The sequence below is a fragment of the Lolium rigidum genome, chromosome 2 (genome assembly GCF_022539505.1).
Source record: "Lolium rigidum isolate FL_2022 chromosome 2, APGP_CSIRO_Lrig_0.1, whole genome shotgun sequence".
Classification (NCBI taxonomy): Eukaryota; Viridiplantae; Streptophyta; class Magnoliopsida; order Poales; family Poaceae; genus Lolium; species Lolium rigidum.
Window position 1 is genome coordinate 206,319,761 of NC_061509.1, and position 71,535 is coordinate 206,391,295.

Sequence of the window (71,535 nt, forward strand, 5' to 3'; positions counted from 1 at the left end):
CAACAACAAACACCTCTCAAAACTTCACTTTTATGCTCTCTATACGATTTCAAAACTTAAAAAGCTCTAGCACATGATTTAATCCTCGCTTCCTCTGCGAAGGGCCATTCTTTTACTTTATGTTGAGTCGGTTTACCTACTTCCTTCCATCTTAGAAGCAAACACTTGTGTCAAGCTGTGCATTGATTCTTACATACTTGCTTATTTGCATTCATCATATTACTTTATGTTGACAATTATCCATGAGATATGCATGTTGAAAGTTGAAAGCAACTGCTGAAGCTTAAATCTTCCTTTGTGTTGCTTCGATGCCTTGACTTTGAATCTATTGCTTTATGAGTTAACTCTTGTGTAAGGCTTTTGATGCTTGTCTTGAAAGTACTCTTCATGAAAAGTTTTGCTATATGTTATCTATTTGTTAGCAACTATAGATCATTGCCTTGAGTCACTTCATTCATCTCATATGCTTTGTAATAGTATGATCAAGGTTATGTAAGTAGCATGTCACTACAGAAATTACTCTTTTTATCGTTTACCTACTCGAGGACGAGCAGGAACTAAGCTTGGGGATGCCGATACGTCTCCAACGTACCTATAATTTCGATGTTCCATGCTTGTTTTATGACAATACTTACATGTTTTGCTTGCACTTTATGATGATTTTATGCGTTTTCCGGAACTAACCTATTAACAAGATGCCACAGTGCCAGTTCCCGTTTTCTGCTGTTTTTGGTTCCAGAAAGGCTGTTCGGGCAATATTCTCGGAATTCGACGAAACGAAGACCAAACATCCTATTTTTCCCGGGAGGCTCCAGAACACCGAAGGGGAGTCGGAGGAGAGCTAGGGGGCCACCACACATGTGGGCCGCGCGGCCTACACCCTGGCCGCGCCGGCCTACTGTGGGGCCACCCTGTCGCCCCTCCTGCGCCGCCTCTTCGCCTATTTAAGCCCTTTCGACCTAAAAACTCGATACCACTTGACGAAACTCCAGAAAGACTCCAGGGGCGCCGCCACCATCGCGAAACTCCAATTCGGGGGACGAAGTCTCGTTCGGCACCTGCCGGGACGGGGAAGTGCCCCGGAAGCCATCTCCATCAACGCCATCGCCTCCATCATGCTCGTGAGTAGTTCCCACATGGACTACGGGTTCTAGCTGTAGCTAGTTGGTATTCTCTCCCCCATGTACTTCAATACAATGATCTCATGAGCTGCCTTACATGATTGAGATTCATCTGATGTAATCGGTGTTGTGTTTGTCGGGATCCGATGGATTGTTACATTATGATTGTCTATCTACAAAGTTTATGAAGTTATTGTTGCTGCAATCTTGTTATGTTTAATGCTTGGCACTAGGGCCCGAGTGGCATGATCTTAGATTTGAGCTCTAAACTTATTGCTTAGATTGTATCTACAAGTTGTATGCACATGTCTATGTCCGGAACCAAAGGCCCCAAAGTGACAGAAATTGGGACAAGCTGGAGGGAAAGGCTTAGATATGAGGATCACATGTTTTCACGGAGTGTTAATGCTTTGCTTCGGTGCTCTATTAAAAGGAGTACCTTAATTTCCGATAGATTCCCTAGAGGCCAGGCTGCCACCGGTCTGGTAGGACAAAAGATGTTGTACAAGTTTCTCATTGCGAGCACGTATGACTATATATGGAAAACATGCCTACATGATTAATGATCTTGATATTCTGTCTTAATGCTATTTCAATCCTATCAATTGCCCGATTGTAATTTGTTCACCCAACACTTGTTATTGGAGAGTTGCCACTAGTGTAGATAGCTGGGAACCCCGGTCCATCTTTCATCATTATATACTCGTTCTACATGTCATTGGAAGTAGTATCAACTATCTTCTGGTGCCATTGCTCCTGTGTTACTATTACTTTGCTGTCGTATTACTTGTTACTCATTGCTCTCATATCATTGCTACTTTCACATCACCCCTGTTACTAGTGCTTTTCCAGGTGCGAGCTGAATTGACAACTCAGTTGTTAAGGCTTATAAGTATTCTTTACCTCCCCTTGTGTCGAATCAATAAATTTGGGTTTTACTTCCCTCGAAGACTGCCGCGATCCCCTATACTTGTGGGTTATCAGAAGTCACACAACTTAGTATTCTCAGGAGTATTCATTTTAACAGTAGTAAATAAAGTAAATGCAAGTAACTAATTTTTTTGTGTTTTTAATATAGAGAACGCAAACAAGACAGTAAATAAAGTAAATCTAGCAACTAATTTTTTTGTATTTTTGATATAGAGAGCAAATAAAGCAGTAAATAAAGTAAAGTAAAGCAAGACAAAAACAAAGTAAAGATATTGGATGTGGGAGACTCCCCTTGCAGCGTGTCTTGATCTCCCCGGCAACGGCGCCAGAAAAAGAGCTTGATGGCGTGTAAGACACACGTCCTTTGGGAACCCCAAGAGGAAGGTGTGATGCGCACAGCAACAAATTTTCCCTCAGTAAGAAACCAAGGTTATCAAACCAGTAGGAGTCAAGGAACACGTGAAGGTTGTTGGCGGCGGAGTGTAGTGCGGCGCAACACCAGGGATTCCGGCGCCAACATGGAACCTGCACAACACAATCAAAGTACTTTGCCCCAACGTAACAGTGAGGTTGTCAATCTCACCGGCTTGCTGTAAACAAAGGATTAAATGTATAGTGTGGAAGATGATGTTTGTTTGCGAAGAAAGTGAAGAACAGAGTTTGCAGTAGATTGTATTCAGATGTAAAGAATGGACCGGAGTCCACAGTTCACTAGTGGTGTCTCTCCCATAAGATAAATAGCATGTTGGGTGAACAAATTACAGTTGGGCAATTGACAAATAGAGAGGGCATAACAATGCACATACATATCACGATGACTACTATGAGATTTAATCGGGGCATTACGACAAAGTACATAGACCGCTATCCGAGCATGCATCTATGCCTAAAAAGTCCACCTTCGAGGTTATCATCCGAACCCCTTCCGGTATTAAGTTGCAAACAACAGACAATTGCATTAAGTATGCTGCGTAATGTAATCAACACAAATATCCTTAGACAAAGCATTGATGTTTTATCCCTAGTGGCAACAGCACATCCACAACCTTAGAACTTTCTGTCCCTGTCCCAGATTCAATGGAGGCATGAACCCACTATCGAGAATAAATACTCCCTCTTTGAGTTACAAGTATCATCTTGGCCAGAGCCTCTACTAGCAACGGAGAGCATGCAAGAACATAAACAACATATATATGATAGATTGATAATCAACTTGACATAGTAGCCCATATTCATCGGATCCCAACAAACACAACATGTAGCATTACAAATAGACGATCTTGATCATGATAGGCAGCTCACAAGATCTAACATGATAGCACAATGAGGAGAAAACAACTATCTAGCTACTGCTATGGACCCATAGTCCAGGGGTGAACTACTCACACATCAATCCGGAGGCGATCATGGTGATGAAGAGTCCTCCGGGAGATGATTCCCCTCTCCGGCAGGGTGCCGGAGGCGATCTCCTGAATCCCCCGAGATGGGATTGGCGGCGGCAGCGTCTCCGGAAGGTTTTCCGTATCGTGGCTCTCGGTACTGGGGTTTTCGCGACGAAGGCTTTTAGTAGGCGGAAGGGCAGTGTCGGTGGAGGCACGAGGGCCCCACACCATAGGGCAGCGCGGGCCCACCCTTGGCCGCGCGGCCCTGTGGTCTGGGCGCCTCGTCGCCCCACTTCGTATCCCCTCCGATCTTTTGGAAGCTTCGTGGAAAAATAAGACCCTGGGCGTTGATTTCTTCCAATTTCGAGAAAATTTCCTTTGTAGGATTTCTGAAACCAAAAAATAGCAGAAAACAGCAACTGGCTCTTCGGCATCTCGTCAATAGGTTAGTGCCGGAAAATGCATAATAATGACATAAAGTGTGTATAAAACATGTGAGTATCATCATAAAAGTAGCATGGAACATATGAAATTATAGATACGTTTGAGACGTATCACATACTTAATGCAATTGTCTGTTGTTTGCAACTTAATACTGGAAGGGGTGCGGATGCTAACCTGAAAGTGGACTTTTTAGGCATAGATGCATGCTGGATAGCGGTCTATGTACTTTGTCGTAATGCCCTGATTAATTCTCATATTAGTCTTCGTGATATGTATGTGCATTGTTATGCCCTCTTTATTTGTCAATTGTCCAACTGTAATTTGTTCACCCAACATGCTATTTCTTATTGGAGAGACACCACTAGTGAACTGTGGACCCCGGTCCATTCTTTTACATCTGAAAAAAATCTCATCGCAAACTCTGTTCTTTGTTGTTCTTCGCAAACAAACATCATTTTCCACACCATACGTTTAATCCTTTGTTTACTGACAAGCCGGTGAGATTGACAACCTCACTTGTTAAGTTGGGGCAAAGTATTTTGATTGTGTTGTGCAGGTTCCACGTTGGCACCGGAATTCCTGGTGTTGCGCCGCACTACACTCCTTCACCAACAACCTTCACATGGCCTTCATCTCCTACTGGTTCGATAAACCTTGGTTTCATACTGAGGGAAAACTTGCTGTTGTACGCATCACACCTTCCTCTTGGGGTTCCCAACAGACGTGTGTCAACTACACGCCAGCAAGGATTTTTCTGGCGCCGTTGCCGGGGAGATCAAGACACGCTGCAAGGGGAGTCTCCCACATCCAATCTCTTTACTTTGTTTTTGTCTTGCTTTACTTTACTTTATTTAATGATTTTTTTGCTTTCTCTATATCAAAAATACAAAAAATTAGTTACTTGCATTTATTTTATTTACTGTCTTGTTTGCTTTATATCAAAAACACAAAAAAAATTAGTTACTTGCATTTACTTTAGTTACTATCTTGTTTGCTTTATATTAAAAACACACAAAAATTAGTTACTAGTTTTACTTTATTTTATTCTGTTCTGCTTAGTTTATTTACTGCTAAAATGGGTACTCTTGAGAATACTAAGTTGTGTGACTTCACTAGGACAAATAATAATGATTTTATATGAACACCTATTGCTCCACCTGCTACTACAGCAGAATTCTATGAAATTAAACCTGCTTTACTAAATCTTGTTATGAGAGAGCAATTTTCTGGTTTTAGTTCTGATGATGCTGCTTCCCATCTTAATAATTTTGTTGGATTTTGTGAAATGCAAAAGTATAAGGATGTAGATGGTGACATTATAAAATTAAAATTGTTTTCCTTTCTCCTTAAGAGGAAGAGCTAAAGATTGGTTGCTATCTTTGCCTAAAAATAGTATTGATTCATGGACTAAATGTAAAGATGCTTTCATTGGTAGATATTATCCTCCCGCTAAAATTATATCTTTGAGAAGTAGCATAATGAATTTTAAGCAATTGGATAATGAACATGTTGCTCAAGCATGGGAAAGAATGAAATCTTTGGTAAAGAATTGCCCTACCCATGGACTAACTACTTGGATGATCATCCAAACCTTTTATGCAGGATTGATTTTTCTTCGCGGAACCTATTGGATTCAGCTGCTGGAGGTACTTTTATGTCCATCACCTTAGGTTCCGCAACAAAGCTTCTTGATGATATGATGATCAACTACTCTGAATGGCACACTGAAAGAGCTCCACAAGGTAAGAAGGTAAATTCTGTTGAAGAAACCTCTTCCTTGAGTGATAAGATTGATGTGATTATGTCTATGCTTGTGAATGGTAGATCTAATGTTGATCCTAATAATGTTCCTTTAGCCTCATTGGTTGCTCAAGAAGAACATGTTGATGTGAACTTCATTAAAAATAATTTCAACAACAATGCTTATAGGAATAATTCTGGTAACAACTATAGGCCATATCCTTCTAATAATGGTAATGGTTATGGTAATTCTTATGGTAATTCTTATGGTAATTCCTACAATAATAGTAGAAGTGTACCCTCTGGTCTTAAAGTCATGCTTAAAGAATTTATTAGTACACAAACTGCTTTTAACAAATATGTTGAGGAAAAGCTTGGTAAAATTGATATTCTTGCTTCTAAGGTTGATAGTCTTGCTGCCGATGTCGATCTTTTAAAATTAAAATTTATGCTTAATGAAGATAAAGATATTAAGTCATTTGCTACAGCAAACGCCATACAAGTTCGAATTAATGAAAATATTAGATTAATGGCTGAATTGCATGCTAGGTGGGTGATACGTCTCAAACGTATCTATAATTTCTTATGTTCCATGCTACTTTTATGATGATACTCACATGTTTTATACACATTATATGTCATTATTATGCATTTTCCGGCACTAACCTATTGACGAGATGCCGAAGAGCCGATTCTTGTTTTCTGCATCGTTTTTGGTTTCAGAAATCCTAGTAAGGAAATATTCTCGGAATTGGACGAAATCAACGCCCAGGGTCCTATTTTTCCACGAAGCTTCCAGAAGACCGAAGAGGAAACGAAGTGGGGCCACGAGGCGGCGCCACAGTAGGGCGCGCGGCCCTAGCGTGTGGGCCCCTCGTGACGCTCCCGACTCTGCCCTTCCGCCTACTTAAAGCCTTCATCGCGAAACCCCCAGTACCGAGAGCCACGATACAGAAAACCTTCCAGAGACGCCGTCGCCGCCAATCCCATCTCGGGGGATTCAGGAGATCGCCTCCGGCACCCTGCCGGAGAGGGGAACCATCTCCCGGAGGTCTCTTCATCGCCATGATCGCCTCCGGATCGATGTGTGAGTAGTCCACCCCTGGACTATGGGTCCATAGCAGTAGCTAGATGGTTGTCTTCTCCTCATTGTGCTATCATGTTAGATCTTGTGAGCTGCCTATCATGATCAAGATCATCTATTTGTAATGCTACATGTTGTGTTTGTTGGGATCCGATGAATATTGAATACTATGTCAAGTTGATTATCAATCTATCATATATGTTATTTATGTTCTTGCATTCTCTCCGTTGCTAGTAGAGGCTCGGCCAAGTTGATACTTGTGACTCCAAGAGGGAGTATTTATGCTCGATAGTGGGTTCATGCCTCCATTAAATCCGGGACGAGTGACGAAAGTTCTAACGTTGTGGATGTGCTTGTTGCCACTAGGGATAAAACATCGATGCTTTGTCTAAGGATATTTGTGTTGATTACATTATGCACCATACTTAATGCAATTGTCCGTTGTTTGCAACTTAATACCGGAGAGGGTTCGGATGATAACCTCGAAGGTGGACTTTTTAGGCATAGATGCATGCTCGGATAGCGGTCTATGTACTTTGTCGTAATGCCCTGATTAAATCTCATAGTACTCATCATGATATATGTATGTGCATTGTTATGCCTTCTTTATTTGTCAATTGCCCAACTGTAATTTGTTCACCCAACATCTGTTTATCTTATGGGAGAGACACCACTAGTGAACTGTGGACCCCGGTCCTATTCTTTACATCCGAAATACAATCTGCTGCAATTGTTCTTTACTCGTTCTTCGCAAACAATCATCATCCACACTATACATCTAATCCTTTGTTTACGAGCAAGCCGGTGATATTGACAACCTCACTCGTTACGTTGGGGCAAAGTACTTTGATTGTGTTGTGCAGGTTCCACGTTGGCGCCGGAATCCCTGGTGTTGCGCCGCACTACACTCCGTCACCAACAACCTTCACGTGCTTCTTGACTCCTACTGGTTCGATAAACCTTGGTTTCTTACTGAGGGAAACTTGCTGCTGTACGCATCACACCTTCCACTTGGGGTTCCCAACGGGCGTGTGCTTTACGCGTCATCAAGCTAAATTTCTGGCGCCGTTGCCGGGGAGATCAAGACACGCTGCAAGGGGAGTCTCCCACATCCAATCTCTTTACTTTGTTTTTGTCTTGCTTTGTTTTATTTTATTTACTGCTTTGTTTGCTCTCTATATCAAAAACACAAAAAAAATTAGTTGCTAGTTTTACTTTATTTACTGTCTTGTTCTCTATATCGAAAACACACAAAAAATTAGTTACTTGCATTTACTTTATTAAGTTTGCTTTATTTACTACTGCTAAAATAGGTACTGTTGAGAATACTAAGTTGTGAGGCTTCACTAGCACAAATAATAATGATTTCTTATGCACACCTATTGCTCCACCTGCTACTACAGCAGAATTCTTTGAAATTAAACCTCGCTTTATCGAATCTTGTTATGAGAGAGCAATTTTCTCGGTGTTAGTTACGATGATGCTGTTGCCCATCTTAATAATTTTGTTGAACTATGTGAAATGCAAAACTATAAGGATGTAGATGGTGACATTATAAAATTGAAATTGTTTTCTTTCTCCTTAAGAGGAAGAGCTAAAGATTGGTTGCTATCTCTACCTAGAAATAGTATTGATTCATGGACTAAATGTAAGAATGCTTTTATTGGTAGATATTATCCTCCCACTAAAATTATATCTTTGAGAAGTAGCATAATAAATTTTAAGCAATTAGATAATGAACATGTTGCTCAAGCATGGGAGAGAATGAAATCTTTGGTAAAGAATTGCCCAACCCATGGACTGACTACTTGGATGATCATCCAAACCTTTTATGCAGGACTGAATTTTTCTTCGCGGAACCTATTGGATTAAGCTGCTGGAGGTACCTTTATGTCCACCACTTTGGGGGCGGCAACAAAGCTTCTTGATGATATGACGATAAATTACTCTGAATGGCACACGGAAAGAGCTCCACAAGGTAAGAAGGTAAATTCTGTTGAAGAAACCTCCTCCTTGAGTGATTAGATAGATGCTATTATGTCTATGCTTATGAATGGTAGATCTAATGTTGATCCTAATAATGTTCCTTTAGCTTCATTGGTTGCCCAAGAAGAACATGTTGATGTGAATTTCATTAAAAGTAATAATTTCAACAACAATGCTTATAGGAATAATTCGGGTAACAACTATAGGCCATATCCTTCTGCTAATGGTAATGGTTATGGTAATTCTTATGGGAATTCTTACAACAATAATAGGAGTGTACCCCCTGGTCTTGAAGCCATGCTTAAAGAATTTATTAGTACACAAACTCGCTTTTAACAAATCTGTTGAAGAAAAGCTTGATAAAATTGATATTCTTGCTTCTCGAGGTTGATAGACTTGCCTCTGATGTTGATCTTTTAAAATTGAAAGTTATGCCTAATAAGGATATTGATAATAAAATTGTTACTACAGCAAATGCCATCCAAGTTCGAATTAATGAGAATATTAGATTGATGGCTGAATTGCATGCTAGGTGGGAAAGAGAAGAAAATGAAAAACTAGCTAAAGAGAATAATGTAGCTAAAGTTTGGACTATTACCACCACTAGTAATGATAATGCTTCACATGTTGCTACACCCCCTACTATCAATGGTAAAATAATTGGTGTTGGCAATGTTTCTACTCCTAGTGCAAAGCGTGCAAAATTACCCGAAACTGCTAAAGCTACTGAAACTCGCTTGTGATAAAACTGCTGAAATTTTTCAAAATGTTGGGGACAATGATCCCATTGCTGTAGGTCATAATGGTTTAGATTTTGATGATTGTCACATCTCTGAAGTTATAAAGTTCTTACAAAAACTTGCTAAAAGTCCCAATGCTAGTGCTATAAATTTGGCCTTTACAAAACATATTACAAATGCTCTCATAAAAGCTAGAGAAGAGAAACTAAAACTTGAAAATTCTATTCCTAGGAAGTTGGAAGATGGTTGGGAGCCCATCATTAAGATGAGGGTCAATGATTTTGATTGTAATGCTTTATGTGATCTTGGTGCAAGTATTTCTGTTATGCCTGAGAAAATCTATGATATGCTTGACTTGCCACCATTGAAAAATTGTTATTTGGATGTTAATCTCGCTGATAATGCTATAAAGAAACCTTTGGGGAGGATTGATAATGTTCGTATTATAGTTAACAATAACCTTGTCCCCATTGATTTTGTTGTCTTGGATATTGAATGCAATGCATCTTGTCCCATTATATTGGGAAGACCTTTTCTTCGAACTGTTGGTGCTACCATTGATATGAAGGAAGGTAATATTAAATATTAATTTCCTCTCAAGAAAGGTATGGAACACTTCCTTAGAAAGAGAATGAAGTTACCTTATGATTCTATTATTAGAACAAATTATGATGTTGATGCTTCGTCTCTTGACAATACTTGATACACACTTTACGCGCCTAGCCGAAAGGCGTTAAAGAAAAGCGCTTATGGGAGACAACCCATTATTTTACTTCTGCACTTTTGTTTTATATTTGAGTCTTGGAAGTTGTTACTACTGTAGAAACCTATCCTTATCTGTATTTTATTGCATTGTTGTGCCAAGTAAAGTCTTTGATAGTAAATCCAATACTAGATTTGGATTACTGCGCAGGAACAGATTTCTTGCTGTCACGAATTTGAGCAGTAGTCTCTGTAGAAAATTTATAAAAATATGCCAATTTACATGCGCGATCCTCAGATATGTACGCAACTTTCATTCAATTAGGACATTTTCATATGAGCAAGTACAAAAGAAGCCTGGTGACCGGGTGTATACGTGAGCACGCATCCATTGGCTGACACGTGTCACATTTAGCAATCCCCTGTTACCATCATTGTTGGGTTAGCAAACCACATCAGCACTAACAACACACCCAAATCACATTTTTAGCAATCCCCTGTTATCAATCATTGAAACGCGGGACCCGCAGCCCACGCCAAGTACGATTAGCGATGCATAAGACAACGTCAAGGCAACAGACCGAATTGACGAGAACCGAATCTCAAAGCAGATCGTGCGGCATCTAGAGGGTGCTCACGTATACACCTAGTCACCAAATCCACTCTCTGAGCAAGTATGGTGCCTCTAAAAACTTCGTCTTTACGGACTATTCTGTTTTGACAGATTCTGCCTTTTATTTCGCATTTCCTGTTTTGCTATGTTTGATGGATTTCTTTGTTCCATTAACTTTCAGTAGCTTTGTGCAATGTCCAGAAGTGTTAAGAATGATTATGTCACCTCTGAATATATGAATTATGCACCGACCCTCTAATGAGTTTGTTTTGAGTTTGGTGTGGAGGAAGTTTTCAAGGGTCAAGAGAGGAGGATGATACAATATGATCAAGAAGAGTGAAAAGTCAAAGCTTGGGGATGCCCCCGTGGTTCATCCCTGCATATTTGAAGAAGACCCAAGCGTCTAAGCTTGGGGATGCCCAAGGCATCCCTTCTTCATCGACAACTTATCAGGTCACCTCTAGTGAAACTATATTTTTATTCCGTCACATCTTATGTGCTTTACTTGGAGCGTCTGTTTGTTTTTGTTTTTGTTTTTGTTTGAATAAAATTGGATCCTAGCATTCCTTGTTTGGGAGAGAGACACGCTCCACTGTTTCGTATGAACAAATATGTTCTTAGCTTTATCTTTAATGTTCATTGCGAAAGTTGACTATTTCATTCATTGTTATATGGTTGGAAACGGAAAATGCTTCATGTGGTAATTGGTATAATGTCTTGAATAATGTGATACTTGGAAATTTTTGTGCTCATATAGATCATGTTTAAGCTCTTGCATCATGTACTTTGTACCCATTAATGAATAACTACATAGAGCTTGTTAAAATTTGGTTTGCATGATTGATCTCTAGAGTCTAGATATTTTCTGGTTAAGGTGTTTGAACAACAAGGAGACAATATAAAGTCTTATAATAGTTACAATATGTTCATAGGTGAGCTTCGTTGCACCTTTTATACTTGAGTTTGCTTCAAACAACCTTGCTAGCCTAGCCTTGTATTGAGAGGAATTCTTCTCGTGCATCCAAATCCTTGAGCCAAATACTATGCCATTTGTGTCCACCATACCTACCTACCACATGGTATTTCCCTTCCATTCCAAAGTACATTACTTGAGTGCTACCTTTAAAATTCTATTCTTTGTCTTTGCAATATATAGCTCATCGGACAAATAGCCTTAAAAACTATTGTGGTGAAGAATATGTACTTATGTGTCTTATTTCTTAATAAGTTGCTTGTTGAGCGGTAACCATGTTTCTGGGGACGCCGTCAACTCTTTTACCTTTGTTGAATATCATGTGAGTTGCTATGCATGTTCGTCTTGTCCGAAGTAAGGGCGATTTTCATGATCAAATGGTTTGAGTATGCATACTGTTAGAGAAGAACATTGGGCCGCTAACTAAAGCCATGATTCATGGTGGAAGTTTCAGTGTGGACAACTAATCCTCAATCTCTTATGAGAATATTAACTGTTGATGAATGCTTATGCATTAAATAGGAGTCCATTTTCTGTTGTCTATGTTGTCCCGGTATGGATGTCTAAGTTGAGAATAATCAAAAGCGAGAAATCCAATGCGAGCTTTCTCCTTAGACCTTTGTACAGGCGGCATAGAGGTACCCCTTTGTGACACTTGGTTGAAACATATGCTATGATAATCCATGTTAATCCAAGCTAATTAGGACAAGGTGCAAGCACTATTGGTATACTATGCATGAGGCTTGCAACTTATAAGATATCTTATACATAACACATATGCTTTATTACTATCGTTGACAAAATTGTTTCTTGTTTTCAAAATGAAAAGCTCTAGCACAAATATAGTAATCAATGCTTCCCTCTGCGAAGGGCCTATCTTCTACTTCATTGTTGAGTCAGTTTGCCTATTCTTTCTATCTCAGAAGCAAACACTTGTATCAACTGTGTGCATTGATTCTTACATGTTTACCTATTGCACTTGTTATATTACTGTGTGTTGACAATTATCCATGAGATATACATGTTGAAGTTGAAAGCAACCGCTGAAACTTATATCTTCCTTTGTGTTGCTTCAATGCCTTTACTTTGAATCTATTGCTTTATGAGTAACTCTTATGCAAGTCTTATTGATGCTTGTCTTGAAAGTATTATTCATGAAAAGTCTTTGCTATATGATTCATTTGTTTACTCATTATCTTCATCATTGCTTCGAATCGCTGCATTCATCTCATATGCTTTACAATAGTATGATCAAGATTATGATAGCATGTCACTTCAGAAATTATCTTTGTTATCGTTTACCTAATCGAGGGCGAGTAGGAACTAAGCTTAGGGATGCTTGATACGTCCCAAACGTATCTATAATTTCTTATGTTCCATGCTACTTTTATGATGATACTCACATGTTTTATACACATTATATGTCATTATTATGCATTTTCCGGCACTAACCTATTGACGAGATGCCGAAGAGCCGATTCTTTGTTTTCTGCTGTTTTTGGTTTCAGAAATCCTAGTAAGGAAATATTCTCGGAATTGGACGAAATCAACGCACCGGGTCCTATTTTTCCACGAAGCTTCCAGAAGACCGAAGAGGAAACGAAGTGGGGCCACGAGGCGGCGCCACAGTAGGGCGGCGCGGCCCAGGTGCTGGCCGCGCGGCCCTAGCGTGTGGGCCCCTAGTGACGCTCCCGACTCTGCCCTTCCGCCTACTTAAAGCCTTCGTCGCGAAACCCCCGGTACCGAGAGCCACGATACGGAAAACCTTCCAGAGACGCCGCCGCCGCCAATCCCATCTCGGGGGATTCAGGAGATCGCCTCCGGCACCCTGCCGGAGAGGGGAATCATCTCCCGGAGGTCTCTTCATCGCCATGATCGCCTCCGGATCGATGTGTGAGTAGTCCACCCCTGGACTATGGGTACATAGCAGTAGCTAGATGGTTGTCTTCTCCTCATTGTGCTATCATGTTAGATCTTGTGAGCTGCCTATCATGATCAAGATCATCTATTTGTAATGCTACATGTTGTGTTTGTTGGGATCCGATGAATATTGAATACTATGTCAAGTTGATTATCAATCTATCATATATGTTATTTATGTTCTTGCATGCTCTCCGTTGCTAGTAGAGGCTCCGGCCAAGTTGATACTTGTGACTCCAAGAGGGAGTATTTATGCTCGATAGTGGGTTCATGCCTCCATTAAATGCGGGACGAGTGACGGAAAGTTCTAAGGTTGTGGATGTGCCGTTGCCACTAGGGATAAAACATCGTTGCTTTGTCTAAGGATATTTGTGTTGATTACATTACGCACCATACTTAATGCAATTGTCTGTTGTTTGCAACTTAATACTGGAGGCGGTTCGGATGATAACCTGAAGGTGGACTTTTTAGGCATAGATGCATGCTGGGATAGCGGTCTATGTACTTTGTCGTAATGCCTCGATTAAATCTCATAGTACTCATCATGATATATGTATGTGCATTGTTATGCCTTCTTTATTTGTCAATTGCCCGACTGTAATTTGTTCACCCAACATCTGTTTATCTTATGGGAGAGACACCACTAGTGAACTGTGGACCCCGGTCCTATTCTTTACATCTGAAATACAATCTGCTGCAATTTTTCTTTACTGTTCTTCACAAACAATCATCATCATCCACACTATACATCTAATCCTTCGTTTACAGCAAGCCGGTGAGATTGACAACCTCACTACGTTGGGGCAAAGTACTTTGATTATGTTGTGCAGGTTCCACGTTGGCGCCGGAATCCCTGGTGTTGCGCCGCACTACACTCCGTCACCAACAACCTTCACGTGCTTCTTGACTCCTACTGGTTCGATAAACCTTGGTTTCTTACTGAGGGAAAACTGCTGCTGTACGCATCACACCTTTCACTTGGGGTTCCCAACGGGCGTGTGCTTTACGCGTCATCAGTGGGAAAGAGAAGAAAAACTAGCTAAAGAGAATAATGTAGCTAAAGTTTGGACTATTACCACCACTAGTAATGATGATGCTTCACATGTTGCTAAACCTCCTACAATTAATGGTAAAATAATTGGTGTTGGCAATGTTTCTACTCCTAGTGCAAAGTGTGCAAAATTGCCTGAAACTGCTTGTGATAAAACTGCTGAAATTTTTCAAAATATTGGGGATAATGATCCCATTGCTTTAGATCATAATGGTTTAGATTTTGATGATTGTCATATCTCTGAAGTTATTAAGTTCTTACAAAAACTTGCTAGAAGTCCTAATGAAAGTGCTATAAATTTGGCCTTTACAAAACATATTACAAATGCTCTCATAAAAGCTAGAGAAGAGAAATTAAAACTTGAAACTTCTATTCCTAGGAAGATGGAAGATGGTTGGGAGCCCATCATTAAAATGAAGGTCAATGATTTTGATTGTAATGCTTTATGTGATCTTGGTGCAAGTATTTTTGTTATGCCTAAGAAACTCTATGATATGCTTGACTTGCCACCATTGAAAAATTGTTATTTGGAAGTTAATCTCGCTGATAATTCTATAAAGAAACCTTTGGGGAGGATTTATAATGTTCACATTACGGTTAACAATAACCTTGTCCCCGTTGATTTTAATGTCTTGGATATTGAATGGAATGCATCTTGTCCCATTATTTTGGGAAGACCTTTTCTTCGAACTGTTGGTGCTATTATTGATATGAAGGAAGGGAATATGAAGTAACAATTTCCTCTCAAGAAAGGTATGGAACACTTCCCTAGAAAGAGAATGAGGTTACCTTTTGATTCTATTATTAGAACAAATTATGATGTTGATGCTTCATCTCTTGATAATACTTGATTCACACTTTACGCGCCTAGTGAAAGCCGATTAAAGAAAAGCGCTTATGGGAGACAACCCATTATTTTACTTCTGCACTTTTATTTTATATTTGAGTCTTGGAAGTTGTTACTACTGTAGAAACCTCTCCTTATCTTTATTTTATTGCATTGTTGTGCCAAGTAAAGTCTTTGATAGTAAGGTTAATACTAGATTTGGATTACTGCGCAGAAACAGATTTCTTGCTGTCACGAATTTGAGTAGAATGCTCTGTAGGTAACTCAGAAAAATCTGCCAATTTACGTGTGTGATCCTCAGATATGTACGCAACTTTCAGTTAATTTGACCTTTTTCATCTGAGCAAGTTAAGTGCCCCTGAAAAATCCGTCTTTACGGACTGTTCTGTTTTGACAGATTCTGCCTTTTATTTCGCATTGCCTCTTTTGCTATGTTGAATGGATTTCTTTGTTCCATTAACTTGCAGTAGCTTTGTGCAATGTCCATAAGTGTTAAAAATGATTGTGTCACCTCTGAATATGTGAATTTTTGATTATGCACTAACCCTCTAATGAGTTTGTTTTGAGTTTGGTGTGGAGGAAGTTTTCAAGGGTCAAGAGAGGAGGACGATACAATATGATCAAGAAGAGTGAAAAGTCTAAGCTTGGGGATGCCCCCGTGGTTCATCCCTGCATATTTCAAGAAGACTCAAGCATCGAAGCTTGGGGATGCCCAAGGCATCCCCTTCTTCATCAACAACTTATCAGGTCACCTCTAGTGAAACTATATTTGTATTCCGTCACATCTTATGTGCTTTACTTGGAGCGTCTGTATGTTTTTATTTTTGTTTATGTTTGAATAAAATTGGATCCTAGCATTCTTTGTTTTGGAGAGAGACACGCTCCGCTGTTTCATATGAACACTGGTGTTCTTAGCTATACTTTTAATGTTCATGGCGAAGGTTGAAACTGCTTCGTTCATTGTTATTTGGTTGGAAACGAGAAAATGCTTCATGTGGTAATTGGTATATTGTCTTGAATAATTTGATACTTGGCAATTGTTGTGCTCAAATAGATCATGTTTAAGCTCTTGCATCATGTACTTTGCACCCATTAATGAAGAACTACCATAGAGCTTGTTGAAATTTGGTTTGCATGATTGGTCTCTCTAAAGTCTAGATATTTTCTCGGTGAAGTGTTTGAACAACAAGGAGACAGTGTAGAGTCTTATAATTCTTGCAATATGTTCTTATGTGAGTTTTGCTGTACCGGTTCATACTTGTGTTTGCTTCAAACAACCTTGCTAGCCAAAGCCTTGTACTGAGAGGGAATTCTTCTCGTGCATCCAAATCCTTGAGCCAAAAACTATGCCATTTGTGTCCACTATACCTACCTACTATGTGGTATTTCTCTGCCATTCGAAAGTAAATTACTTGAGTGCTACCTTTAAAAATTTCATTCATTGTCTTTGCAATATATAGCTCATGGGAAAATAGCCTTAAAAACTATTGTGGTATTGAATATGTAGCTTATGTGTATTATTTCTTATAAGTTGCTTGTTGAGCGGTAACCATGCTTCTGGGGACGCCATCAACTATTACACCTTTGTTGAATATCATGTGAGTTGCTATGCATGTTCGTCTTGTCCGAGTAAGGGTGATTTATCATGATCAAATGGTTTGAGTATGCATATTGTTACAGAAGAACATTGGGCCGCTAACTAAAGCCATGAATCATGGTGGAAGTTTCAGTTTGGACATTAATCCTCAATCTCTTATGAGTATATTATCTGTTGTTGAATGCTTAAGCATTAAAAAGGAGTCCATTATCTGTTGTCTATGTTGTCCCGGTATGGATGTCCTAAGTTGAGATTTATCAAAAACGAGAAATCAAATGCGATCTATCTCCTTGGACCTTTGTACAGCGACATAGAGGTACCCCTTTGTGACACTTGGTTGAAACATATGTTATGCAATGATAATCCATGTAAATCCAAGCTAATTAGGACAAGGTGCGAGCACTATTGGTATTCTATGCATGAGGCTTGCAACTTATAGGATATCGTATGCATAACACATATGAATTATTACTACCGTTGACAAAATTGTTTCTATGTTTTCAAAATGAAAAGCTCTAACACAAAAATAGTAATTCATGCTTCCCTCTGCGAAGGGCCTTTCTTTTACTTTATGTTGAGTCAGTTTACCTACTTCTTCTATCTTACAAGCAAACACTTGTGTCAACTATGTGCATTCATTCCTACATACTTGCTTATTTGCATTCATCATATTACTTTGTGTTGACAATTATCCATGAGATATACATCCATGAGATAAACATGTTGAAGTTGAAAGCAACCGCTGAAACTTATATCTTCCTTTGTGTTGCTTCAAAACTTTCTACTAAGAATTAATTGCTTTATGAGTTAACTCTTATGCAAGACTTATTGATGCTTCTCTTGAAAGTACTATTCATGAAAAGTCTTTGCTATATGATTTAGTTGTTTAAGTCATTGTCTTTACCATTGCTTCGAATCACTTCATTCATCTCATATGCTTTACAATAGTATTGATCAAGATTATGATAGCATGTCACTTCAGAAATTATCCTTGTTATCGTTTACCTACTCGAGGGCGAGTAGGAACTAAGCTTGGGGATGCTTGATACGTCTCAAACGTATCTATAATTTCTTATGTTCCATGCTACTTTTATGACAATACTCACATATTTTATACACACTTTACATCATTTATAAGCATTTTCCGGCACTAACCTATTAACGAGATGCCGAAGCGCCAGTTCCTATTTTGTGCTGTTTTGGTTTCAGAAATCCTACACAGGAAATATTCTCGGAATTGGACGAAGCAAACGCCTAGTGTCTTATTTTTCCACGGAGCTTCCAGAAGACCGAAGAGGATACGAAGTGGGGCCACGAGGTGGTGACACACTAAGGCGGCGCGGCCAAGGAGGGGCCCGCGCCACCCTAGTGTGTGGGCCCCTCGTGAGCCCCCCGACTCTGCCCTTCCGCCTACTTAAACTCTCCGTCACGAAAACCCTATTACCGAGAGCCACGATACGAGAAAATTTCCAGAGACGCCGCCGCCGCCAATCCCATCTCGGGGGATTCTGGAGATCGCCCCCGGCACCCTGCCGGAGAGGGGAATCATCTCCTGGAGGACTCTACATCACCATGATCGCCTCCGGACTGATGTGTGAGTAGTTCATCTTTGGACTATGGGTCCATAGCAGTAGCTAGATGGTAGTCTTCTCCTCTTGTGCTATCATGTTAGATCTTGTGAGCTGCCTATCATGATCAAGATCGTCTATATGTAATGCTACATGTTGTGTTTGTTGGGATCCGATGAATATGGAATACAATGTAAAGTTTATTGTTGATCTATCATATATGTGTTGTTTATGTTCTTGCATGCTCTCCGTTGCTAGTAGAGGCTCTGGCCAAGTTGATACTTGTGACTCCAAGAGGGGGTATTTATGCTCGATAGTGGGTTCATGTCTCCATTGAATGCGGGGAGTGACAGCAATCCCTAAGGTTGTGGATGTCTTGTTGCCACTAGGGATAAAACATCAATGCTTTGTCTAAGGATATTTGTGTTGATTACATTACGCACCATACTTAATGCAATTGTCTGTTGTTTTCAACTTAATACTGGAAGGGGTGCGGATGCTAACCTGAAAGTGGACTTTTTAAGCATATATGCATGCTGGATAGCGGTCTATGTACTTTGTCGTAATGCCCTGATTAAATCTCATATTAGTCTTCGTGATATGTATGTGCATTGTTATGCCCTCTTTATTTGTCAATTGCCCAACTGTAATTTGTTCACCCAACATGCTATTTCTTATTGGAGAGACACCACTAGTGAACTGTGGACCCCGGTCCATTCTTTTACATCTGAAATACAATCTATCGCAAACTCTATTCTTTGTTGTTCTTCGCAAACAAACATCATTTTCCACACCATACGTTTAATCCTTTGTTTACGAGCAAGCCGATGAGATTGACAACCTCACTCTGTTAAGTTGGGGCAAAGTATTTTGATTGTGTTGTGCAGGTTCCACGTTGGCGCCGGAATCCCTGGTGTTGCGCCGCACTACACTCCTTCACCAACAACCTTCACGTGGCCTTCATCTCCTACTGGTTTGATAAACGTTGGTTTCATACTGAGGGAAAACTTGCTGCTGTACGCATCACACCTTCCTCTTGGGGTTCCCAACAGACGTGTGTCAACTACACGCCAGCACCCTACATGATCAAGATCATCTTTATGTAATCCTATATGTTTTGTTTGCTGGGATTCGATGAATATTATATACTATGTTGAGATTGATTATATATTCATGTCATATGTTATTTGTGATCTTGCATGCTCTCCGTTTCTAGTAGAAACTCTGGCCAAGTGGACACTTGTGACTCCAAGAGGGGTTATTTATGCTCGACAGTAGGTTCATTCCTCTAGTTTTCTGGGAGAGGGACATTAACTTCTAAGATTGTAGATGTGTTGTTGCTACTAGGGAGAAAACAACAATGTTTTATCCGAGGATAATTCTATTGTTTACTTTACACACATTGCTTAATGTGATAGTCTATTGCTTGCAATTTAATACTGAAAGGGGTTCAGACGATAACCTGAAGGTAGATTATTAGTGATAGACGCAGTTGGATTACGGTCTATGTATTATGTTGTAATGCCCATATCAAATCTCATAGTAATCATCTTGTCATGTATGGTCAATATTCTATCAATTGCCCAGCTGTAATTTGTTCATCCAACATGCTATTTCTTCATGGAGAGACACCTCTAGTGAACTATGGACCCCAGTCCTATTTCCTTTACTCATAAATTCTACTGCAAACCTGTTCTGTTTACTTTCTGCAAACATCTCTTTCCACTCGATACGTCTAATCCTTTGTGTTCAGCAGACCGGTGAGATTGAAAACCTCACTACAAGTTGGGACAACGTACTTTGGTTGTGTTGTGTGCAGGTTCCACGTTGTTGCTGATGCCGGTAGTGCGCCCTGCCACTAGTCAGCCAACAACACCTTTAGAAGTCACTCTTTTCTCCTACTGGTCGATTAAACCTTGGTTTTGTACTGAGGGAAAACTTGCTGTTGTGCTCATCACACCTTCCTCTTGGTGTTTCCCAACCGCTTCCACAACAACTGCCAACAAGATTGTCTAGCACCATCACCGGAGCACCATCAGGGGGAGGTATACCGACATCTCACTTACCGATACATCATATTCTGTCGGAACTTTGTATATCCATGTTTCACTTTCTTTTGTTGTTGTTCTTGTTCAGTTTATTTCTGTAATTTTTATTTTATTGAATCTTGGAGGTTTTACCTCTATAATAACCTCTCCTTATCCTTTTTATTTCATTTTTGTGCAAAGGATAGCTTCTAATAGGAAGGAGGTAAGATTCGGGGAAGTTGCTGTCCTGAAATAGATTCTATGCTGTCACCAAAAAAATTTAGTATTCCCAGCCAGAACGTCATATTGAGCTGATAATTTTTGAGCATATGCCTAGATTATTATCTAACTTACATTAGTTTTGCACTTTTCGATTTGAGCAACATAAGATTTTTGAAAAAAATCGATCTTTGCCTGTTGTTCTGTGTTGACAGATTTCTGCCAACATTTGCATTTGTATATCCATGTTCATTTTCTTTTGTTGTTCTTAGTTTGTTTCTACTTTCCAAACCACAAAAAGACTAAAAATATTTCGGTTGTTTCTCTTCATTTGCTTTTTTAGTTTCTAAGTTTTAGTTTTTTTATTTTCTATTTACGGTTTGCTATTCAAAAATCCAAAAAGATTTTTCTTTATTTGCTGATTCAAAATCGTAAACCCAATTTTTTTTTCTATGGTTTTGTAAAGCTTGTTGCATAGTTCAACAGTCTTGCGTGACTTCATTGGAGCTTTGGTTATCATTTCATATTATTCAAACCACACAAGTGAAAGGCAATAATGATGATCAACGACAATTCGAGGTGTGGTGAGAGGCTGGTATGAACTCTATTTGTTTTCATTTTTGTACATTTACTCATTTATGTGGACATGCTTAGTTTGTTCATGTAAGATGTATGTTAGTTAATGATGCTTAGTAATTTTTCCTCTCTTATGATTAGTTCCAATTTACTAATAGTAGGTAATATGTCATATAGATGTTTGCTTGCATTGCTCTATTCATAAAACGGTATGACATTGTGGTATCCTCCTCTGGATGTTTCATTTGAATTGACTTGGCACATGCTCATGCATGCATAAGACTAAACAAAAGTCATTTAAGCCTTGATGATTTATTTTGCCTCGGAGATCTTGTATTACTTTTATGCTTCTGTTAATTTTGTTCTGTCGCAAGCATGATTATGACAATTATTGCTTTCTTGATTTTTGCTTCCCAGTCTATTGCTAGCCTTCACTTGCACTGAGTATGAGCTCTACTCGTGCATCCAACTCCCTGAGAACCAAGTTATTCCAAAGAGTTCACCATAAATTCCTATACATGGTATTTCACACCATTGCAAGTAAATTTTCATGTGCTACCTTTTAAAACCTTCAAATTACTTCTCATTTTGTGACACTGTTTTTAGTTCATGAGGAAGTAGTAGTTGGGTTTGTTATCTTCCATACTGAATTAAGTATCCCTTGACTTGCATGCTTCATCTCCTTGTCACTAATATTGCAAGAGAGACAGTTAGACCATTAAACATCAAAAAGTCAAACAAATAAAAATAGACACTCCTCCATGGTATGAGATTGTTGGCATGCACCCGAGGATTCGGTTAGCCATGGTTTGTGATATGCAAGGTTGGGAGGAGTGTCAAACTATATAAAAGTGCATGATATGCATGCTTAATATCAACATCTCGGAACCCTCTCAACTTGTTTAGTGTGGAAGATAACAAAAACTCTATTGCCATTCGTTCACAAAAGTAACAACCTCCCAAAAACAATTTTTGCCTCTGTTTTATACATGAAAAGATCTAGCACACGTTAATCCCTGCTTCTCTCTGCGCAGGGCCAATCTTTTACTTTTTATGTTGAGTCACCATCCTTTCTTTGAGCACCTTCTCGAAAGCATAGCTGTCATTCTTAGCGTAATATGCTTGTCCTGGAATAAGATTAATTATGGTATGACTGTGATGCGTGTATCTTTCGATATTTTTACTTCTAGTCTTCTCTTGAACTTCAGGGGTGCCTTGGAATTTATGTTTTGCTCCACAAATAAGGGCAAGCGAGATGCCACTTTATCATATCATGTTATGAGCATTGCAATCCTGCAGATACTTATGTTTCATGTTGCTTATTATTGTGTTGGTATCTTTTCATAGCTTGCATGACTATTGAGTAGCCTTAGTTGCATACTTCTTATTATGAATTGCCTAAGTACTTGATCATATAGTAAGAATATATACATCATATGAAGCAAATAGGTTCGTGAAAGTTTCTTTTATCGCACTCAGTTGTCACTGAACTGCTTGAGGACAAGCAATAAGCTAAGCTTGGGAGGAGTTGATGCATCCAAAACGTATCTACTTTCCCGAACACTTTTGTTGTTGTTTTCCCTCTAATTTGTGTATTTTGAATACAACTAACACGGACTAACGCTATTTTCAGCAGAATTGCTCAGGTGTCTCGTTTTTGTGCAGAAATCTAACTTTCAGGAAAATTCCAAGAAAATATCGCAAAGTCCCTATTTTACCCAAAGACTCACGGAGCCAGAAGACGAGACAGAGAAGAGCCACGGGAGGCCCACACCCATGCCTAGGCACGGGCCACCCCTGGCCGCGCCTAGGGGTGGTGTGGCTGCCTCAGATACCCCATCGACCTCTCCTCCTGGCTATATAAAAGCATCTGACCTGAAAATAGAGGGGAGTTCGACGTTTTTCCAGAAAGAGTTCCGCTGCTCCGCCGCCACCAGAAACCCCAATCCGGGAACCAGAAACTCCGTTCTGGCACCCTGCCGGGACGGGGAATTGGAGGAGATCATCGCCATCATCATCACCGATGCCTCTCTATCAACCATCCATGATCTCCACATCTATGTGTGAGTAATTCCCCCGCTGTAGGATGTAGGGGATGGTAGGGATTGGATCATATCATTCATGTAATAGCTATAAGTTTGGTAGGGGCATAGTGCCTAGTATCCGTTATTAGTATTTTTTGACATTGTTGCAACTTGTTGTGCTTAATGCTTGTCACTTTGGGCCCGAGTGTCATGACCTCAAATATGAACATGCTATTGATTCATGAGGACAATTATTGTTTTTTATCTTACCTGCAAGTTGTGTACACATATCGTTGTCCGGAACCTGGGGCCCCAAAGTGACAGCAATTGGGAAAACCGGAGGGGATGGCTGTGATGTGAGGATCACGTGTGTTCAGGGAGTGTTAATACTTTGCTCTGGTACTCTATTAAAAGGAGTATCTTAATTACCAGTAGATTCCCATAAGACCCCGCTGCAAACGGACTGGTAAGACAAAAGATGTCGTGCAAGTTTCTTGTTGCGAGCACGCACGACTAAATAGGAACACATGCCTATGGTTACTTAGTACTTGGATGATTTTATCATTGTTACCTGCAAATGTTCATGTCTTGCTTATTATATAAATTATCTTATCCATGCAGCGTCCATTCATCCATCCCAATGCCTACAATATTTTAATCTTGTTTTCTACTACAATCACTGTTGATGTTGTTTTTATTTCATTACTGTTGTTACTTCACTACTGCTACTGCTATACTGTTACTACTGATAAATTGTTGAGAGCGAGTCTGTTTCCAGGTGCAGCTGAATTGACAACTCATCTGTGGAAGCTTATAAATATTCTTTGGTTCCCCTTGTGTTGAATCAATAAATTTGTGTTTTACTTTCCTCGAAGACTGTTGCGATCCCCTATACTTGTGGGTCATCAGCCGCTGCTGCGTGGGGGATAGGGTTAGGTGGGAGAGGGTCACGTGGCAATTAATGGCAGGCACCTTTAGATGGCCATGCCAGCTATTATGTTATCCGCCTATCCATCCTTAAGTACAAACTTCCTACCAGTTCTATGTAAGACTCATCAACAATTCTAAGAAGGTGACTTGGAGCCTAAGGAAGGTCACTTGTGCGTTTGTATAGCCATGTGAACGGAGAGTGGGCAGAGCAAAAGGGAAGGGAGGTCCGCACACTTGAGCATTCACCCATAGGGCTCATTCAATCATGGAATGGTTTGAATTTACAAAAAGTTTTCTTGGTTTTACGAAAGGTTTCCTTCGATTTGTTAGAAGTTTGCTTGGATTTAAGAAAATGTTGTTTAGATGTATACATCTCTGTCACTCTGTGTGATTCCATCACCTCCTCTTTTGATTCTTCCAACCTATCTATGACACCCAACGCTACCTCGAGGTCGATCAAACTTTAAGTGTTGCAGCGCAACACTTCCTTGCGCCATCGATTTGTATAAATGCTAGTGTAGTGTTTTTCTCAGTTTATTCTCAAGTGTATTACAAAACGATCATCATTGCGAAACACCGTGGCTGCCGTGGACGAAGAATTCCTTTATCATATGTGTTCACAAATGTATACAAAATAAACATTGGCACAAACTCCACGGGATCGTGCGCCAAGGTGCATATCATAATCTTAGTGAACACAGATACCAATCATCATATTTAGTACTAGTGTTCCCTCCTTCATAATTCAAAACCGGCCGGCCACTTACCCCCACTTCTTATCCACCTTCCTACTCCCTCCTCCACACATTCGATTCTCCTCCTCCTCTCCCCCCCCCCTTCATCTCCATCCTTTCCTCCTTCCTCCTCTCCGGTGACCCTCTCTCTAGCCTTCCTCCTACATCCTTTTCTCCCTCGTCTCCTACATCCTTTTCTCCCTTCTCTCCATGAACCCTCCTCTCCTCCCTCCTCTGCATGAACCATCCTCTCCTCCCTCATCCATCGTCACCTCACAGACGGCTAGGTTATGAGCATGAACATGAACGTGATAAATAATTCAGACAACAAAAATAGAAAAAATAATGAGAAAAAAAAATAGAAAAATGTGTCAGATTAGCAGTGGCGCACCTACTTTTTTACTAGTGGCGCGCCTTGCGTTTTTAGAAGTGGCGTGCGCAAGACTTTTTCTAGTAGTGAATTATTCCGCTCTTGTAAAAGCGTGATGCTATGGTGGGTCCGGCGTGGGAGACCAGCACGGAGCATGATCATAAAGTTGTTTTTTCCAATGGTTGAGACTGGTTTTGTTGGTAGCCATATACTACTTGGCTTCGATTCATAAAGTTACTTTTTCGCGTAGGCTTTTGCTGCTAATGTAATTTTCAAAACTTCCTTATTCTTGCAGTTGTGGATCGTTAAGGCAAGTCATGGAGATAGAGAGGGTAGGTGGTTGATAAATGAGTTGAGGGAGCTCTACTCATCCATCAGACCAGCAACTTCAAGGACCTCCACACACCCTGACCTCCTTAGTTGTGTTCCTTTCGGCTATTGTGGGAAAGCTTCTTTAGCTAAGTTGTATGTCGCATCATGTAATAACTCGTTGTGAACCTGAAGGCTTTATTAATTTAAAGTCGGACATTCCCATCCCTTTTATCTAAAAAGTACTTTCAATGCCTTTTTTTTATTCATTCAACGGCTAATTACCACCTGGGTTCTTAGCTTGACCGAACAAACTTTTTTTCGGACCCAGCAACAACACGCAGCCGTCACGTCGTTAGCATGCAAATTGAGTCTCATGATTGCTTGATCCGTGCATGTCTTTGCTCGTTCATCTCGGACTAGCCGGCCGCATGCAGCATGCGTCCACGTTTCCTCTGCATGCGAGACAAGAGATCGAGGTTGCATGCACGCGATGTCGTACGACCCTCCTACTCGAAGACGTCGTCCGCGGCGCGTCGCCGCCGTTCGCCGTCCCCATTACTTCTCTCCGTACGAGGTCCTGGATTCCGATAATCCGATTGCCCGTCTGTTAACGTACGTACATATACCTGGTTACGACGTACCGGCACACGCACGCTAGGTAGCTTCGTGCATGACAGCGGTTAGTTAACCTCGACGACGTACGGGCGCGCGCGGTGCGTAGTAACGTGAAGACACATAATGCACCAGGCGCACGCATGCACGCGCTCGCGTGGTTCATCTTTTTCACGCGCCGGATTGAAAGTTTCCGTTTTCGGATCGGCAGGCAAGCCGGAGCCGGCGCATGCCTGCCTGCAGGCGGAGTAGCGTGTCCGGATTCTGAAAGCAATGGCGTACGCGCGCGGCCCGGGTCGCCGGGGTCCGGCGACGGTCTAGGTTTCGGGGCGCCATGCGTGCGTGTCAAGGAATTCCCGTACATGGATAGCAATAGGACGATGCCGTCGCCGTCGTTTGCATGACGGGGAGAGCGGTGACGTGGATGCACCGTATCCCGCAGCGGCGAAGCAACGTCCGACAAAGCGATTGGGTGGAAAACACTTGGTCCACGTTGGAATTTGCATGGCCCCATACTTTACATGCCGCATGCACGGCCTGCGTTTGCAAGTGCGTCAAGTTTCGTCGGAACCAACCTTTGAATATGTATCCACGGTTACACCATTTTGTATTTGTGTGGCTGCATGCATAAATGAAGAAGAAAAACAGTTTTTGCAAGAAAATAGTACCACAAATCGGTGGCATCATTTTGGGGGTGGAGGGTGTAATATGAAGATATGACCACATGATCGACTTTTTCGTAACGTAGCGACATCGCATCTATGATAAACTAGGGTTGCAAGCGGACATTACACAAAGGCCGGCGAAAGCATGATCTAGTTTAGAGCTTAGACTGCACTAATTCGTTATAAAAGTTATACAACTAACCTAGCCAATTCTAACTATAAAGGGGGCCGGGTCGGGCGCCGCTCTCAAGCCCTAGGTAAGAGGGGACGTCCTTGTAATTTTAATATATAAGTATATGGTTACCGTTTGAGATGTGCAAAGATTAAAAGATGGTAACTTCTTTACAATAAGAAATAATTAGAAAGCCATATAAATAAATGTATTTGACCATATACAGCTTCAAACTGACTATACAAGGTTGATTTCCTAGCTCCGCCACTGCACACTAAGTTGAACAATTTACACCGTGGCATACTAACTAATTTGTTATATTTTTTCGCAGCCAAGAAATGTCAACATTTTGTATACCAAAATTTACAATTACATGTGGAGCATCTACACAAGTATAAACAACATGATGATCAGTAGATATAAAATACAGAAAAAAAAAACAGTAGAACAGAAAATTAAAGCAACCAATGAGCACGCTGAGTACCGCACGAAACCAAAGGATCGAGGTGGTGCAAGTTGGGTGACCCCAAGCAATACTCCACCTATGAAACCACAACGGGCTCCGCAACCAACTTCCTCGTCAAACAAACCACTCGTCCTTATTATTCCCCACACACGGCCGCGAACCAGTCAGAACAAAAAAATCATTAGCAGCAGCAGCAGGGGATCGGATAGCGCAGGCCAGGAGCCCTGACCCTCACCGCCGATAAGCTCCCGCGATGCGGAACCCGCCCGGCCGGCACCTCCTGCGCGTCGCCACCCGGGCCGTGCGCTCCTCCTCGGTCCTCGGCGGCGGGGGCGCCTCCACCTCCGCCTCGTCCCCCGTCTCCGCCTCCTCCGGCGGCCGCCCGCGCACCCGCGGCGCCGGCGGCAACATGCTCCTGCGCGCCACCTCGCCGCCCCCGCCCTCCTCCGTCGCTGCCGCCGCGTGCTGGGAGTCCCGCACGCTGCGCCGCGACGGGGAGGACGACTGGGAGGAGGTCGTCGCCGGGGTCGAGGGTCCGGCCGCCTCCGGCGAGCCGGATGTGGACGACGACTACAGGGTCGTCTTCTGGTCCCCGCCCACCGGGGACGAGGTCCGCGCCGCCTTCTCCAGCATCCAGGAGTAAGATTCGTCTGCTCGCCTCGCATCCCTTAGATTGGGATTTCTCTTCGTGCTCCGTTAGCATTTGTTATTCTGTTAGTGTTTGCTCTGGACAGTTAACCTTGCTCATCTGCTCGTATGGATTGGATTATTAGATTCGAAACATACTGGAATTCAGTATGCTGCTGCTATAGTCAGCTCCTCTTGTCGTTATTTGTCGTGTGCTGTTCATCGTACTACTAGATTGGTTTCTTTGCCATGATTGGTGGAGCCCCGGGGGAGTGTCGTGCACCTCATCGATTTCCACGGGTATACGCTTTGGGTCAATCACGAATCCATGATTTGGTTATAATAATGGTAATTAGGCTTCTCAGTGGCAGGTGCTGATGTGCAGATGTGTCTGGAGATAATCTCATTCTGGGTAGGGTTTGGGTCCGCACGTATTGTGGACATCATATCAGGGCTAGCTGAAGCTACTAAATTAAAACTGGAGCAGCAGTAACAACTCCATGTTTGCTGAACTCTTTATATGCTTTGTTTTCTTTCTGCCTGCCCAAATGGTTCCAAAAACCAGCTTTTTTGGTGATTGTTTTCATTCTGTGCCAGCATATAGTGCTTATAGCTTTTATAGGAAAATACCAAACTTTCTTCTTTTGGTGATTGTTTTCATTATGTTGTTGTTGTTGTTTCTGGCAGCATTTGTGACACTGAGGTATTCTACGCGTAATCATTCCTATAGCGTAAAAGAGCGATTTTGGATTAAGGTGGCATCATTTCGATGTGGTTTCTAGTCTTGCTCCGACTAATCGATTTACTGTTTGCATTCAGGGTATTTGAGAATTCTTTTGGGGTGGATCCAGATGAAACTGAGAAACAGATAGCATTGCTGTCCACCTCAGGCTATTCTTCGTCGAGCAATTCATCGGGATCAGATGACTGGGTCGAGCCTGCTGCATATGTTCTCAACTCAACGGCTCTTCTGACCAGGGAACATAGGACTGTTTTGGATGCCTTCCGTCTATTGCAAAGAGACCCTAATGTTCAGGTAATGAGGCCTAACATATTTTTGTGTGTTCTGTGCTACTAGTAATTAGATTGTGACATTATCAATTGAAACATGTTATTTTCAGTTGTGCTCTCAAGCTTTAATGTGCTATTAAGTTTCTGAACATTTTTCTCTATCTTGCTGTCTTGCAGAAAATGGTTATGTCCTTGTCAAGTGATAGGACTGTGTGGGATGCTGTAATGAATAACGAGGCAGTGCAAGAATTCAGGAGATCTTTCCAAGATGGTAGGTTACACTAACTTGTGCATGCTCTGCTTTGTTTGTCACAAGTGACAGCTTTGCATTATTCTGTTTGTCAACCAAGTAGCTTCATCATTATTTAAAAGATAATCAGGTAGATGCGATGTGGTGACCTTTTTTTTTATCATTCTTGTCTTGCAAAAAGCATTACTTTTCCCTTCCTGACATATCTGCATTGTCTTACTGCAATTTATCATCTTTCAGGCAAAGAAAATAATAGGAAAGGATGCTGTTCCCCTGTTGGCCCTGCTGGAGTGCTTAAGTGGATCCTGGGAAACACCCAGGCAAAAATAGTAGAATTCTTCGACAACATAGTGAAGATTGTCAGCATGCTGTTCCACCCTCAAAGCGAAGAAGATAAACCCGATCTGTACAGCGATGCAGTGAAGGTGTCCTTCATGCTCTCGGTGTTTGTCTTCATCGTGGTGGCCATTGCTCGGATCAAGTGAGCACAACAACCCGTCGAATTTACATTTCCACGTTTTCGTTGCCCCTCAGTTATGCTGCAGGGGCACATCTAGTGAGCGTAGTTTTAGTCCAGATTGATCGCAGACTTGGTTTGAGAAGCCCAGACAGAATTTTACATTGCCGGTGTGGTAACTAGACTGAATATTTAAGCTTGCATACGGTGTGCTTATCTCATTCGTTTTCCTGGTGCTTTTGGATACAGTGATGAGCCGTGGGATTTCAAAGTTTGGTGATGCAAGATTTCTGCAGGACCTGTGTGAATATATTTTGTAGGACATCCCAGGCCTTACGATTTACACTCACACGCAATATACACTGACGGTTGTTACATATGGGCTGTAATCATGTAGATTTGACTGTTGTAAGGGATTGTTTGTGTTGAGTCTGTTTTCCCCTGGTGTAGCTCGAAGTCGAGGGGGGTTCTTCATCGTGTAAGGCTTTCCCAGAAGTATTCGGTTCGTCGGGTGCGCCGCCGCGTGTAGAGCTTCAGCAGCGCCAGCAAGCATGCGGGACGTCAAACCTGGCCTTCGCAAAGCAGCATTAGGCAAATCACACAACATTGATGTAGTTTCAAACGATAGTATATGCTCAAAATAAAGTTCCAAGGACGGATCACTCATGTAAATATTTTGCCACGCAATTGTACGTTCCGTGTAAAGTTACAATCTTTAACATAGGCATGTTCTCTTCTACTCTATCAAGGATTTGAAAACGGAAATTCAATTCGGCTCCCGAGTGCGTATGCTCCCTATATCAAAAAATTATATTTCGAGTTGTCGAAAAATTCTGAAAAAAAAATCTACATGTACATCTCCATAATATATGTGCATTCGTCAAGTTTCACGAAAAAATAATATTTTTTGTGGTCTATGTAAAAAAGAGAAAATTTATCTCGTAAAAAGCATTATTTTTAGCACTGAGTTTTGTCATTTTTACACACGTCACATGACAAGTCCATTTTTTATGAAACAACTTTGTGAGCGCGTAGCACGTGAAGATGTACGTGTGAATTTTTCGTTTCAATTTTTTTGATATTCAAAATATGTGTAAGATAAATTTCAAAATAGAGGGAGCATATGCTCCCATGTTCCAAAACACCACTCCCATTTGAAAACACAGTTACGGCTGCAAAACCATCCAGTTCAATGAATGATAAATCCAAACAGACTAAAAAAAATCGAAGGAAACAACGTAGGGGCAGACAATCCAAGCTATGTTCAGCCCGTGATCATGGTACCTGTGCCCTCGTCGGTGAGGATTTCCAGCAGTAGCGAGTGCGTGACGTGGCCGTCGATGATGTTCGCGGTGCGCACGCCCTGCGCCAGCGCGCGCACGCAGCACTCCACCTTGGGAATCATCCCGCCGCCCACCTTGCCCTCGTCCACCATCCGCCGAACCCCGGCGACGTAGATCTCCTTCACAAGGCTCCCTGGGTCATCCCGGTCCGCGAGTATTCCAGACACGTCGGTCATCAGCAGCAGCTTCTCGGCGCCAATGGCGGCGGCGATCTCCCCCGCTGCGGTGTCCGCGTTGATGTTGTAGGCCTGCCCGACCTTGTCGGCGGCGATGGTGGCGATGACCGGGATGTGGCCGGAGGCGATGATGGGTTGGAGCACGGAGGGGTCGACGCGCGCCACCTCGCCGACGAAGCCGAGCTCCGCGGCGTCCGGGGAGGGCCGCGCGGTGAGGAGGCGCGCGTCCTTGCCGCAGAGGCCGACGGCCGTGGCGCCGGCCAGGCAGACGAGGGAGACGAGGTGCTTGTTGACCTTGCCTGCCAGCACCATCTCCACCACCTCCATGGTGGCCGCGTCGGTGACGCGGAGGCCGTTGCGGAACTGCGGCTCGACGCCGAAGCGATGCAGCACGGAGTTGATCTCTGGTGGCAAGACTTGATCACCTTGCTAACAAATAATTTTTATATGCATAGAGGAGCTAAACAACATTTCTTTCTTCCTTCACTTGTTTTACTCGCTGTAGCAATACCTTTGTATCTTTACTTTATTGCATTATTGTGCCAAGTAAAGTCTCTAATAGAAAGTTGATGCTAGATTTGGATTTCTGCGCAGAAACAGATTTTTAGCTGTCACGAATTTGTGTTTTTCTCTCTATAGGAGAATCTAAAAATTCTGTAAAAATTCACGTGTGATCCTCAAATATGTACACAACTTTCATTAGTTTTGAGTTTTTCTGATTTGAGCAACGGAAGTACCTCGAAAAAATTCGTCTTTACTGGCTGTCCTGTTTTGGCAGATTCTGTCTCTGTTTTTTGCATTGTCTCTTGTGGACTTTAAGTAAGGCTTTCTAGACGTGGAGAGCTGTAGCTAATGTTTTATTCAGTTCTTGCAATGTGTCACTACAGGACTAAAGTGGATTAAAGTTTTTGAGTACTAACCCCTCTAATGAAGTTTATGAGAAGTTTGGTGTGACAGAAGTTTTCAAGGGTCAAGAGAGAAGGGTGATATAATGTGATCAAGAAGAGCCAAAAGCTTAAGCTTGGGGGGAGGTATACCGGCATCACTCATTCTTTGCATATTATAGTTGCTGGATACTTGTATATACTTGGTTTAGCTTCTTTAAGTGGTTTTCTAATAAGAGGGAGATGATATTTGGAGAAGTGCTGCCTGAAAACAGATTCTGGACTGATACCAATTTTTTTAATCAAAAACAGCCAGAACGTTATTTTGCGAAGCCAATTTTTGTGCATGTTCCCCAGGTTGTTATCTAACTTTCATTAGTTGAACACTTTTCGAGCTGGGCAGCGGAAGAATTTCTTAAAAATCGATTACTGTACTGCTGTCAAGTTTGACGAATTCCTGCTGCTTTGTGTTTATGCGACTCTTCTAGTTTTCATTTTCTTGTTTTTGCTTTGTTTCTTTCCTAAAACACAAAAAGACCAAAAATATTTCTGTTGTTTCTCTTCACCATTTGCTTATTTTGGTTTCTTGCTTTTATTTTCTTTATTTGCTATCGTTGGTTTGCTATAAGAAAATCCAAAAGGATTTTGCTTTGTTTGCTTGTTTCCTTTGTTCTTGTTTCCAATTCGAAAACACCAAAAATATTTGCTGTTCTTCTTTGGTTTTGTAAAGTTCATTATGGAGTTCAATGGTCTTCGGTGGCTGGAGCGTGGTTTTCATTCCATATTATTCAAGCTACACAAGTGAAAGGCAATAATGACGATCTACGATAATTCGACTGTGGTGAGAGGCTGGTATGAACTCTATTTGTTTTCATTTTTGTACATATACTCATCCATGTGAGCATGCTTAGTTGGTTCATGTGAGGTATATGTCATTTAAGAAAGTCTAATAGTTCATGATCTCTCATGATTAGCTCCAGTTTATTAATATGAGTAGCATGTCATGGATGTTTGCTTGCATTGTTTCATTCATAAATAGGTATGACATTGTGGTATCCTCCTCTGAATAATTCATTCGAATTGACTTGGCACATGCTCACGCATGCATATGACTGAACAAAAGTCAATTAAGCCTCGATGATTTACTTTGCCTCAGAGTTCTTGTATCACTTTTATGCCTCTGTTAATTTATTTTGCCACAAGCATGATTATGACAGTTACTGCTCTCTTGATTGTCGCTCCCTAGTCTACTGCTAGCCTTCACTTGTACTGAGCGGGAATGCTGCTCGTGCTTCCAAACCCCTGAAAACCAAGTTATTCCAAAGTGTCCACCATAAATACCTATGCATGGCATTTCAAACCATTCCAAGTAAATTCTCATGCGCTACCTTTAAACCTTCAAAATGCTTCTCAATTTGTGTTAATGTTTTATAGCTCATGAGGAAGTATGTGGTGTTTATCTTTCAACCTTGTCATTTACTTTTGACAGACTTGCATAATACGAGCTGGCAACGGGGTGCCCAGCCCCAATTAATAACTTCATTAATAATTCTCTTCACACGTTTTGCTCTGATTCATCAGTAAGCAACTTAATTTTGCCAATAGACACTCCTCCATGGTATGAGATTGATGGAAGGCACCCGAGGATTCGGTTAGCCATGGCTTGTGTAAGCAAAGGTTGGGGGGAGTGTCACCCATAATAAAACTAAAGTATGTGTGTAAACAAAAGAGAAGAGGGATGATCTACCTTGCTGGTAGAAATAACGTCCTTCATGGGAGCCGCTCTTGAAAGTCTGGTTGGCGAGGTAGTTGGAGTACCCATTACCATTCGTTGACAACAACAAACACCTCTCAAAATAATTTTACTCCTGTTTAAAAAATGAAAAGCTCTAGCGCATGTTAATCCCTCGCTTCCTCTCGCGAAGGGTCAATCTTTTACTTTCATGTTGTGTCACCATCCTTTCTTTGAGCACTTTCTTGAGAGCACAACTGTCATTCTTAGTATAATATGCTTGTCCCAAAATGTGATTGACTGTGGTATAACTTTGATGCTTTTATCTTTGACAATCTCTATTTCTAGTATTTCCATGAACTTCAGAGGTGCCCGAGCATTTATATTTTGTTGTACAAATACGGGCAAGCGAGATACCACTTTATCATATCTTTTTATGAATATTGCAATCCTGCTGATAGACATGATTCATGATTCTTATTATTAATTTGTTGGTACCTTTTCCATGATTGACATAGCTATTAGATGATCTTATTTGCATGTATCTTATTATGAATTGCCTAAGTACTTGTCCATATCATGAGAATATTTACATCATATGAACAAATGTGTTCGTGAAAGTTCTTTTATCGCACTCAGTTGGTTAACTCGAATTGCTTGAGGACAAGCAATAAGCTAAGCTTGGGGGAGTTGATACGTCCAAAACGTATCTACTTTCCCGAACACTTTTGCTATTGTTTTGCCTCTAATTTGTGTATTTTGGATACAACTAACACGGACTAACGCTGTTTTCAGCAGAATTGCTATGGTCTCTCGTTTTTGTGCAGAAATTCAACTTTCAGGAAAATCCCCGCAATTAATGTCGAAGGGCCTATTTTTCCAGAAGAATCATGGAGCCAGAAGGGCAGACCTGGGGGAGGCCCAGGCCCCCCAGACAACAGGTCGGCGCGGCCTGGAGGGGGGCGCGCCGCCCTAGCGTCTGGCCGCCTCGGCCAGCCTCTGACGCCCCCCTCTGGACTATTTAAGGGTTTCGATCTAAAAACGCGAGACGAGAAGTCGAAGTCGCCAGAAACCATCCAGAACGCCGCCACATCGCGAAACTCCGTCTCGGGACCAGAAACTCCGTTCTGGCACTCCGCCGGGACGGGGAATTGGAGGAGATCATCGCCATCATCACCACCGACGCATCTCCGTCGACCAACAATGTTTCCCCCATCCATGTGTGAGTAATTCCCCCGCTGTAGGCTAAAGGGGATGGTAGGGATTGGATGAGATTGGTCATGTAATAGCATAAGATTGTTAGGGCATAGTGCCTAGTGTCCGTAATTGGTACTTTGATGATATTGTTGCAACTTGTTATGCTTAATGCTTGTCACTAGGGCCCGAGTGCCATGATCTCAGATCTGAACATGTTATTGTTTCATGGTGATATGCATTGTTTTATGATCTTACCTGCAAGTTATATACACATGTCGCTGTCTGGAACCCGAGGCCCCAAAGTGACAGAAATTGAGACAACCGGAGGGGAAGGCAGTGATGTGAGCATCACATGTGTTCACGGAGTGTTAATTCTTTGCTCCGGTGCTCTATTAAAATGAGTACCTTAATTTCCAGTAGATTCCCTAGAGGCCCGGCTGCCACCGGCTGGTAGGACAAAAGATGTTGTGCAAGTTTCTCATTGCGAGCACGTACAACTAAATATGGAACACATGCCTATGGATTGCTTAGTACTTGGACACCGTTTTATTACTATCTGCAAATGCCCTGCTTTGATTGTTACATGAGTTTCTCTCATCCATGCAACGCCCGTCGTCCATCCTTGTGCCTACAGTATTTTAATCCTGCTGTTTACTATAATCATTACTGTTGTCTTTATTTCACTCGCCGTCGTTATTTCACTATCGCTACTTCTATAAAACTCGTTACTATCGATAAACTCTTGCGAGCAAGTTTGTTTCCAGGTGCAGCTGAATTGACAACTCCGTTGTTAAGGCTTTCAAGTATTCTTTGTCTCCCCTTGTGTCGAATCAATAAATTGGGTTTTACTTCCCGCGAAGACTGTTGCGATCCCCTATACTTGTGGGTCGTCACTCTACTTGAAGGATTCAACACGAGCATGGTTAAGACTTAAGAGGTCTGCCGAAGGGATCCATCAAATCATGGGACGAGCTGGTGGATGCTTTCGTAAAACAATTCCAGGCTACGTATAAAGAGCTAATAGCAGCGACGTTGATGTTGTATGCCTGCCCGGCCTCGTCGGTGGCGACGGTGGCGATGACCGGGATGTGGCCAGAGGCAATGATGGGGCGGAGCACGGAGGGGTCGACGCGCGCCACCTCGCCGACGAAGCCGAGCTGCGCGGCGTCCGGGGAGGGCCGCGCGGTGAGGAGGTGCGTCCTTGCCGCAGAGGCCGACGGCCGTGGCGTCGGCCAGGCAGACGAGGGAGACGAGGTGCTTGTTCACCTTGCCTGCCAGCACCATCTCCACCACCTCCATGGTGGCCGCGTCGGTGACGCGGAGGCCGTTGCGGAACTGTGGCTCGACGCCGAAGCGATGCAGCACGGAGTTGATCTCCGGTCCGCCGCCGTGCACGAGCACGAGGCGCAGGCCGACGCAGGAGAGGAGCACCAGGTCGCGGATCACCGACGCCTGCAGCTTCGGGGACTTCATCGCCGCGCCGCCGTACTTGACCACCACCGTCTTGCCCTTGAACCGCTGGATGAAGGGGAGCGCCTCCGACAGGATGCCCACGCGGTTCAGCGCCGCGGCCGCGGGCTGGGGCGCCAGGGAGGAGGAGGCCGACACGCGGAGGCTGCGGGGCCGAGACGAGGCGAAGGGCGTAGCCCAGCCAGCATTGAGGTTAGGGTTTGGGAGGGATACGGAAGGGAGGGCGAGGGAAAGGCTGGGCTTGGTGACGAGCATTGTTGCGGACTGCGGTGGACGGCTGGGCCATTAGGTGTTCGACGATTAGCATGTGACGTAGCGCCGCGGAGCAGAATGACGGCGGGAGAGGTTGGTGCTAGGCGCAGGGCGTGCGGGTTACAGTTGCAGCTCAGCGGAATACACGATGGGCCTTAGATGAGCCCATTTGGTAGGCTGGGCAGAAATTCTGCATGACTAGCGTAGCGAGATGGGCGCCCCTGCGCGTCGCGAACGGGCCACGGGCGATTTTTAGCCCATCGTTTGGTAGCTTGTGCTGCACCGGCCCAAACAGAAGTGTACATTGTTTGGATGCCTGGATACATCGCTCCATCTCTCTTCAGCCATAGCACATGTGTTTGGTTGCCATTTTGGGCACCCTGGCAAAAACTTCTCCTCAGCACATTCAAATATGGTGATCTTACCATCACATAACGACACACAATCAACTCAAACACGATCATAAGCACATCACATATTTATACACAACAAACAGAGTTTCTAATCTAGTGTCAGATTGGTAAGACGTGTGCCTAAACCTGGGGCAGACTACCCAGGTCCAAAAGCAACAGCCTATATAGGCAAACATCAAAGTGAGATATGCACAAAAGAAGTGTTTAACAGCCTCCTAGAGGCCAGCACAACTACAAGATTAGACATAAACAGAAGCAGCAATGGAGCAGTAGCACCTTAACGGCGAGGATCAGCAAAAGGGCTCTCGTAGTACCTCTTGCAGCCGAAGACGCTGGAGCAGGATGTCTCCTTCCTGAAGACGTCGACCTTGAAGCCGTCGTCCTGAGGGGTGAAGACGATCATGTCGTCGACGTGCAGCAAAAGCCGGGCGACGAACTCGCTCCAGGACTTGATGAACCCGATGCGCTGGCTTGTCCACTGCAGCTGCACCTTCCACTCGCAACGCTGGCCCAAGTACAAGCAGACCTTCACCGGGGGGCAATGTTCTTGAGCTTGTACTTGGTGATCAAGGGCTGCTCCATGTACGGCGGCACGGCGAGGGCACAGAGGTCCTGGCTCTCCACCTGCACGAAGAACGCCGGCAGACGCTGCCTAGAGCGTGCCCCAGGTCTGCAGGATGGCCGGCATGAAGCCTCGGCGCTGTGATCTGGTGGTGGGCTTCCATGAACGCTACATTGGGATCACGCAACTGGACATGGACGACCATGTCGATAGCATCCAATATGGGCCCTCCCGAGAACAATTCCAGGAAGGGCTAGTTCTGCACAAGCACAAGCACAAGCAAGCAATGTCAAGCTCAAGCGCAAGGAATGTCATGGATAAGCACAAGTACAAGCACAAGCACAAGCACAAACAAGCAATGCCATTGCCAAGCACAAGCATTGTCATGCAGAAGCACAAGCAAGCAATGTCATGGATAAGCACAAGCAAGCAATGCCATTGCCAAGCACAAGCATTGTCATGCAGAAGCACAGGCAAGCATTGTCATGGACAAGCACAAGCAATGCCAATGCCAAGCACAAGCACTGTCATGCAGAAGCACAGTCAAGCAATGTCATGGAGAAGCACAAGCAAGCAATGCCAATGCCAAGCACAAGCACTGTCAAGCCAATCATGGTGCTTCAAATTAGCATTGACAGGTGCTTGAGCTTGGCATTGTCGGGTGCTTGAGCTTGGCATTGCCACGCACAAGCAATGTCATGGACAATGGTAATGCCAATCTCAAGCACTGTCATGGATTTAACATTGTCAAGTCCATGATGGTGCCTGAGCTTGGCATGGCAAGCATAAGCACTGTCAAGAACACGCATGCACATTGCCATGAATCCTATCTACATTCACATGTACAATGTCATCTAGTCGATGTAAACAAGCGAGAAGGAGTCGATTGAAGGTACTTACGATTGGGTGGAGCAACAGCGGCCCATTTTGAGGAGGAACAGGACGCGCGCAGGCGCCAGTTGGTCCTCGAGGAGGTCGCACTCCAAATCCGGGTGGAGGAGGAGGCGGACCCAGAGCGTAGGTCCTCAGCAACGGCAGCGGTGCAGCGGTCGGGAAGCGGGGCGCCGATGGTATTGTCATCTGCCGATGAGCACGAGGTCGGCTGAACCCCGGCGGCGGCGCAATGAGAGGCGCGCCATTGAGTGCAGGCGGACGCGGCATGCCCCATGGCATCGCCACGTGCATCGGGGTCGATGCAAACCCCGGCGGGGGCTGCATCTCCCTGCTGGAGCCCGGTGCACCGGCCGCCATTGCGGCCGCCCTCGTCGTTGGAAACCCTAGTGGGGATGGGGCAAAAACTGCCGTCCCTGACCGATCCGCCGGTCGAATCCTGATGGCTTGAAGAGCTAGGACGGCAACGCTCCTGGTTGCCACGGCGTCCGGCCTCGTGCTCGCGAACGACGACGGCCGATTCAACACTGGCACGCGGCCGGCATCGATCTGCGCCGCCGAGTCGCGGCCTCCGGCTTCGTACTCGCGGACGAGGCGCAGGAGCGCCTCATTGGACCTGGTGGCCATCGGCCGGACGGCTGGATCCGTCAGCGCTGGAGAGGATGGCGGAGGAGGCCATGGTGGCGGTTGATGGGACGTTGCGGTGATATCTGTGCCAGGAGTGAATGGGGAGAGAGAAGGAGTGAAATAGTGAGGGGAAGTGGGGAGCGAGGACCAAAGCAACGTGGTGTCTCCCGCGCTTCTCCACGCGTGCAACCAGTGCACACGGGCGTGCAAAATGGCTCGACAACGGGACATGCCCGCTAGAAACTGCTCATTCAGGCGTTTCTCCAGGCCTGTCTCAGGGGTGCTTTGAGAACCAGTTAGGCCACAATGCGGACCACTTGTAGGCAACCAAGCAGACCGGTTTTTGTTGGGCCAATGCGAGCCAAAGGGCTTACAGCCTACCAAACGCGCCCGATACTTATACTCCGTTGAGCTGAGTACGGAGTAGATGAAAAGGCAGCGGAGGTTGGCGGAGGCGGGAACTGGTATAGTAGGGCTGCTATTGACGACCACGTTTTTCTTCTTGGGATTTCTATTTTCGTGCCCTTGGTCCTTATTTGTACTCAGTTTTCTCCCAGCTCCTTAGTTTTTTCTCAGTTTTCCCCAAGCCCTTGTCTGAATCCCGCAGAAGGAGCTCGGACGGGAGGATTCCCGTTTAGTTGACCGTTTCGTGCTGACGTGTCGGGCCGCGTCGTGTGGGGCCGCGTCGCGTAGGGCTGTGTAACACCCAAAAATTTCAAAACAATGAAGAAGCCCAATTCCCTTTTTCCAAAATTTGGAGCCAACAAAAACTTGAATTACCTTACCTTATGTGCATAGTGTTCAAGCATGTATGATTGAATTTTTACCATGATTGTTTGTTTGAAGTGTTGGACATGATTCAAAACCCTAAACCCTACCCCTTTTTAAATCAAAGAGGGACAAGCAAAAGAAAATAAAATAAAAGGTGAAGCATATATGGGCATATAGCCATATTTGCAAATATAGGCCTATGGCCTATTTACTTTACCAAAATGGTTGTGAACCATTAACAAACTCAACCTAACCCTCAAGCAACCCAAAAGAATACATTGTGGTCAAAGAAAATTAAAACAAAAGAAAAGAAAATGAAAAATGCCAGCACATGTGATAATGGTCATATGTGACATTTTTAACATGATGCCCACTTTGAACCCCTGTGGTTATTGTTTTCTAAACCAAACTGACATAGGCATCCCCAATGGGCCTGCCGAAGATGGTACCCGGGGTTTACTGAAGGCCCACGACTCGAAGAATAAGAAGAATCGGAAGCCCAAGTTATTATTAAGGAAAGCTAGAGTTGTATTAGGAAATACTACTTGTAATCTTGCGAGATGGGTTGGAAACCCTCCCGGACTCTGTAACTTGTGTATTACGAATCCCTCGGCTCCGCCTCCTATATAAGGGGGAGTCGAGGGACAAAGAAAGCATCGATTCATTGTTTCACGCAACCCTAGTTTTCACATCGTCGAGCACTTTTCGGCTGAAACCTTCGAGATCTACTTGCCCTCTACTTCCGACTAAAACCCTAGTCTACAATCTGTAGGCATTGATAAGTTAATCCCTTGTCAATTGGCACCATCCGTGGGGATTAGATGCGTCAAGGATCTGATCTCGATGGCACGTTCAAGATTGTCGACTTCGTCAACTGCAAGCAACGCGATGGACAGAGGTAAACAGATCGAAACTGGTCTAGCTAGTCGATTTTGTTCCTCACCCGCTGACGTGGGCATTACCCTTCGGGTAACCGATATTGCCCTATCCAGTATTGTCTAGTTGGGGGCCCATGAGGACACTTGGAGGCAAGATGGGCCACCTGGGCGGCGCACCAGAAGAATCCTTGACGGGCAAGACAAGGAAGCAGCCGAACAAGGAAAGATTAGATTCAAAACTACTGTAAACCTAGTCGTACTCGGTTAGACCTCTTGAGACCTGGCCTCCTATATAAAGGCCAGGAGAGGGGCTGTCGAGGGACACAATCAATCTTAGCAGCCTTAGCCACAAAAAGTCTAGAGCTAGGCCGCCGCAGCGCTTAGCCTCTAGACGAGATCTCAGCCGAACTATTCGGCACCCCATTGTAACCCATTATCTTCATAATCAAGAACAGACAGGCAGGACGTAAGGGTTTTACCTCATCGAGGGCCCCAAACCTGGGTAAATCGCTCTCCCCGCTTGTCTATGAACCGATGTCTCGTGTCAGCTTGCAGGATTCCATCAACCCTAAGCCCCAATCGGAGGGCATTGCCGAGGAGTACACTCGACAATTGGCGCTGTCTGTGGGAAGCCTGTCGGCACCAGGCAAGTCATCGGCAGTACCAGTCACGTCCGCGGCGTTCTTACTCGAGTCGCCAACGCCAGCAGAACCAAGAGATTCAATCCGCTGCGGGTCCTTTGAGTTCGTGCCGCACCACGAAGCGCCTCACTTGATCCCTGCAGGATCGACCGGCGACATGGATGCTACTTTCGGTGGTGTCCACTTCATCATCGACTCCGGAGGTTTTCTTCGCCTCCCCAGGACCAGCGCATCCGGCCTGAAGGTCGCGGTTTCGGAAGACGTTCCTCGAAAAACAACCTTAAAAGTTCCACCCAGGAGCATGCAAGAGAGCAACCAAGGAAGTTTTGACGTCATGACAGGGCGGAGGAAAAGACGAAGGGACTCGTACCGCGAGGAGGAAGGACGAACAGCAACTCACCTTCGTCAGTTCGAACAAGGATGCCACGACGCGCTATCAATCAAGGGTCGCACCCGCTCACCATATCTATCGGCTACAGAGCAGCTTGAGGCACCGTGCTACCTCCACTCTTATATCGATCCGAAGGATGGTCGAGAGAAATCCAGCCACTTGTTAAGGAACTGTCGACATTTTCTGGAAATTCGGCAGTTCTGCGATGACCTCAGAGCCGAGGCCATATTGAGAGTTCACGCAATGGAGAGAAGGGCAGGGTCCTACAGTTATCCGCCAGAACCATATGTACCGGAACCATACGTACCAGCAGGAGGAGGCGAGCGCGTACCAACCGAGGTATTTCCGGAACCATGCGGGCAAGTCAACATGATCCATAAAACCAGCTTTTCAAAGAGAGAGATCAAGAAATTCTCCCGGGAAGTAAAATATGCGGAAGTCGCCATGGTGGATACACCCGACTTCATCGACTGGTCAGATCAGAGTATCTCCTTCAGCAGGGCGGATCACCCGAAAGCTGTCCCGAGTCCTGGCCACGCGGCTCTCGTTCTTGAAGCGCAGATTGGAGGCTACAATATGAGCAAAGTATTCATGGATGGAGGAAGTGGCCTGAACCTATTGTTTGCCAGCACCATGAGAGCAATGAGTTTAACAGTCGATATGCTAAGAGAATCCGACACGGGGTTCCACGGCATTATACCGACTCGACCCAACAATTTCAGGAAAGAGAAGATTGAGTTCGAAGTAGTTGATTGGGAGTCTCAGTACCACGCCATCCTCGGCAGGCCCACGTTTGCCAAATTCATGGCCGTACCTCACTATGCGTACCTAAAACTGAAGATGCGAGGCAACAATGGGACCCCAATAACTGCTCATGGAAGCTTCGCTCGATCGGACAACTGCGACCGGGAGTTCTAGAAGATCGCCTCGAAGTTCGGAGCCAAGGAAGAACTCAACGGAATCGACACCGTCACAGATCACACGCAACCACCAGCCGACAATCGAAACATAAGATCCGACGAGTTTGACGCTGCAAAGGAAGCCAAGAAGCTGCAGGTGCACCCCACTGACCCGAAGAAAACGGTCAATACGTCGGCTGACCTTACTGGCGCATAGGAAGGCGCGCTCATCGAGTTCCTCCGTGAGCACTAGGAGATATTTGCATGGGAACCATCCGACATGCCAGGTATTCCCAGGGAACTCGCTGAGCACACCCTTAATGTTGACCCGACAGCCAAACCGGTGCAGCAGTCAATGCGCCGATTTTCCGAACCAAAGAGGAGAGCGATTGGCGAAGAAGTCAGTCGACTCCGTAAAGCAGGATTCATTCGGGAGCTCAAGGAAGCTGAGTGGGTGGCCAACCCTGTCATGGTGCCCAAAAAAGACACCACCGCTCTACGCATGTGTATCGATTACACCAGCCTTAATAAACACTGTCCGAAAGACCACTTCCCGCTGCCTCGTATTGATCAGATAGTCGACTCCATAGCCGGATGCGATCGCCTCTCCTCCTTGATGCATACTCCGGGTATAATCACATCAAGCTGAAGAAAGAAGACCAGGAGCTAACCGCGTTCATCACCCCACACGGCGTTTTTTGTTACAACGTCATGACCTTCGGGTTGAAAAATGCAGGAGCAACTTATCAACGTTGCATGCAGGCTTTCCTCGGAGAGCAGATTGGGAGGAACATCGAAGTTTACATCGACGACATCGTGGTGAAGAGAAAGCACGCCGCCACTCTCATCGATGACTTACGGGAAACTTTCGACAACCTGGACAAGTATAAAATCAAGCTGAATCCCAAAAAATGCTTCTTCGGAGTGCCAGGGGGACAAGTACTCGGGTACTTCATTTCAGCCAGGGGGATTGAAGCCAACCCTTTGAAGATCAAAGCTATTCTCGACATGGAGCCACCAAAGAATCTGCACCAAGTGCAGCAGTTGGCAGGACGTCTAGCAACGCTTAGTAGATTCATCGCCAAGCTAGGAGAAAAAGCTTTGCCGTTCTATAACCCGATGAAAAAGTCAGAAAAGTTTGAGTGGACAAAAGAGGCGCAGGAGTCCTTCGACAACCTGAAGAAAATCTTGTCAACGTCCCCAGTCCTCGTAACCCCGCGCGAGAAAGAAACGCTGCTTATGTACATAGCCGCAACAGCACAAGTCTTCAGCAGCGTTTTGGTTGTCGAGCGAGAAGAGGCAGGAAAAGTCCACGGTGTTTAGAGGCCTGTTTACTACCTCAGTGAAGCACTCACACCCGCGAAGCAGAGATACCCTCATCATCAGAAGCTGGCGTATGCAGTATGGAAGTTGGCTCGCAAGCTGCGTCATTATTTCACGGAGCACCCGATTGTCGTCGTAAGTGAAGCACCATTGAAGAACATAATGACTAACCCAGAAGCCACGGGTCGAGTGTCCCAATGGACCATCGAGATAGCGCCACACGACATAACTTACGTTAATCGAATGGCGATAAAGTCCCAGGTCCTTCCAGATTTCGTGGCAGATTGGATCCAGTCGCAGACACCAGCAGCACCCGACATGTCGGGATCGTGGACAATGTATTTCGACGGGTCAAAACGGAGCACGGGCGCAGGAGCAGGAGTGATATTGATATCACCACAGGGAGATAAGATGAATTACATACTACGTATGAATTTCTCCCTGCCGATGAACAATGAAGCAGAGTATGAAGCGCTGCTGCACGGAATGAGGATGGCGAAGGCATGCGGGGCAACTCGCCTAGAAACCTACGGAGACTCAAACTTGGTGGTGCAGCAGTCGATGAACTTATGTGATGCGGTCAGTGACAACATGATCGCCTATCGACAGTTGTATCAAAATATGGAAGCCAAGTTTGAAGGATGTGAGCTTAAACATATCGGCAGAGCCAGCAACAAGGAAGCCGACACTCTGGCGAATATCGGGTCCATGTGCTCCCCCATCCCAGACGGAGTGTTCTACGAAGTCATTGCTCAGCGATCGATAAAAGAGAAAACTTCGGCACCCTCAAAACCATCGACTGATGAATCAGCAGCGAGCCAGCAACAAACTGTCGAAGAACCTTCACCTTCATCGGTGGAGCAAGTCCTCCTCCTCGAGCCACTATGGACCAAACCATTCCTAGCATACCTGACGAAGCAGGAGATGCCGGAGGATTCTGTGGAAGCAAGGCGGATCGTCAGACGGCAAAGGCCTTCACTGTGGTTAATGGCGAGCTTTACAAGCGTAGCATCTCGGGTATGTTCCAAAGGTGTATCGCCATTGACGACGGAAAAGCACTGCTGCGTGAGATACATGAGGGAACTTGCGGACACCACGCAGGAAGCAGGGCCCTTGTAGCAAAAGCCTTCAGGGCTGGATTTTACTGGCCAACGGCGGCGTCGGATGCTCGAGATCTAGTCATGAAATGTGACCCCTGTCAGCGCTTTTCTCCAAAGCCGCATGCCCCTGCAACGGATCTAATGACAATACCTCTAGCCTGGCCTTTTGCCCAGTGGGGACTCGACCAAGTTGGGCCACTGCCGAGGTCGTCGCCTGGAGGGCACACGTACTTACTGGTCGCAGTCGACAAGTTCACCAAGTGGATCGAGGCAGTACCCGTTCGAAACCAGAAGGCCGAAACAACAGTTCAGTTTTTCAGAGGAATAACTTGTCGGTTTGGCATGCCCCACAGCATCGTCACAGACAATGGATCTAACTTCGACTCCAAAGAGTTCCGAAAGTTTTGTGACGACGGAGGAATCAAATTGAAGTTTGCATCAGTGGCCCACCCTCAGACCAACGGGCAGGTGGAAAGGATCAATGGTCTAATAGGGGATGGCCTCAAGAAACGCCTTACAGGCGCAGCTGGAGCCTGGGTTGAAGAGCTACCATCTGTGCTATGGAGTTTGCGCACTACGCCTAACATGTCGACTCAGTACACTCCGTTCTTCTTGGTGCATGGAGTCGAAGCAGTTCTACCAGCCGATGTTCGGTTTGAAGCTCCTCGGGTGACAGCGTACACAGAATCTTCTTCCAACATTGCGCTGCAGGATGCTGTGGACCTCCTCGACGAGGCACGAGATATTGCCTTGGCAAGAACGACGGTATACCAACAGGCGTTGAGAAATTACCATAGCCGACGAATACGCAGTCGAAGCTTTAATGTTGGAGATATGGTACTTCGGATGAAGCAAGAAAGACCCTTGAAACTTGAATCACCATGGGAAGGACCATACATTGTCACTGAAGTGATACCAGGAGGAGCATATCGGCTCAAAAACCCAGCTTCAGGAAAAGACATCGAGAATCCATGGAACATCGCACAGTTGCGACGGTTCTATACATAGGGTACAATTGTTTTTATTACTCGACATCCCTTAAGGTTACTTTTGCATTATGAATAAAGTTCTAATCAGGTTTTCTACCTTTTTTCTTCATCTAGGCCCTATCACCCGAACAGACCGTTCGGAGCCCCTACCATTGGCTCTTACTCCCATTGGGAGCGCTGGCCTAAAGAATACGCTTACACAGTGTCATTGATTAAATACTCTCAACGAGAGCTAAGATTAATGACGCACCAAAACAACCAATCCAAGCCTCGAGAAAATACGCGAGTGCTGCAGTCGATGGTTACATTATCACAAAATAAGGCTCAAACCGGTGCACCGCGTGACGAAGCCAAGCATCTAATTCCCTCGACTAATTCGATGGGTCTCGCTCTTACAAAACATAAATATCGACTTCACAATAACATTGCAAAATTCAACGAAGTCGTCGAGAGAGCAGGTTGAACTGATTACTCAGCCGTCCTCGACAATAAATTACCAATCAAACTAACATAGCGTGTAACACATGCAGTAAATTTGTACAAAACAATCTTATACAGGTACAAGGTTACTACATTCATGACTGGGCTCCCTGGTTCCCTTGACCCCTCAGTTCCCTCTCAAGGCATGACTCCATCCGAGAGATAATGGTATATGCAGGGCCTCTAGCAATGTCATAATATTGGCCTAAACTCCTCTCGGTGTTTGCTACGGCTCTCAAGTCTAATGATGGATGACATGCCAATACCGAAGCAAAGGCAAGTTCAGCACCAGCCAGAAGCTCTTTCCGCACCAACTGCCGAATCCTTTCGGGCGACTTGAATCGAGTAAACAGGGCAGACAAGGTTTCGGGTGCCTGGTCCAGAGGAAACAAAGTCTTCCAAACCATCGTGAGATGGGTGTGGAACTTATCGAAGTAGTAATGCGCCTTCTCCACCCGATGCTCAAACTTCGCCATGATAACAGCCTTCGGACGATGCAGCCATAGATCGTGCTTCGGGTGAGCAACATCAGTCATCGCCTTGACCTTTTCATGGATCTTCCTGTTCTCCTCGGATTTATCTGAAGATACAACTGAAAAGGAACGAATATCAGTTAAAAAGAACATCCGAGCTACGCTAGGAATCAGAAGATGGGGAAACACTTACAGCCCAAACTTTCGGTGGCGACATGGAGACCATCGAGAGCATATTGCTCAATAGCAGTTGCCTGCCCTTTTTCTTCACCAACGCTGCCATGGCCCGAAGAGAAGTAATGTCTTTATTTAAACGAGACACTTGGTCACGTAAACGGCGAACAAGGTCAGATTCATCGTTAGTCGAAGGATTTGAGAAAAGCTCGGCACGAGAAGAAGATGAAGCGATCTGCAGTACAATCTTTGGTTCATAATGAAATTAACATAAAACTCCCATCGGGAGCGCCTGGCATATATATTACATTCAAAAGATTGTTCGAATTGGCAACAGAGCCGAAACAAAACAGGACTAAGTCAAATTGCAAGTGGTCTTATTTACAAGTCTTCAAGCAAGAGTTCAAGGAGGCGCTGATGATGAGCTAGGAGCAGCTTCAGGAGCGGACTTGGCCTGTGCTTCATGTACCAACTTCAGGAGTTGATTGGCACAAGTTACTGTCGATCTTTTAAAGGGTCAAGGTCGACTAAGTGGTTGTCGTCATCCACAGGCAAAGCCTTAGATAACTTCTCCAAATCAGACCCCATCCCGTGGCCCATTAGCAGCTGGAAAGTGAGAACCGCCCCAAACAAGCGGGAATGGCGTTTCAATACCTCCACAGGCTCGGAAGAATCGACGAGAAAAGCGCCCGCCATCTCGCCAAGAGTCTTGTCCTGCTTCATCTTTGGGAAGATCATCGAGTACAGCCTCGACAATGCTCCTCTAGTCTTTTGCAGAAGCCGGAGGACTTGGACATTAGACTCAGCAGCAAGCGACATGGCGTCGGATGTGGAGTCCTCCCGAAGCTGATGGCGTCGGATGTGGAGTCCTCCCGAAGCAGATGGCGTCGAGTGACCGTTATATTGGCGGCCTCTGAAAGAAAGACAGATCAGTAGTCGGTAAGGAAATACCAAGAAAGAGACTATGTGTCGTGAGTTTTACCCAATAAATCCTTGATGGATTCGCGGAGGACGCCTTCCTTCTTATCGACTGCAACCGCTGCCGCACGCCTGGCTTCCTGTTCATCCTTCATCTGCTGCTTCAGCTTCGACAGCTCCTCCTTCAGCAAGGCATTTTCCTTCTTGGCGTCGGAGGAAAGCCTGTTGGCCTCCAGCACTTGATCAGCCGAAGATTTGACAGTCTTCCGAAGCTGGGCGTTTTCAGCCTCTAGTCGGGTAAACTGCTCAGCGAAATCTACCACAGCATCGACTGTGGAATAAATCGGATGCAGCAAGGGAAATCAAGAAGACTCAGTTGATATGGAGAAAATTCAGAAAAGCAGGGCTTGGATTAAATACTTACGTGGTCGCGAGCAGCCGACGAAGTAGGAGCATCGCCGGGAGGAATAACCTTCGACACTGGAATTTTTTCCACGGCCGTCCTCGTGGGAGGCGTCGACTCGGCAGGAGAAGGATTCGGCTCCTTAGCTAATGCCGTTCTCTCAGCAGACAATTTAGCCCTCTTTGCGAGAGGAACATGATCATCATCAGAGCTACTTGAGAAAAAAGAATGATTAGCATACAAAATGACAAAGGTCAAATTACGAAGGAGTAAAGATACTCACAGTTCCAGGTCATCTTCGGTAGCAAAGAAGCCTGACGGCCCCTTGTCGGCAGGAGAAGGCGGAGAAGCTCCAACGGCATCATTATCTTGGTCGCTGGGACTAGATTCAGCCGTCGTAATAAAATCCTCGTCTATCTGCAAGCGATGCTTGCTCCTGGTGAAAGCGGCCTCCTCGACAGTGTTGTCCTCCTGGACACCGCTGTCCTCGAAGACCTGCTGGACGTCCTCGGTCCCTTCGGAATCGTCATCATCATCCTCTGGTTCCACGCCGCTTTCCAGTGTGGGAGGATAGCATTGAACGACGGAGGAGGCCTATCAAGAAGAGAAAAGGAAGTTTGGAAAGCACAACGAAGAAAGAAGAGATGAAAGCAAGCAAGTAGCAGCAAAGAATACCTCAGTCGGGAGATGGTCAATGTCATAAGGGGAGCGAGCCGATTTCAAAACAATGTTATCCTTCATACTGAGGCACGTCAAGCGGCGAACCTCGTCCCGAAGCTCATCTGCCGACAGGTCGGCAGAGCTGATCCTTGACTTGTCGCCCTTGCCAGTATAAAGCCATAACTGGTGGGGTCGAGACATTAGCGGCTGCACTCGACGTTGCAAGAACACTGAAACTACTTCAGTGCCACACATCGTCAAACCTCCCGTATTCTTTAGGACGACGATCTGCTCAAACAGCTTGTCGGTTGTCGCCCTCTCTTCGGGAGAAAGGGCGTTTTTCTAGGACTTCTTCTGGTGAGCTATCAGGACGTCTTCGAAGGGAGGGAGATTCGAGCGCCGCCCAGCCACCACGGGATCTCGCAGATAAAACCACTTGTTGCGCCAGCCCTGGACGGATTCCTTCATTGGATAGTCGAAGTAGTCAACCTCCTTCCCGATGACAAAGCCAACGCCACCGACGACGGGGGGGCCATTGCTGTCGTTGTGACGCTTCACGTAGAAGATCTTCCTCCACAGACCCCAGTGAGGATCAATGCCAAGGAAGGCCTCGCAAACGGTGATGAAGATGGAGAGATGGAGAATGGAGTTTGGGGTCAGCTGCCAAAGCTGGATCCCGTAGAAGAAAAGAAGGGAGTGAAGGAACTCGTGGGCCGGAAGAGAGAGACCGCGGAACAAGAAGGCAACAAACATGACGGTGAAGCCCTTTGGGGGCCTTGGGCGAGAAACCGCACCTGGAAGACGAATGTCGTCTTCAGATGCGGAGATGAAGCCGAGGACGTGCAGCTTGTTGACATCGCGATTGGAAATGGCGGAGGCACTCCAATCACGGCTGACTTTGGCCGCGTCCGAGGTGCTGGCGCTCTTCTTCTTGCCCATGGCGTGCGGAACTTCTGACGAAGAAACAGAGGAAGCAGGAGGGCTTGAGCGAGAAGATGAGCAATAAGAGGTGTGAAAGGTAAAAACGAGGAGGCCCTCTATTTATGCCGTAAGAATCTGTGCGAGATCGTGGCCATAACTCCACAGGCGTCGTGGGAGGTGGAGCGGATCTGGCTGTACACGTGGCGCTTGAAGAAAGAACGGAACCGGCGTGTAATGTCCCAGGTTAAGAGACGATCGAGGGGTAGATTTTAGAAAGGGATGTGCATTGCATCGTAAATTCTGGGGAAATTTCGCGCTTTTAAAATAAAACTGCATCGAAGGGGGACAAATTTCTCTCTCGACACCTTACAGGGTTAGGGTTTCGAGAGTGCGACAAACTTGTTCTTATTCAACTAAGTTAGGGTTTTGAGAAGAGAGGAGAGAAATTGCATCACAACTTAAGTTGCATGATTGAATTCAAACTTAAGTTGCATGATTGAATTCAAACCTAAGTTACATTTGAAATCCAAATTCAAATATCAAATGAATATCTCCTAATTCAAATATGAGGTAATTCATTAATCAAGTTATAAATAATAAACAATATGAACAATTAATATAAAGTAAAGCTCATTAGAGAAAACTTTGAGCTTTATTGATAAATAGACAAGATACATTGTCTTTACAATATTCACAATTGAAATATAAGATTATTACAATACATTACAAGAATTGACAAAAAGGGAAAAATAAAAAGAAAGAAAAGTACAATGTGATGATCTATCCTAAAATTTACAAGCTAAACTTCATTGATGCTTGATCTTGATCTTCACTTGATCATCCCCAAGCTCCCTGCACGCAAACACAACAAAGCAATTGTTATGCCAAGTGGCAAAGCCACTTGGCATGTTAGAAGGAAAATGGCAAATGAGGACATATGATCACAGCTCTGCCGAGCTGATCCACTCAAAGCCAAGTACAAGCCAGATACCAAGTATCTGGTACACACACAACCAAACTGCTCACAAGGCAGTGTGCATGCAGCACAACATACACACACACATGTCAGTGAGTCACCAAGGGTGCCAGACCAAGCTGTCGACCAGGAGAGCAAGGGAAGGTTCATATAAAACCTTTTCCACCACCAGAACCAGCAATCCATCTACAGGCTTCACTGGTAAGTCACCAGAAATCAAGAACACAAAGAACAGCAAGAACAACACTGTTGTTCAACCTGTCCAAAACCATCACAGCACCAAATCAAGCACCACAAGCTTGCAAGGAGAGCAGGGCAAGCATAATCCACACTGAAGCAATCCTCTACACAAACAAACCATCTAGGATCTGGAGTGAGGTATAAACCAAATCATCCTGAGCAAAACCAAGTCTTGCTCATAAATAAGCATACACTTGCATCACAGAAGCAAAGTGGGTATGAAACCCTGGATGTATCATCATTTGGTTGCAAGACCAATTGGTGCCAGTAAATCAAACAAAGGCTAGGAGGAAAAATAAACCAAGGGAACACTGGTTGTGTCAACACAGTGACACAACCAGAGAAATCTAGCATGGATTCAATCCCTGTAGCCATTCCAAGTCACCAAGCACCCAATAGTCTAGCTACACCATCAGAATGGTAGAAATACAATTTTCTACCAGGATTGTCTACATCAAAAAGCTTCTGGCAATCAAACATGATCAGCCAGAGAGCATTTGTCCATGCACAGCAAGCCATAGAAAAGGGGAGCTACCCTTGACAGCATCACAGTGCTGCCAGGGTCACCTCAACCCAAAGCCAACCCATGAAACCACCACATCATCATCCATTTGGATTCAGTAGAGGGCTAGGGTACCAACCAGAGGTTGTCATCCAGCTAGCCCTAGCTAATTAATTGAAATGATCATCACTGCATCACAGTTCACATCATTCATCCATTTATTAAAGCCAGATAAACAGATAAATGCAATAGACAAGCTATTGATACACAGAGCCTTGCAGATGATCCAATGGATCATTGCAAGCATCCACTGAAGCTTGAGCAAGCACCATCACACACAGGCCAAGCATGTGTGATGCACACACAGCAAAGAGTGAGCACAGAGAGTCACAGAGAGGAGCATACCATATTCTCACAAGCAATTATTGATCACTTGATCATCAGAGCACCACTAGCTCTTGCTACAGATTGCCACAACCAAGTACAGCAACAGAAATTAACCAGATACTGAAGAAATCCAACCATGTCTTTACTGAATAAACAGATAACTGAATAAATTACTTTATGATTGTATCCAGAAGCACATCAAAGGCTTGATGAGCCACTGGATCATGATACACAAGCAAAGCACAAATCATTTATCACTGAATAATACTGATAAGCCAACAGCAATGCTCAATTGAGAATAATCATGAATTTGAGCACAAGAAATAGCACACAATGGCTCTGGTACTTGCAAAATTGCAAGAATGATGCACTATCATCAGGCCAGGGCAATATAAATGAACACACTTGAGTGTCTGGCAAGCATAATAACATGAACAGAGGCACAGAGCTAGAATCAAGCAAGAATGGCAAGCATAGGCAGGCACTGAGCATAAGAAATCCTGCACAGAAGCATGGCAGGGCTGCACACAACAGTAGTACAAGCCTGGCATGGTCATGGCAGCATTGGCCAAGGCCAGCAGATACACAATAGCAACATAACAGCATAGGAGCATAGCACAGCAGCTCATGAGCATGCAAGCATGGCGCAGCAGTAGAGCACATCAACTCATGAGCAGGCAAGCAAGGCACAGCAGTAGAGCATCGGCATGGCGAGCATCTCTACATAGAGATACAAGCCATGGCCAGAGATAGGGGAGGAGGAAGAAGAACAGGCACATGAGAGAGAGAGAAGGGTGGCGCACGTACCCGGGGTCGAGCAGACAGACGCAGCCATGGCGGCCACGGCGGCACACGCCGGAGCGCGGCGGCGCCAGGCCAAGCCAAGCCACGGCGGCACCACAGCACCACCCGCACCACGGCGGCGAAGCCACGGCGGCGCCATCACGCCAGGAGCTCTGGGAGCAGCGGGATCGCGCGGATCCCGTAACCCTAGCCATGGCGAAGGGGGTCGAGGACGAGCGGGAGCAGCGCCTGCTCCAGATCGACGCGGAGGAGATTGACCGCCGTCATGAGGCGATTCGATTGCGCCCCATGGCGAGGGCCAAGTCCGGCGGAGCTCGCCGGAATCGAGCGGCGACGGTGAAGGCGACGCAGGTCGCCAGAGAGAGGGGATTAGGGTTAGGGTTTCGGACGCGCGCGCGAGAGAGAGGAGTGAGGCTGGTCGAGCCGGACCAGGTGGGTCGGTTCGACCTAACCCCACTGGGTTACACCGACAGGTGGGCCCAGGGGTAATTTGGTCTTTTCCAAATTCACTTAAAAACACAAACTTTGACCAAATTTTATAAAATCATTATAGCTCTAAAAAAAATTAAAAATATGAAAACCACTCAGTATAAAAAACTCTATCATAATAAAATATGAAATAGAATTTTTGAAGTTAAACAAGAATAAGTTCAAATTTGATGATTTAAATAATCATTTAAATCACATATTTTATTTTCAAAAATGAAAATAAGTCCATAATTTTTTGGACTCTAAAAACACCTTGACAACATTTCAAGGTTGTATTTTGCCCTAAATAGAGTATCCCTAAGTTATTCTTAGTATTAACCTCTCACATGAAATAATAACGACATCGGAAGGGGGAACAAACCCTAAAACTGCAATCATGCATCAATACTTCTTTAACCATTGCCCTTATCGGACAATGATGCTATTTTTCAGCAACAGAGGACAAGGGTCAGTCCACACCATCCAACTGCAACACTTTGCAGTATTCAGGCAAGTTCATCACTTGCTCATGTCATTCGAGTATTTTTATCAAATTACTTGCAAAGTACTATGTTTATCACTATTGCATAAAAAAGCAAAACCACTATTTTCATAACTATGAATATGACTATATGGTGGGCAATGGAACCATGGATTGTGTTGATATGGTGGAGGTTCCATTGCAAGGGTTATATCCATCTAGGATTAAACAACAAATGTCGTCCAGTGATTCTTGTGCCGTAACAATCGTGTTAACCATAAGATCCGGAGTGGGACGGAGTAGTCAAAAGTGTTTCCACCTCTCGTTCATCAACAGATGCGCTTTACCGTAGTACACTTGTAATCCAAGGGAGCAAGCGGTAAGGCTGGGGAGTCCTAAGTCCCCACGGCATTGTCCGTAGTACACTTGTCGCCCGAAGGAGCAAGCGGTGAGGCTGGGGAGTCCTAAGTCCCCACGGTATTGCAGTCTAGGATGGGTTGCAGCTACCGGCGAAGGAGTTTGGTTCGATCCCAGCCTATCGTCGTGGTCGGGGTCCATCCTTAATTGGTGTAAAAGGACCGGCGAGGACCCAGGGTCGGGGCATGCAACAAAGGGTGGGTGTTCGAGGTAGCGGAGGAACATGATTGACTAGACCTTATACCGGGCCTCACACCATAGGAAGTGTGGACGGGAAAGCTACCCGGTTGGCATCAAGGTTAAGATCTCTTATGGGTAAAGCAACACACCTCTGCAGAGTGTAATGAATCGTGACCTGTCACTCCCTGTTCCGGGATTTGGAACTGCGAACGCTGCCGGAAAGGAACTCCATGAAGTTCTAGTAAACCGGTGAAGGCTGACGGACATAGTTCTTTGAAATAATGTTATCACCAGAATTTGACCAAGTCAGAGGTGGGCTGCGATCAAGATGGGCTTAAAGATTATATATTGAAGAAATACGTGAACCGGCCTTATATGCAAAGTTGGGCTAGATTGCCCATATATCTGTAATATAGTAGATCGCATCTTAGATAGAGTTTTACCCGTGCACGGTTAGGTGCACGCCTAAATTAGAAAGTCCCCTGGACTATAAATATGTATCTAGGGTTTATGGAATAAACAAAAACCAACGTTCAACCAATCAATCAATCTCGGCGCATCGCCAACTCCTTCATCTCGAGGGTTTCTACCAGTAAGCATCATGCTGCCTAGATCGCATCTTGCGATCTAGGCAGCAGAAGCTTTATGTTGTTCATGCGTTGCTCGTACTGAAGCCTTTTTGATGGCGAGCAACGTAGTTATCATAGATATGTTAGGGTTAGCATTGTTCTTCGTGTCATATGCTGTCGTAGTGCAACCCTTGCATATCTAGCCGCCCTTACACCTATCTTAGGTGTAGGGGCGGCACCCCGCTTGATCATTATTTAGTAGATCCGATCCGTTACGGTTGCTCCTTGTTCTACAAGGATTAGTTTAATATCTGCAATAGTTAGGCCTTACAAAGGGTTGGAGGATCCAGCGGCACGCAGGGTGTCGTTTGCTAGTCCTAGACAGGATGTTCCGAGGATCAACCTTGTGTTGGTTTTTAGGCCCTATCTAGGATCGGCTTACGATCACCGTGCGTGGCCGCGAGGCCCAATCGTGAGTAGGATGATCCGATTATGCGGTGAAAACCCTAAATCGTCGTAGATCTCATTAGCTTTATCTTGATCAAGCGGGACCACCATATATTCGTGCACCTCGTACGAATCATGGGTGGATTGGCTCCTTGAGCCGATTCACGAGACAACCTCGAGAGCCGATCGAGGCTCGTATTTAATGTTTACGTGTATGCCATGCAGGAAACTAAGCGAGGCATCTCCATCACCTTCCCGACCAGGTATAGGTCGGGTGGCACGCCCTTGTACCAGCATCGGACGTGTGACCAGAAGGCTTTGCGGGCCGTCGCTCGGAGGGACCAGGGCCAGCCGCAGCCCTAAGTTGTTCCCGGCTCTACTGTGTTGCCCGTCGCTGCCCGCCGGTGGGTTTTGACCGCGACACATTCTGGCACGCCCGGTGGGACAATCGTCTACATCAACCACATCGCCATCTACATCTGAGATGGCGGACGGCACGCCAGTCACGTACGAGGATCTGACCGATGAGCTCAAGAAGAAGTATGACGAGGTCAAAGCAATCCTCGAAGCCGTCCTCATCGGCTCTTTTCACAGAACCCGTTCCCATGGCATCAGATGGAAGGGGTTCTCACCTGAAGGCGCGCTCGATGGAGTGGACCTCTCTGTCCCGTCAGAGGAACGCACCAGGTCCCTGCGTCAGGAGATTGGCTACATGGTGACTCACTCACTGCATCTCCATTCTAAGAGCCTGGTGAATACTTTAGAGCGTGTCGCTTTTCGGATGATACAGGAAGTCATGAGGCACCAGTGCTCTCCGTCAGGACCAGTTCTCGGGACCTACCGAGGAAAAGCGCCACTTCAGTCCCGTCCCCCGTTGTCATTCGCGTTGGCGGCACCAGAAGTGCCTAATTCACCGGCATGCGCCGTTGACAGTGTTGAGGACGCTTACCCTGGGAGGTGCCAGCCAAGATACTCGTTCAACATCAACATGGTAGAACTGGGGCACTGCCCTGATGAGGGTAGAGACGAGGGCAACTGCTCTCATAGCGAAGATAAGGAGGAAGCCGCTCCACGCGATCGGCCCCGACACTGCCAAAAGATCCTGGGGATGATCAAGATGGAAGCCGATTCTAGCGATCGGCCCGTATTATCCGTACCACCTGCTCTCCCAGTATGTGGCGTCGACCTCACAGGTGACGAAAAGCTAGGGTATGGGTTTACATCGGCTGATGAGCTAGAGGAAGTCGACATCGGTCCTGGGGATAAGCCGCGACCGACTTTTATCAGCAAGAAGTTGGATCCACAGCTCAGGGGGCAGATGATAGCTCTGTTAAAAGAATACCCAGATTGCTTTGCATGGGATTACACGGAGATGCCTGGGTTGGAAAGGAGCATCATTGAACATCGGCTCCCCCTTAAAAAAGGATTTCGGCCGTTCCAACAACGAGCACGTCAGATGAGGGCCGAAATTCTGGAAGAAGTCAAGAAGGAGATCAAGAAGATGTTGGCCGCTGGGTTCATCAGGCCGTGCAGGTACGCTGAATGGATCTCCAGTATCGTTCCCGTAGAGAAGAAGGACGGCCGATGGCGTGTGGCCATCGATTTCCGAGATCTCAACAGAGCCACTCCAAAGGATGAGTATCCGATGCCTGTGGCAGAAACACTGATCAATGCAGCTGCTGGCCACAAGGTGTTGAGCTTCATGGATGGCAACGCCGGCTATAACCAAATCTTCATGGCTCCGGAAGATATACACAAGACTGCATTTAGAGTACCGGGGGCAGTAGGTTTGTTTGAATACGTAGTCATGACCTTTGGGTTGAAGAATGCTGGTGCAACGTACCAACGAGCCATGAATTATATATTTCATGATCTGATCGGGAAGTTGGTGGAAATCTACATCGACGACGTGGTAGTCAAATCTGTCTCCATGGAGGGACACTTGGATGATTTACGGCGCGTCCTGGACCGAACTTGGAAGTTCGGACTGAGAATGAACCCGAAGAAGTGTGCTTTCGGTGTCACGGCTGGTCAGTTCCTAGGTTTTCTGGTTCATGAACGGGGAATTGAGATCGGCCTGAAGAGTCAAGAGGCGGTGCGCACCATGCAACCGCCCACGACGAAGAAGGAGCTCCAACGTCTCATCGGCAAGATCAATTTTGTTCGACGATTCATCTCTAATCTGTCAGGACGAATCGAGCCATTCATGGCACTGGTGAAGACTAAATCTGATGACGAATTTCACCGGGGGCGTAACAGCAGCAGGCGTTCGATGAGATTAAACGTTATCCGACGACGCCGCCTGTGCTAGTTCCGCCCAGCAAGACAGGCCGTTCTACATCTACTTGTCAGTAGCTGACACGTCCATCGCTTCGGTAGTGGTGCAACTCTACGAGGGCGTTGAAAAGGTCGTTTTCTACCTCAGCAGAAGGATGTTGGACGCGGAAACAAGGTATCCTGAGGTTGAGAAGCTGTGCCTCTGCCTGTTCTTTACCTGCACCAAGCTGCATCACATCCTTTTGACGGCAGAGATCTTCGTCATATGCAAGTCAGATGTTGTCAAGCACATGCTATCGGCCCCTGTTTTGAAAGGCCGACTGGGTAAGTGGATGTTTGCGTTGTCAGAGTTCGATCTCCGGTATCAGCCTGCGAAAGCGGTCAAAGGGCAAGCGTTGGCCGATCTCATAGCTGAGCGAATCAGTACCAATATAGCAGCACTATCTATACGAGCATGGGCTATGTTCTTCGATGGATCGGCTTGCGACGATGGTTGTGGCATCGGCATTCTGCTCGTGTCGCCTCGGGGGGCAGAATACTCCTTCTCCATCAGATTATCTACCCCTTGCACCAACAACATAGCAGAATATGAGGCGGTACGTAAGGGGATGGAGTTGCTACTGGAAGCCGGGGCAGAGGCAGTAGAGCTTTTTGGAGACTCCAAGTTGGTGATTAACCAGCTCACGGATGAATATAAGTGCGAGAGTGAATCGCTTTTCCCATATTGGATGGAATGCCGTGAGTTGATGACACAGTTTCGGTACATCAACTTTAATTGGGTCCCAAGATCCCAAAACACCGAGGCCAACAATCTCGCACAAATGGCGTCGAGCTACATAGATATACCCGACGGGTCGGAAGTTCGTGTACAATTCCTGGAACAGGATGATTGGAGAGCCGAAATCTTCAATTACTTAAAAGATTCGGCTCGGGGGGCACCTAAACGGATAAGATATAAAGCCATGAAGTATGTCCTCATAGGGGACGACATGTTCTACAGGACGTTGGAAGGGTTGCTACTCAAGTTCCTGGGACCAACTGAGTCTAATCGGCTCTTACATGAGGTACATGAAGGCGCCTGTGGAACTCATCAGTCGGCTCATAAGATGAAGTGGCTAATCAGGCGATCAGGGTTTTATTGGCCCACCATGCTTGAAGATTGCTTCAATTACTACAAGGGGTGCCAAGCGTGCCAGATGTTCGGGAAGATTCAGATGGTACCAGCATCAGCGATGAACCCTATCATCAAGCCTTGGCCGTTCCGGGGTGGGGCATGGATATGATCGGCAAAATCCATCCGGCGTCGAGTAAAAAACATGAATGGATTTTGGTTATCACAGATTACTTCACCAAGTGGGTGGAAGCCGTCCCTATGAAGAAGGTGAAATCAGAAGATGTGATCAAGTTTGTGAAAGAACACGTCATTCATAGGTTCGGGATCCCCCAAACTATCACGACCGATGGAGGTTCGGTCTTTGTTTCTAAAGAATTCAGGAAGTTCTGCGATGACATGTGGATTAAACTGATCCGATCATCTCCGTACTATGCTCAAGCTAATGGGCAAGCTGAAGCGTCCAATCAGAGCTTAATCAAGCTGATCAAGAGGAAAATTGACGAGAACCCTAGGGATTGGCATGAGAAGTTATCAGAAGCGTTATGGGCCTACCGCATGTCGTGCCATGGAGCTATAAAGACTTCGCCATACCAGCTTGTCTATGGACAGGAAGCCGTATTACCTTGGGAAATTACGGCTGGATCAAGACGCGTCACGTTTCAGAATGATCTGACAACTGAAGAATATGCAGCTTTGATGAGTGACACTATTGAGGACGCAACAGAACTTAGGCTTTGGTCGTTGGAGAAAATTAAGGAGAACAAAGCCAGGGTGGCTCGTGCCTACAATAAGAAGGTTAGACCAAAGGAGTTTCAAGTTGGTGATCTAGTATGGGAAGCTGTGTTGCCTTTAGGAACCAGGGATAAGGCATATGGCAAATGGTCTCCTAATTGGCACGGTCCGTATAAAGTTGTCCAGGCCTTGAAGGGTAATGCATACATGTTGGAAGAGTTGGACGGCGAGAAGTTCCCAGTAGCTGTTAATGGTCAACACCTCAAGAAGTATTTCCCAAGCATGTGGGATGATGGGCAGTAAGATATGGGGGCCGATTTTTAATCGGCCAGTAAAAAAAAAATCACAGCCGATGCGCAGACATCGACTTGAGAAAACATACGGAGACAACAGTATGCAAATACAGCCGATGCACAGGTATCGACTTCAGAATAACAAAGCCAATACGTTGATATCGGCTCTAGAGGGAATTAGCAAGATAATGGAATCGGCTCAGACCAGAAATCATGATGTGTGAGACGAATCTCCTAGTGGGTGGCTGAGGAGTTCAATATGATGGTTTGGACGAGAATTAGGCCTATTGAGGCCTGTTGGACTGCGTGTTTAGGCAACAGCTTGGCCTCAGATCGCAATGCGAGCCGATGTTCTGCTATCGGCTCTCTGTACGACAACTCCATTCGACGATCGGCAAAGTTGACAAGAAAGCGAAATTAATTGAGGAATATTTTCTTCATTAATAGAGGGATTTCTTACAAAGAAAGAGCCGATTGCTCAGGGAAGAAGAGGGCAAAAGCCAACTACTACTACTGATCTCTAATCTAGGGGCCGTTGCTGCCCTCGTCGTCGCTGCCTCCGGCGCAGCTGCTAAGAGGCTCCTCATCAGAGTTTCCGTAGCCTTCTACGGGAGCCTCATCTTCCTCATCGTCGTCATCGCTGTCGTCGTCCCACCAAGTGCGGAGGCGCTTCGCTGGTGGGTAACCTTCGAGGGAGTCGTCGTCGTCCTCCTCCGCCTCTTCCTCGGAGGAGGTGAAATCGTCCCAGGAGAAGCGGTCGTCCTCGCTATCCGCCTCCTCTTCCCCTTCGACGAGGAATTGAAGGTCGCCCTCTCCGTCGGTCAGGGATTTGTCGTCCTCAGACCAGATGGAGGAATCATGTTCCTCCCTGTCCCACGTCGTTGGGGCGAGAATGTCGTGCGCCGCCAACGAGCCCCACTCCGGCGTCGGCTCGCGAGATGAGGAGGAGTCAGAGAAGACCGACGAGGTGGAAGAGGAAGAAGAGGAAGACATGGCTATAGGAGATTGGGGGTTTTTTGGGTGCCGATGGCCAGAACAGAGCAAGGTGATGAAGTGGCAAACTGCTCAGAGCGGTTAAATAAAGGGGCTATAGTAGAAATTCAATGCCACATCAGTTTCCGAGGAGGCGGTGCCCAAAGACAACGGTCAAATCACGCGGAATAGTTGAGAAGGCAGGACATCATGATGACAAGTGCTGCGACGGTTCTGCTCTGCCATGACATGACCCGACGAAGAAAGAACAGAGTGATTTTGGAATTATCAATTCCAAAACCAGGGGGGCATGTGTTATCACCAGAATTTGACCAAGTCAGAGGTGGGCTGCGATCAAGATGGGCTTAAAGATTATATATTGAAGAAATACGTGAACCGGCCTTATATGCAAAGTTGGGCTAGATTGCCCATATATCTGTAATATAGTAGATCGCATCTTAGATAGAGTTTTACCCGTGCACGGTTAGGTGCACGCCTAAATTAGAAAGTCCCCCGGACTATAAATATGTATCTAGGGTTTATGGAATAAACAACAACCAACGTTCAACCAATCAATCAATCTCGGCGCATCGCCAACTCCTTCGTCTCGAGGGTTTCTACCAGTAAGCATCATGCTGCCTAGATCGCATCTTGCGATCTAGGCAGCAGAGCTTTATGTTGTTCATGCGTTGCTCGTATCGAAGCCTTTTTGATGGCGAGCAACGTAGTTATCATAGATATGTTAGGGTTAGCATTGTTCTTCGTGTCATATGCTGTCATAGTGCAACCCTTGCATATCTAGCCGCCCTTACACCTATCTTAGGTGTAGGGGCGGCACCCCGCTTGATCATTATTTAGTAGATCCGATCCGTTACGGTTGCTCCTTGTTCTACAAGGATTAGTTTAATATCTGCAATAGTTAGGCCTTACAAAGGGTTGGAGGATCCAGCGGCACGTAGGGTGTCGTTTGCTAGTCCTAGACAGGATGTTCCGAGGATCAACCTTGTGTTGGTTTTTAGGCCCTATCTAGGATCGGCTTACGATCACCGTGCGTGGCCGCGAGGCCCAATCGTGAGTAGGATGATCCGATTATGCGGTGAAAACCCTAAATCGTCGTAGATCTCATTAGCTTTATCTTGATCAAGCAGGACCACCATATATTCGTGCACCTCGTACGAATCATTGGTGGATTGGCTCCTTGAGCCGATTCACAGGACAACCTGAGAGCCGATCGAGGCTCGTATTTAATGTTTACGTGTATGCCATGCAGGAAACTAAGCGAGGCATCTCCATCACCTTCCCGACCGGTATAGGTCAGGTGGCACGCCCTTGCACCAGCATCGGACGTGTGACCAGAAGGCTTTGCGGGCCGTCGCTCGGAGGGACCAGGGCCAGCCGCAGCCTTAAGTTGTTCCCGGCTCTACTGTGTTGCCCGTCGCTGCCCGCCGGTGGGTTTTGACCGCAAAGAAATGTTTATCAAAACTTGCATTGGTATTAGACTTTCTGGTCTAATATCGTAGCTAGTGCATTAAACACCTCTTTTCTATAATGAACTTGTTGAGTACGCTCGTACTCATACCACTCTTAAATCCCCTGCTTAGATTGCCTGAACCATCTGGAGGAGGACAACGACAACCCTGAAGGAGCCGACATCATCGGCTATGAAGAACCAGACCTCTCTGGAGGTGTCGAAGGTGTAGACTACCTTATAGTCTACGGAACCGGGGAGGTTTCCGGAGGAGATCAAGTCTAGACCAGCCAAGTAGTAGTAGTAGCCGAGCAGTACGAACTCTTAGTACTTAACTGCTCGAGAGAATAAATGTATCACCTAGTAAGACAATTATATTGTAAGCTAAGATGGGTTCGCCTCGAACCCAGGAGTATCCCTCTTAGGACCCAAGAGGAGCTCCGAGATGATATGTACATTATGCTTGTAATAATAAATGAATGAGTTATGGACCTGCTATGTTCTGTTGTACTACTTTGAGGGATGTAATATTTGCGGATTGGTACTTCGTGAATGTTATGTCAACGACTGGCATACTACAACATGCATTGCTATGCAGGGTCACCACAGTTGGTATCAGAGCCAAAGCTTTGACCTTAGGATGGATTCTAGTAAATGGGACATAACGTTAGGAGTCCAATAGGATTAGTAAAGAATTCTCTAAAAATATGGTGTATATTCACTTGAGAATAAAACAATCATATCTTTTAGTGCGATAATTCTTTATTATCTCTATTATGATGCATTATTACTAATCTTACATATTCTTTCTATTCTACAGCCAACTATGGCAAGTTCACGTCCGGGACGAAACGTGAAAGTGATGGAGTCAACACCGAGTGAATATGAAGGAGGACTCGCAGATATTCTTCGTGCCATGTTACTTGAATTTGGGTGCGATCCCCAGATCCAAGTAAAGAAATACATGTACTATGACGGTACTGTATTGGCCAAGTGTAGGGTAGGATTAAGACTTCCAGAAACCCTAGGAATGAGTATAGTGATGCCAGCAGGTGAGGCTAGAACTATCCAAACAGCCTACCACATAGCCATTATGAGAGCCATCACTGATATTCGGGAGCATAAGACGAAAGAGCTTATGGGTTCCGAATTCTCACACATTCCTCATATGGAGGAGGAAGATGATCCTATGCTTAACCACTTCAAATTTGCCAAACGCAAACCAATAGAAGCCGCTAAGTACATGGACAATAGCCGCAACTTACTGTCATTGTTTTTTCAGTTGAACCGACATCTGTCGGGGGGCAATTGATACAATGCTAGAGGAGTTCACTGAGCCCAAGGAGGAGACTAGGGGAAAGGAACCAATGGAGAATGAGGTTCACACACCAGTTTATTCAGCTGGTGATTACATTAGTATTGACCATCCCGAACAACAAACCACACCTATTACACCTAGGTACTATCCTAGTAGTTCCTATGGAGGATATGAGGGTGGAGAGGAATCCGGAAACCATCAGCGTTCCGAGACTCCTATAGAGAACTCAACAGGTTGGCGTTGGGGGTCAGACACAGGAAAATCTGGCGATTGAGTCAGAAATAATGCGGAGGTGAATGAGGACGCCACAACCCAGTTCCAGGACAATCAGTATAATAGGGGTGATTATGAAGAGTACCCTATACTGATTGAGTCAGATACTGATGGAGGTAATACCTATGGCGGAGTCACAGGGGAATATACCCGATGGGTGGATTATGATGTTTTGAATAATCAATTCATGAACACAGATTTCTCCCTCGGATCATCCTCTGATTCCGACTACCAGCCAACGGGAAGACCCTACGTTCCAGATTCTGTCAGGAGGACGACACGTTCGACCGGATGGAAGCCTGGGATGTACCGGGAGTGAAGCACGACTAGAGACCACCAAGGGAGGCGAGACTACAATACAACAGTACCATATGTATTGTAGTGTGTAATATTTGTAGAAATTTGTACATATACTTCAATAAGTGAGTTTGCATACTCACATCGTCACTGAGTATTGTAATAAGACCACTTAAGTATGTATATATACGGTATATGTTTTGTATGATTTGGATTTGCTTCTTGATTTCCATTGCGTGACTAGTTCTGTGCACAAAGTTGAGCTCAGAAAACTTGCGCATGGAGTAACTATGAGTACCACTTTGTCTTGCAGAACTAGGGGGATATGTCGGGACCGTCGGGTGAGGAGAGTCAAGCGCAGCGCATGGAGCGCAAGGCTAAGCAGAAGGAAGAGGCTGATGAAGCAGCCAGAAATCAGTTTCCGCCACCACCACCACCCATGACTGTTGGCGTCAGAAACCCACCGGCGGGCAGCGACGGGCAACACAGTAGAGCCGGGAACAACTTAGGGCTGCGGCTGGCCCTGGTCCCTCCGAGCGACGGCCCGCAAAGCCTCTGGTACACACGTCCGATGCTGGTGCAGGGGCGTGCCACCTGACCTATACCTGGTCAGGAAGGTGATGGAGATGCCTCGCTTAGTTTCCTGCATGGCATACACGTAAACATTAAATACGAGCCTCGATCGGCTCTCAGGTTATCCTGTGAATCGGCTCAAGGAGCCGATCCACCCATGATTCGTACGAGGTGCACGAATATATGGTGGTCCTGCTTGATCAAGATAAAGCTAACTCGATCTACGACGATTTGGGGTTTTCACCGCACAATCGGATCATCCTACTCACGATTGGGCCTCGCGGCCACGCACGGTGATCGTAAGCCGATCCTAGATAGGGCCTAAAAACCAACACGAGGTTGATCCCCGGAACATCCTGTCTAGGACTAGCAAACGACACCCTACGTGCCGCTGGATCCTCCAACCCTTTGTAAGGCCTAACTATTGCAGATATTAAACTAATCCTTGCAGAACAAGGAGCAAACGTAACGGATCAGATCTACTAAATAATGATCAAGCGGGGTGCCGCCCCTACACCTAAGATAGGTGTAGAGGCGGCTAGATATGCAAGGGTTGCACTACGACGGCATATGATACGAAGAACTATGCTAACCCTAACACATCTATGATAACTACGTTGCTCGCCATCAAAAAGGCTTCAGTACGAGCAACGCATGAACAACATTAAGCCTGTGCTGCCTAGATCGCAAGATGCGATCTAGGCAGCATGATGCTTACCGGTAGAAACCCTCGAGACGAAGGAGTTGGCGATGCGCCGAGATTGATTTTGTGGTTGAACGTTGGTTGTTGTTTATTCCATAAACCCTAGATACATATTTATAGTCCAGGGGACTTTCTAATTTATGCGTGCACCTAACCGTGCACGGGTAAAACTCTATCTAAGATGCGATCTACTATATTACAGACATATGGGCAATCTAGCCCAACTTTGCATATAAGGCCGATTCACGTGATTCTTCCGTATATAACCTTTAAGCCCATCTTGATCGCGGCCCACCTCTGACTTGGTCAAATTCTGGTGATAACACATGCCCCCTGGTTTTGGAATTAATAATTCCAAAATCACTCTGTTTTTTCTTCATCGGGTCATGTCATGGCAGAGCAGAACCGTCGCAGCATTCTTCATCATGATGCCCTGCCTTCTCAACTATTCCGCGTGATTTGACCGTTGTCTTTGGGCACCGCCTCCTCGGAAATTTCTGTGGCATTGAATTTCTACCATAGTCCCTTTATTTAACCGCCCTGAGCAGTTTGCCACTTCATCCCTTTGCTCTGTTCTGGCCATCGGCACCCAAAAAACTCTCAATCTCCCGTAGCCATGTCCTCCTCTTCTTCCTCCTCCGCCTCTTCGGTCTTCTCCGACTCTTCTTCATCTCGCGAGCCGACGCCGGAGTGGGGCTCGTTGGCGGCGCACGACATTCTCGCCCCAACGTCGTGGGACAAGGAGGAACACGATTCCTTCGTTTGGTCCGAGGATGACAAATCCTTGACCGACGGAGAGGGTGACCTTCAATTCCTCGTCGACTGGGAAGAGGAGGCAGAGAGCGAGGACGATCGCTTCTCCTGGGACGATTTCACCTCCTCCGAGGAAGAAGCGGAGGAGGACGACGATGACTCCCTCGAAGGTTACCCACCAGCGAAGCGCCTCCGCACCTGGTGGGACGACGACAGCGATGACGACGATGAGGAAGATGAGGCTCCCGTAGAAGGCTACAGAAGCTCCGATGAGGAGCCCATCAGCAGCTGCGCCGGAGGCAGCGACGACGAGGGCAGCAACGGCCCCTAGATTAGGGATCAGTAGTATTAGTTGGCTTTTGCCCTCTTCTTCCCTGAGCAATCGGCTCTTTCTTTGTAAGAAATCCCTCTATTAATGAAGAAAATATTCCTCAATTAATTTCGCTTCTTTGTCAACTTTGCCGATCGTTGAATGGAGTCGCCGTACAGAGAGCCGATAGCAGGACATCGGCTCGTATTGCGATCTGAGGCCAAGCTGTTGCCTAAACACGCAGTCCAACATGCCTCGATAGGCCTAATTCTCGTCCAAACCATCAGATTGAACTCCTCAGCAACCCACTAGGAGATTCGTCTCACACATCATGATTTCTGGTCTGAACCGATTCCGTTAACTTGCTAATTTGAGCTTATTCCTCTAGAGTCGATATCAGCGTATCGGCTTTGTTATTCTGAAGTCGATGCCTGTGCATCGGCTGTATTTGCATACTGTCATCTCCGTATGTTTTCTCAAGTCGATGTCTACGCAACGGCTGTGATTTTTTTTTACTGGCCGATTTTAAATCGGCCTCCATACCTTACTGCCCATCATCCCACATGCTTGGGAAATACTTCTTGAGGTGTTGACCATTGACGGCTACCGGGAACTTCTCGCCGTCCAACTCTTCCAACATGTATGCATTACCCTTCAAGGCCTGGACGACTTTGTACGGACCGTGCCAATTAGGAGACCATTTGCCATATGCCTTGTCCCTGGTTCCTAACGGCAACACAGCTTCCCATACTAGATCACCAACTTGAAACTCCTTTGGTCTAACCTTCTTATTGTAGGCACGAGCTACCCTGGCTTTGTTCTGCTTAATCTTCTCCAACAACCAAAGCCTAAGTTCTGTTGCGTCCTCAATAGTGTCACTCATCAAAGCTGCATATTCTTCCGCTGTCAGATCATTCTGAAACGTGACACGTCTTGATCCAGCCGTAATTTCCCAAGGTAATACGGCTTCCTGTCCATAGACAAGCTGGTACGGCGAAGTCTTTATAGTTCCATGGCACGACATGCGGTAGGCCCATAATGCTTCTGATAACTTCTCATGCCAATCCCTAGGGTTCTCGTCAATCTTTCTCTTGATCGGGTTGATTAAGCTCCGATTGGACGCTTCAGCCTTGCCCATTAGCTTGAGCATAGTACGGAGATGATCGGATCAGTTTAATCCCCATGTCATCGCAGTAACTTCCCGAATTCTTTAGAAACAAAGACCGAACCTCCATCGGTCGTGATAGTTTGGGGAATCCCGAACCTATGAATGACGTGTTCTTTCACAAACTTGATCACATCTTCTGATTTCACCTTCTTCATAGGGACGGCTTCCACCCACTTGGTGAAGTAATCTGTGATAACCAAAATCCATTCATGTTTTTTACTCGACGCCGGATGGATTTTGCCGATCATATCCATGCCCCACCCCGGAACGGCCAAGGCTTGATGATAGGGTTCATCGCTGATGCTGGTACCATCTGAATCTTCCCGAACATCTGGCACGCTTGGCACCCCTTGTAGTAATTGAAGCAATCTTCAAGCATAGTGGGCCAATAAAACCCTAATCGCCTGATTAGCCACTTCATCTTATGAGCCGACTGATGAGTTCCACAGGCGCCTTCATGCACCTCATGTAAGAGCCAATTAGACTCGGCTTGGTCCCGTGCACTTGAGTAGCAACCCTTCCAACGTCCCGTAGAACATGTCGTCCCCTATGAGGACATACTTCATGGCTTTATATCTTATCCGTTTAGGTGCCCCCCGAGCCGAATCTTTTAAGTAATTGAAGATTTCGGCTCTCCAATCATCCTGTTCCAGGAATTGTACCTGAACTTCCGACCCGTCAGGTATATCTATGTAGCCTGACGCCATTTGTGCGAGATTGTTGGCCTCGGTGTTTTGGGATCTTGGGACCCAATTAAAGTTGATGTACCGAAACTGTGTCATCAACTCACGGCATTCCATCATGGGAAAAGCGATTCACTCTCGCACTTATATTCATCCGTGAGCTGGTTAATCACCAACTTGGAGTCTCCAAAAAGCTCTACTGCCTCTGCCCCGGCTTCCAGTAGCAACTCCATCCCCTTACGTACCGCCTCATATTCTGCTACATTGTTGGTGCAAGGGGTAGATAATCTGATGGAGAAGGAGTATTCTGCCCCCCGAGGCGACACGAGCAGAATGTCGATGCCACAACCATCGTCGCAAGCCGATCCATCGAAGAACATAGCCCATGCACGTATAAATAGTGCTGCTATATTGGTACTGATCCGCTCAGCTATGAGATCGGCCAACGCTTGCCCTTTGACTGCTTTCGCAGGCTGATACCGGAGATCGAACTCTGACAACGCGAACATCCACTTACCCGGTCCGGCCTTTCAACACAGGGGCCGACAGCATGTGCTTGACAACGTCCGACTTGCATATGACGAAGATCTCGCCGTCAAAAGGATGTGATGAAGCTTGGTGCAGGTAAAGAACAGTGCAGAGGCACAGTTTCTCGACCTCAGGATACCTTGTTTCCGCGTCCAACATCCTTCTGCTGAGGTAGAAAATGACCTTTTCAACGCCCTCGTAGAGTTGCACCACTACCGAAGCGATGGACGTGTCAGCTACTGACAAGTAGATGTAGAATGGCCTGTCTTGCCGGGCGGAACTAGCACAGGCGGCGTCGTCGGATACCGTTTAATCTCATCAAACGCCCGCTGCTGTTCCGCCCCCGTGAAATTCGTCATCAGATTTAGTCTTCACCAGTGCCATGAATGGCTCGATTCGTCCTGACAGATTAGAGATGAATCGTCGAACAAAATTGATCTTGCCGATGAGACGTTGGAGCTCCTTCTTCGTGGTGGGCGGTTGCATGGTGCGCACCGCCTCTTGACTCTTCAGGCCGATCTCAATTCCCCGTTCATGAACCAGAAAACCTAGGAACTGACCAGCCGTCACACCGAAAGCACACTTCTTCGGGTTCATTCTCAGTCCGAACTTCCGAGTTCGGTCTAGGACGCGCCGTAAATCATCCAAGTGTCCCTCCATGGAGACAGATTTGACTACCACGTCGTCGATATAGATTTCCACCAACTTACCGATCAGATCATGAAATATATAATTCATAGCTCGTTGGTACGTTGCACCAGCATTCTTCAACCCAAAGGTCATGACTACATATTCAAACAAGCCTACCGCTCCTGGTACTCGAATGCAGCCTTGTGTATATCTTCCGGAGCCATGAAGATTTGGTTATAGCCGGCGTTGCCATCCATGAAGCTCAACACCTTGTGGCCAGCAGCTGCATTGATCAATGTTTCTGCCACAGGCATCGGATACTCGTCCTTCGGAGTGGCTCTGTTGAGATCTCAGAAATCGATGGCCACACGCCATTGGCCGTCCTTCTTCTCTACGGGAACGATACTGGAGATCCACTCAGCGTACCTGCATGGCCTGATGAACCCAGCGGCCAACATCTTCTCGATCTCCTTCTTGACTTCTTCTAGAATTTCGGCCCTCATCTGACGTGCTCGTTGTTGGAACGGCCGAAATCCTTTCTTAAGGGGGAGCCGATGTTCAATGATGCTCCTGTCCAACCCAGGCATCTCCGTGTAATCCCATGCAAAGCAATCTGGGTATTCTTTTAACAGAGCTATCATCTGCCCCCTGAGCTGTGGATCTAACTTCTTGCTGATAAAAGTCGGTCGCGGCTTATCCCCAGGACCGATGTCGACTTCCTCTAGCTCATCAGCCGATGTAAACCCATACCCTAGCTTTCCGTCACCTGTGAGGTCGACGCCACATACTGGGAGAGCAGGTGGTACGGATAATACGGGCCGATCGCTAGAATCGGCTTCCATCTTGATCATCACCAGGATCTTTTGGCAGTGTCGGGACCGATCGCGTGGCGCGGCTTCCTCCTTATCTTCGCTATGAGAGCAGCTGCCCTCGTCTCCACCCTCATCAGGGCGGTGCCCCAGTTCCACCATGTTGATGTTGAACGAGTATCTTGGCTGGCACCTCCCAGGGTCAGTGTCCTCAACCCTGTCAACGGCGCATGCCAGTGAATTAGGCACTTCTGGTGCCGCCAACGTGAATGACAACGGGGGACGGGACTGAAGTGGCACTTCTCCTCGGTAGGTCCCGAGAACTGGTCCTGACGGAGAGCACTGGTGTCTTATGACTTCCTGTATCATCCGAAAAGCGTCAAGCTCCAAAGTATTCACCAGGCTCTTAGAATGGAGATGCAGTGAGTGAGTCACCATGTAGCCA

General features: G+C 45.6%; 2 protein-coding genes across 2 annotated transcripts; one reads left to right on the plus strand and one right to left on the minus strand.

The window, feature by feature from the left end:
- The first annotated feature begins 28,040 nt into the window (after positions 1-28,040).
- On the plus strand, positions 28,041-30,855 carry LOC124692871. The gene is made up of 5 exons (XM_047226305.1): positions 28,041-28,444; positions 29,252-29,468; positions 29,621-29,714; positions 29,934-30,174; positions 30,400-30,855. The coding sequence occupies exons 1-5, from the start codon at positions 28,059-28,061 to the stop codon at positions 30,428-30,430; spliced, it is 969 nt and encodes a 322-aa protein (XP_047082261.1). The 5' UTR covers positions 28,041-28,058; the 3' UTR covers positions 30,431-30,855.
- A 559-nt stretch (positions 30,856-31,414) lies between these two features.
- LOC124688011 (acetylglutamate kinase, chloroplastic-like) lies at positions 31,415-37,207 on the minus strand. Its single transcript, XM_047221726.1, has 2 exons — positions 36,776-37,207; positions 31,415-31,990 (listed from the first exon to the last, which is right to left on the minus strand). Exons 1-2 carry the CDS (start codon positions 37,205-37,207, stop codon positions 31,415-31,417), a joined length of 1,008 nt encoding a protein of 335 aa, XP_047077682.1.
- Between the last annotated feature and the right edge of the window lie 34,328 nt (positions 37,208-71,535).

Excerpts from the sequence above, each read along its gene's own strand:
- LOC124692871 (XM_047226305.1), top strand. The coding sequence starts at position 28,059 with ATGCGGAACCCGCCCGGCCGGCACCTCCTGCGCGTCGCCACCCGGGCC. Across the intron at positions 29,715-29,933 it reads CAGGAGATCTTTCCAAGATG|GCAAAGAAAATAATAGGAAA; the intron begins GTAGGTTACACT and ends ATCATCTTTCAG. Across the intron at positions 30,175-30,399 it reads GTGGCCATTGCTCGGATCAA|TGATGAGCCGTGGGATTTCA; the intron begins GTGAGCACAACA and ends TTTTGGATACAG.
- LOC124688011 (XM_047221726.1), bottom strand. The coding sequence starts at position 37,207 with ATGCTCGTCACCAAGCCCAGCCTTTCCCTCGCCCTCCCTTCCGTATCC. Across the intron at positions 31,991-36,775 it reads CCGACGCGGCCACCATGGAG|GTGGTGGAGATGGTGCTGGC; the intron begins GTGGTGGAGATG and ends GCCACCATGGAG.